This window comes from Cornus florida, unplaced genomic scaffold, assembly GCF_030987335.1.
Source record: "Cornus florida cultivar Cherokee Brave unplaced genomic scaffold, ASM3098733v1 CherokeeBrave_3.0.0_Hap2_Chr01, whole genome shotgun sequence".
NCBI lineage: Eukaryota > Viridiplantae > Streptophyta > Magnoliopsida > Cornales > Cornaceae > Cornus > Cornus florida.
This window is the reverse complement of record NW_026775571.1, coordinates 56724340-56796428: the sequence shown is the minus strand read 5'-3', so window position 1 is coordinate 56796428 and position 72089 is coordinate 56724340. Positions and strand designations below refer to the sequence as shown.

The 72089-nt window shown below is 37.2% G+C and overlaps 2 pseudogenes; one reads left to right on the top strand and one right to left on the bottom strand.

The window, feature by feature from the left end:
• Window positions 1-8248: 8248 nt before the first annotated feature.
• On the top strand, window positions 8249-11823 carry LOC132272760 (cuscuta receptor 1-like; annotated as a pseudogene).
• Window positions 11824-39166: 27343 nt separating this feature from the next.
• LOC132297822 (uncharacterized) lies at window positions 39167-61014 on the bottom strand (annotated as a pseudogene).
• Window positions 61015-72089: the final 11075 nt, after the last annotated feature.

The following is a 72089-nucleotide window of genomic DNA, read 5'->3' as shown; positions in this document are numbered from 1 at the left end:
GGTGACTGGAGTCGCCGCATATCCTACTTGGCTAGTTTACTAGTTGACGAGGATAGCAGTTTGGGCCGTGTTCTTCTGGCAGTTGTTGAGGAGTTTGTTGATGTCTTTCCAGAGGAACTGACAGAGTTACCTCCTTTAAGGGAAGTTATTTTTGCCATTGATGTTATTCCCGGTACAGTGCCCATCTCTATGGCACCGGCAGAACTTGATGAGCTGAAACGTCAGTTGGATGATTTGAAAGCTAAGGGCTTTATTTGCCCTAGTGCTTCACCATGGGAAGCACCAGTTCTTTTTGTGAAAAAGAAAGATGGGTCTTTAAGACTTTGCATCGATTATCGCAAGTTGAATCACGCTACGATCAAGAATAGGTATCGTTTGCAATGGATTGATGACTTGTTTGATCAATTGAAGGGAGCGACATGCTTTTCGAAGATTGATTTGAGGTCAGGTTACTATCAGTTGAGGGTTAAGGATGAGGATATATCCAAGACCGCTTTTCATACACGGTATGGCCATTATGCCATTTGGTTTAACCAATGCTCTAATAACTTTTATGGATTTGATAAACCGTGTATTCAGTGACTATCTTGATAAATTTGTGGTGGTGTTCGTTGACGACATTCTTGTATACTCAGCTTCAGTAGAGGAGCACGAGTATCATTTGAGGACAGTGTTATAGATCCTTAGGGATAATCAGTTGTACGCCAAGTTCGAGAAATGCGAATTTTGGCTACCAGAAGTGAAGTTCCTTGGACATGTCGTGTCAAGGAGCGGTGTTGTAGTGAATCCGTCGAAGATTGAGTCTGTGATGGATTGGGAGCATCCGAAGATAGTGTTTGAGGTTCGGAGCTTTCTAGGCCTAGCCAGCTATTACAGGAGATTTATACGGGATTTCTCTCATCTAGCGGCACCTATGACTCGACTTACTCACAAGGGAGTCAAGTTCATATAGAATGAGGCTTGTGATTTTGCTTTTCAGGAGTTGAAGGTCAGATTGACATCGGCTCCAATTTTGATCATACTTGAACGTGGTTTGGGTTACGTGATCTATTGTGATGCTTCGCGGGAAGGATTAGGTTGTGTCTTGATACAGATAGAACGGGTGGTCGCTTATGGGTCTCGATAGTTGAAGACTCGTGAGTTAAACTATCCGACACATGATTTAGAGTTGGCAACAGTTATCTTTGCCCTGAAGGGGTGGAGACATTATTTGTACGGGGAGAAGTTTGAGGTTTTCTCCGATCACAAGAGTCTTAAATATCTCTTCTCTCCGAAGGATTTGAATTTGAGACAGCGCAGATGGGTCGAGTTCATAGAGGACTATGACTTTGAGTTGCAGTATCATCCGAGGAAAGCCAATGTGGTGGCCGATGCATTGAGTAGGAAATTGATCGATCTTATCAATTATACATCAATCTTTGCAATAGCACAAATCATTGTAAAATAGGGCTATTATTCGGGTAAGTCGAACCGCAGGGATTGTTAGTTTATGGCAACCAATGTCTTTGAAAATTACTTTTAGTTTGATGAAAGAGGTGTGGAGTTTTGTTTGATTTGTCACTTAGTAACTAGAATTAGAATGTGTATAAAATAGTAAATGAAAGGAATCTAAGATGAAATGAACTTATGTAGAGAGGGCTAGGGAAGTGAATCCACTACCAACTATATAAACATGCTTGCTTACAAATAACTTGGGGACAAAATATACATGTAACCATGATATGTAGAAATGCAAGACAACTACAATATCTTCAAGAAGTTCACACATTCAAGAATTAAGTATAATTCATCAAAGGTTGGTATAATTCATCTATCTAAATTAAGGTATAGCATGAAATATCCTTCCTAAGCTATGAACTATCAAAATCCTCAATTTGTGTGGTAAGTGCACATGAAGTCAAAAGCTAAGGATAATCCATCAAAAGGGAGGCTCTAAGCTATGGACTATCAAACCTTCCATACAACATCCTATTAAAACCATTTCATATTCTCATCTCCATTCTCACTATGAAGATGTAAGCCCTATAATCATGAATACATACAATCTTGTAACGACCCTCACCCTGGCCAGACACAATATTGTCCGCTTTTGGCTCACCCAGACCAGAGACTTCCCAGGGGGTCACCCATCCTGGTACTACTCCAAGTTAAGCACGCTTAACTACAGAGTTCTGATGGGTTCACGGCCATCACGGCTTTAAAACGCGTTGTGTCATAAAAGGGTGTTGAATCTACATATAACACTTGCCCCATCCACACCCAGACGTTGTGGGATTGTGCACCTGTAGCTCGCCCAGTGTGGTAGCCTACTGGTGCCCCCTGTACACGCTCACACACACCCGCCCACAAGGTCGCCACAATCACCCCCCTTTGGGGCCCAACGTCCTCATTGGCCACACTTCCGACTGGGTCAAGCTCTGATACCATTTGTAACGACCCTCACCCTGGCCAGACACAATATTGTCCGCTTTTGGCTCACCCAGACCAGAGACTTCCCAGGGGGTCACCCATCCTGGTACTACTCCAAGTTAAGCACACTTAACTACAGAGTTCTGATGGGTTCACGGCCTTCACGGCTTTAAAACGCGTTGTCTCATAGAACGGTGTTGAATCTACATATAACACTTGCCCCATCCACACCCAGACGTTGTGGGATTGTGCACCTATAGCGCCCAGTGTGGTAGCCTGCTGGTGCCCCCTGCACATGCTCACACACACCCACCCACAAGGTCGCCACAAATCTAAGACAATATAATACATTTAACACAATCATTTATTAAATTGAAGAACATTTACAACATGTGTAAGTCTTTAGAATATGAAAAGATCACATATACACTCCATTCCCCAAATCAAAACAAGATTATAACATGCTTATAAAGAAGGGCTTCATCACCTCCCTAGGATAGGGAGTTAGTTGCTCATGGATGCTAGAGAGGAAGGAGAAAGGATGAAAACCGCCTCCATTTTTGTGCTTAGAGCTCCAAGAACACACAAACCCACTTTTTACAATATTTCTCTCTCTAAAAGCTTCCTAAAATTGAGACATATCCTTCTTTACAACCATACATGCCTTCTATATATCACCTTAGCCTTCTATCTACCCCAAATTTATGGTCCTAAAGTCCCTAGACCATTGTAGAGCAATCCCCTGATTAAGGGGATAACATTTGGTGAAGAAAAGTGAAGCCCATGCCTTCGTTCTTGGCGGGCGCCCGCGAGTATTCCTCAGCTCTGCGCACCTTTGATAAAAAGTCCATAACTCCCTGATCCAAACTCCAAATGACAAACCATTTAATGATTTAGAAATTTAACTCAAAGCTCTAAGTATGTTATGTTTTAATGGAAGTCCATTTCTCAATTTTGGTGGGTCGAAAATGAAGAGCAAAGTCGAACTTCACTGCTGCCAGGCTGTTCTGCGCACCTTTGGTAAAAAGGCTACAAAACTCTGCTCTCAACTCCAAATGAAGAACCGTTTGATGATTTGGAAAGCTAATTCAAAGCTCTAAGTACATGATGTTTTAATGGAAGTCTAATTCTCAAGTTTGTTCGGTCAAAAATGACAAGCAAAGTCAAATTCCACTGCTGCCAGGCTGTAAACTTCAGCATTGCACACTTTGATATTCAAGAACTAATCAAAACATCATTTTTATTCCTTTTTAGGAAACAAACCTGAAAATATATAAAAACATGCAAATGAAGATAATCTATATAAAATAATCAAATAATGGACTTAACTAATGCAAATAAGAGTGCTTGAATATGCAATATTCGGCGCTTATCACACCCCCAAACTTACATTTTGCTAGTCCCTTAGCAAAACTAGAATGAAAACACTTAATGAAATGACAACAAATCTCCTCTTTCATGAGAGCGACGGTTGCATTTAGCATATGCAACAAGCCTTTTAAACCCCTAGGCATCCCTAGAGGACGAGTGAAGTCTCGTGAGGGTTTAACAGAAATGTTACCCACAAACATCAAACATGGTGCATAAAGTTGCACAAAGCTCATTTTCAAACTCGGAACATAGAGAACATTGGAGATGGAATCATTATGAAGACTACCTTATGTATATGAAGCATTGATAGAACAAAATGACTAATCATCTTTCAACTCTCATATATTAACATCATAGTTTATATAAATACTTCAATTGTCATATCTATAATAGAAATCATCTCAAGCTTCAGTTAAAGTGAACTGGATTCCCAATATGCAGCTTTTACCCTCTTTTTCCAATTTCAAAACACAAGCTTCAAATCATTGAATTTCCCTTTTAAATGAGGTCTCTAAGGCATGATTTTATTCAAAATACAACTTCTTTTTCTTTTTTTTTTTTATTATTTTTTTAACATGCATATTATAGTCGTGCAATGCCGAAGTCCCTTAAGCTTTATAACCGACCCATGTAACAAGTGTTAGGCCAGCAACTCCCAAACCAAACGGCTTTCGGGTGCTAAGTGTAAAGACACTCCAATGGCTTAATAACTCGAGTTAGCAAGGCTACGAACTCCAACAAACCATAGTTATTTATTATTATTTTTGTGAATGACTGTGCAATGCCTAAGTCCTTTAAGCTTTCTAACTAACCCATGTAGCAAGTGTTAGGCCAACAACTCCCAAACTGGATGGCTTTAGGGTGCTAAGTGTAAGGACACTCTTAGGGCTTAATAACTTGAGTTAGCAATGCTACGAACTTAAGCTGGTCATTTTCATTATTCATTATTTTTTTTTTTAGATTCAATGCTAAAGATATCCATGAAGTCTACTCCATTAATTATGCAACTTTTCCAACAGTGTGGACCCATAAATGCATTGATTGTGAAAGGACTAAGAACTACATATATGACTAAAGAAGTCTAAAAAACATTATAATCAGTTGAAACATTATACACGGAAGGAAAGACTTTTCATCGCTTCGCCTTCTTCCCCCTTTCCTTCCTCTCGTCTTTTTTCTTCTTTATGCACCTTTTTCCATACGCCCATGTCCCATTTGTCAATTGGCTGTGTGGCCGTGGGGAAACCTATAAACATATTGAGCTATATAAATATGAATGATCATTACACAACTAGTCTACTAGAGTACTGTATATAGTGTCATACTTTTGAAGGTCACTTATATTGATTACATATTCACCGCAATTAATGGATTGATGTTACGAAGAATATTTGTTTCACATTAAATTTGAATAAAAGTGTGATTAGGTATAAATAAATGAGTATACAATATTATTTAATAATTTAAATTTTTAAATAAATGAACATGCCCTCACCCATTTTAGTTAGTCATTTGTGAAATTGTTGCCATGAGTTTTCATTTTGGTTCATAACCATGGACTAAAAGGTTGAAGAGGATTGGATTGCTTCATCTCAAGCCCTTTTCCACTTTTATGTGTATATTGCATCTTTACCTTTAACATTATAAACAAAATAACTCTAAACGTAGAATCAAAGTATTCAAAAATTAAATTTTTGAAAAATTGAAACAAGTGCAGAGTAAAATTGATAACAATGTTTTTTTTTTTTTTTCCTTACCCCTTATATTTTCAATTTTTCATTTAGTTATTTAGGTTTTATGTTTTTCATTTTTGAATTTTTCTTATGGTAAATATACTATGAAGTCTATGATTAATATGATTATCCAAATTTATTTTATAATTGATTTATAAATATCGGTCCAACCCAATTATACACGGAAGGAAAAACTTTTCATTATTTCCTTTCATTCCCCCTCCCTCTCGTCTTTTGTCTTTATTATTCACCATTTTTCACATGTCTATGACCAATTTGTCAATTGTCATGGTTCGTTAGGGGCTATAATTGCGAAAGGGCCAAAAAATATATAAAAGACTAAAAATCTAACAACTGATTATAAATCTGAATAATCATATATACTTTTTAAAGGTTAACTGAATTATATTATTTTTATTCCATACATATTCACTGTAAAAATAAAAATATTTATTTTCTCCTTTCATCTCCCCTCTCCCTCCTTTCTCAAGTCTACCCTATTTATTATGCATCTTTTCCAACACTTCTATGTACAAATTATCAATTGTCATGATCAGTGTGGGGCTACCCATAAATGCATTGAGACTAAGATCTGTGACCAAATAAGTCTTAAAAAACTGATTATAAATGTGGATGAATTGTGCCATTTATATAGATCTCATATTCACTGTATATCTCAATTAATGGGGTGGGCAGTAGTTGCGAGGTTATTGTTATGGGTTTTCTGAGTTTTATTCTCCATACGGGAATCTCCGATCACCAATTTATAAATTGTCACGGTCCTGTGTTACTACAATTGTGAAAGGATTAACAACTTAACAAGTAGTCTAAATAGATATATAGATGACTGAAAGTCTACAAACTGATTATACTTTGTTTGTCAATTTTTGATGAAAAATATTTATTTTTAAATAAAATATTTTCTTTATTTTTCTTTGGCAAATATGTAAGTCTAGTCCATCAGAGAGGATATGTAAAATAACTTATCGAAAATTAATAAATATGTTATTTTTGTTAAACTTTAATATTTTTTTTATTCGTAAATATTTTATCACAACCAAATACCGTCTAGAGTTATTTAGTTTGTAATGTTGAAGGTAAAGATGCACTAAACAGATAAAAGTGAAAAAGGCCATGAGTTGAAGCAAGCCTTCCATTCCATGGATGCTCCATTTGATTGGATACAAAATAAAAATATTTTTTATTTTTTGGTGTTTGATTAAATGCAATCCATGGAATGAAAGGCTTGCTTCAACTCATGACCTTTTTCACTTTTATCTGTATAGTGCATTTTTACCTTCAACATTACAAACTAAATTACTCTAAACGTAGAATCAAACTTTTATTCAAAAATTAAATTGTACTATTCCTATTGATCTCATACTCTATGTAATGAAACGGAGTCCAAATCTAGTTTCTGGTGGAAGGGAAAGACTTTTCGTTGCTTCCCTTTCATCTCCCTCCTTTTTTAAGTCTACTCTATTTATTATGCAGTTTGTGTACAAATGCATTTCTTGCGAAAGGACTAGGAACATTTGTGACTACAGAAGTCTAAAAAACTGATTATAAATATGGATGCTCATTGTAGAGTACATATATAGTATCATATGTACTTTTTGAAGGTCATCACTGAGTTGTACTATTCATATTGATCTCATACTCACTCTATATATCTCAATTAATGGGGTGGGCAGTAGTTGTGAAGTTGTTATGGGTTTTCACAGTTTTATTGGTTGAAAACCAAAACCATGGAGTGGAAGGTTGTGTTGAAGAGGAGAGGATTGGCTTGCTTCAACTCAAGGCCTTTTTCATTCGGAACAGTGGCCCCCACTGCAATTGGGGTGTTATGGGACCCACACCAATTTGTGGCATATTCGGGAATCCGGCTTAAAAAGGGCAAAAAAATTATTGTAATTTTTCACTTTATTGAGTAATATGACTTGACCTATTGGACCATATTTCTTGGTAGGTGAAATTTTTATCATAATCATACACTTAAAAAAATGAGTCTTAATTTATTGAGTAATTTAATTTAACTTATTGATCCATATTTCTTGGTAGGTTGAAATAAGGGTAGATTCAAATTATATTTTGACATATGTTGTATATAGTGGACATAGAGAGATGAAGAGAGAGATGTATTTTTGTCTATGAAAATAAGATATTTTTTATTTGTACATTTTTTTTTATATAATTTTATGGCAATATCTGGGTACTAACGTGTTTTTTTTACTTGTAGTTAATGAATATATTGATCATTGTAACTAAATTTTCTAATTGGCCAAATTTTGAACCGAAGGGAGTGTGCTTCATAATGGAGCAAACCATATAGAGTACGGTCTAACAAAATACATAAGTTTAATGTCATGTGTAATTAGATTAAATCTCAGAAAAGGTTCATATAATTTAGCGTACTTCACAATTTCTATAACTACTTTTAAAGCTTCGGAGTTTTTATTTAGTTAAATTATTATTATTTTTATTTAGTTAAATTATTATTTTTTCTTAAATCTTTGTTGTATCGGTTCACCTACCGAAGTACTGTTTCTATTAACCATTATTTACACAGAAGGAAAAGACTTTTGTCGTTGCTTTCTGTTCATTTCCCGACCTTTCCCCCCTGTGTTTGCACCTTTTTCCACGCGTCTATGTCCATGGTCAATTTTCACGGTCTTGTGTTGTGTTGGGCTATAAATCTGGATTAATTGATGTTCTATTGATCATTATACACATCAATGGGGTGGGCTGTACTTGTGAAATTGTTGTTGTTGTTGTTATGGGCTTTCATAGTTTTATTGGTTGATAACGAAAACCATGGAGTGGAAGGTGGTGTTGAAGTGGAGAGGATTGGGTTGCTTCAACTCAAGGCCTTCTTCATTCGGAACAGTGATGATGAGATAAGCCATGATTTGGTACTTCCTTCGTGGGTTGATGAGAGAGAAAGTGATTGGTGTGACTGGGAGAGAGTTGCTTGCAACCACATCACAGGCAGAGTGGTGGAGCTCACTCTCGATCATCTAGGGCTATGGGACTACCCTTCTGTTATTCCTCTAAATGTCTCCTTGTTTAAACCTTTTGAAGAGTTGCTGTATCTTGATTTATCTTTGAATTATTTTAATGACCCTGTTGAAAATGAAGGTAATCTAAACATTTCGTTGGCTAAAGTTTAGACTATTTTTATTTAAATGACCTTTACTTTATGTATCACACTTAATCTATTTTTTTTATTTAAATAAATTATAAAAAAAATTCATACTAAAAGGACATATTTTATATTAAATTTGCATGAATTTATTTTAGTAATTTATTAAATTCTCAAGAATATTGTATAAAAAAGAATGTATTTTTTATGGTAAAAAAAGTTTAAACTAAGTATAACAAATTTTATTATAAATTGTAAAATTTAATTATAAGTTAATCACATTAAAAAATATAAATTACAAATATAATTTGCTTCTCCATGGGTTGATGAGAGAGAGTGAATGCTGCGACTGGGAGAGAGCTCTCAATAATCTAACGCTAGATAATTATTTTTCGCCTTTTCTTCTAAATCATAAATCAAAGCCTTCCAGTATTTCAAAATAATCTGTAAGGCTTTCAGTTTTTTTTGTTATTTCACGTAGGCTTCCAACCATCGCTACAACGGGTGGTTACGTAGTACTAGTATTATACAAAAGCATGGATATTTATTTATTTATTTCATTTGAAGTGATTATTCTCTCTTAATTTGCAGGTTTTGACTTCAACTATCAGTCTCTTTATCGTACATCATATTTTTAAAACTAAAAACTAATTCCAAAATCCTCTTAAGACTCTATCAACTATTAAATTTGTGATTCTTTTGAAATTCAATATGTAGCTACAGTTGTTCTATGTTCGTAATAATGTCTTGAATTTTGAATATAAAACTTGAGTTTTCTTGATTGCAAGAGCCGTCTGAATTTTGTTTTTGTTTGTAATTAATATGATTATTTCTCTTGTAATTTGAACTGAAGTATATAAGAGGTTTAGAAAGAAAGATAGCTTGTTAGGTTAAGGTTTGCAAGTGTAGAGGTAATAGTTAAATCTCTAGACCATCTTCAACAATGGATATAGAATTTAAGTCACGTACTTGGGATTTCTTCTTTTTCTTTTTTCTTTTCTTTGAATATATATATATATATTTGATGGTACATAAACTTAAATCATAGACTTCATAGTATCATTTTTAATCATGTCATCTTCTCTATGTACCCAGATTACAAAACTTTGTCGAAGTTGAGCAAGTTAGAGCACCTGAATCTAAGTTACAACAATTTCAACAAAGACATTCTAAAGTGGTTGGCTAATCTCCCGGTTCTAAAATTTCCATCACTGCAGCGCAATTGGATGGAAGGGCCCCTTTCCAACAATGGTATGTGTAGTTGAAATTTTGTTTTTGATACCATTTGGTTAGAAGAGGGAAAAAGAAGAGAAATTGGTTGGATTTCATAATGCATGCTACCAATCCAACTACACAAGTATCTTCAGGATAAATTTTTATGGAAGTCAATATTTGGTTTTGCTACCAGAAACATTACTAAATTATCTAAATTCTTCATTTTGTAGATTTGATTTCATTCAACAACTTGAAGGTTCTAGATCTGAGTGATAATTATTTTATCAGTGGAAATATTCCCCCGTGTATGGGGACCTGACTTCGCTCAAGGCTGTGTCTTTGGCGAACAACAATCTCACCAACACTTCGTCTATTCAAGGTAAAAACTACTGAAACTTCGATTATTTTATCAGTGAGTGGCATGGTGTCTTCACTATTTATTCATCAATCTTCTTTTTTACACATCACTAGCTGAAAGACACCGTGATAGTCCAACTTCTCTCATTCTTCTTGTCTTGTCTGCTGCAGGTTTGTATGAATTAAACAACTTACAAGAGTTGGATCTTAGTCGTAACTCGTTTGAAGGAATCCTTCCTCAATGTTTGAGCAATTTGAGATCCCTTGGAGTGTTAGATCTCTCTAGGAATCAATTCACTGGAAACATTTCTTTTATAGTATCGACCCTCACATCTCTAGAATACTTCAATCTTAATTACAACCATTTTGAGGGTTTATTCTCATTAAGCTCCTTAGCCAATCATTCCAAGCTTGAGATTCTTGAATTAAGCAACAACAAATTATCCACAAATTCTTTCAAAGGTACTCTTCCGTCTTCACTTTCCAACATGAGCGCCTTACAGCTGCTGGATTTGTCTGATAACATGTTCTCTGGAGAAGTACCAAAGGAATTGGTTTCAGGTTGCATCAATTTGTATATTTTGAAATTATCCAGAAATAAATTTCATCGTCAAACACTCTCAACACACTTGAACTTGACCAACTTAGAGGCTCTGTATCTGCATGACAACCAGTTCTCGGGAATTTTGTCCAACCCAATTTCCAAAAGTTCTTATCTGAAGTCTTTCGACATTAGCGACATATGGAAGTTCTTAGTGAGAACATTGTCATTCGATGAATTTGAATTTGGTTCAGTAGTACTACCAGAAGCCGAGTTTGTTACAAAAAGAAGGCCTAGCTCTTACATGGGTGATATCCTGAACTACATTTCAGGATTGGATTTGTCATGCAACAACCTAACAGATGAAATCCCTCAAGAGCTAGGAGAGCTAGTTTGGATTCATGCATTGAACTTGTCTCACAATCACTTACAAGGATCCATCCCCAAAACATTTTCTAACCTGACTCAAATAGAGAGCTTGGACTTTGCTTACAATAAGTTGAGTGGAGTGATCCCTGTGGAGCTGATTGATCTGTATTCTCTCGAAGTCTTCTTTGTAGCTCACAATAACTTATCAGGTAAAACTCCTGACATGAAAGCCCAATTACAGAAAAATTGTACCACCATCGTTCAGTCTCCAAACACACCAATAACAATTTCAGAAGAAAGTGAGGCAAAATGGTACGAAATCGATCCTGCTTTTTATGTTACTTTTTCTGTGTCATACATCATGTTCTTATTGGCACTGGCTTCTGTTCTGACTATCAATCCGTATTGGCAAAGAAGGTGGTTCAATTTCATTGATGAGCGTATGTATTCTACCTATTACTTTGTTTCTGATGCTTTCTACAAGCTATTGTCTCATTTGTATAATTAGTTATTGTTCACTTATATAAATTAGTCGAGTGTAGTAGTGATAATAACTAGCTTTATACATCCTCATGGTTGAGGGAGCAATTAGTTCAAATATGAAGAAAAAAACACTTTATCTATTTCTCTATTCTCTGTCATTCTCTATCATTATCTTTTCCAGTCTATATTCATTTGGCATTTGACATGACAGGTTAATTGAAAATTTGTTCTTTATAGGATTTGGGATAATTTAGCAATGGAACAATTTTTGAATTATTTTTTTAAGAACGAAGAAGATAGCTTTGGCTATGAGATGGGGATCAACTATAGTACTTGAAATGCTGGCAATGACATGAAAATTTTTAAACCTAATGATTTGGGACACAAGAAACATGTAGAACCAATATGTATCCAAAGAGTGTTAGATTAGGATTTTTTTTATTTTTTTTTTATTTTTTTTTTATTTTTATTTTTTTTCTCCATGCCTAAACGTATAATTGATCAAAATTTTATTTCAGATTATTTATTTGTCGGACTAGTGACAGAAATATCTAAGAAAGGCAAGGAAAACAACAAATACAAATACAAATATATATATATATATATATATATATATATATATATATATATATATTGAATGGAGTTGAGGGAGGAAAGCAAATGTGAATAATTATCAAAATAATGTCAAAACAATGCTTTACTAGGTATAATAGGTATAAACTACATTATATTAAAATGATGTACACATTTTAACACAGATAAAGTAACAATATAAACAAAATAATCAATAAGCTAGGCTGTAACAATTGTCAGTAAAGTATTAAAAATAAGCTTTTCTCCTACCCACTTAATTCTGGTCTCAAAATGTTTCCATAATATTTGGACTATATGTATTTTTCCATAACAATTAGCAATGAAAAATAGGTGGAAAATCAACATTCATAGTTTTCTCAACACTGTCTTTAGCCAAATTATTTGGACTATATGTATCTCTTTTCCTCACAGTCAATTTCTAGCTTGCCATGTGTTCTCATTAGTGCAAGATGTTTCCTTCAAAGATAACAAGGAGGGGTATATATATAAAGTTAACGGCATCATCATATTGATTAGAAAAGCAAGCATAAAGCTAGTTAGAAAAGCTTGAAGAGCTACCAACTCAACAACAGAGAATAGCTGCAGGGAATTTGACCTCTCAACTGAACAACAGAGAATAGCTGCAGGGATACGTCAATTTGCGTAAGAATGGATCTATATACACAACTGCAGGTATGTTGCAGTGAATCAAGTGCACCAGTCACACTTGTATTCTACCTCATATCTCTCCTTTTATACCACACATTAATCAAATAATGAGGAAAACAATCAAATCAATCTACACAACAAGTCCTCCTGTTTCATCATCAAAAGGTGACAAATCCACCAAAGTTTGATTATTGGCTTCTCCTAAGCTCAAAGGATGTATCAATTGAAAGAATAGCGAGTTTGTCACCAAATCAAAATTACATATAAACTTGGACCTTGTCCATCCATGTCTCAAGAATCCCCTCCCCAACTGTTCATATGTATCCCTCCTACACTTGAATATCAAACTCAGCCACTGAATATGCACAGGTTGCTGCCAGTAGATCATTTTTCAATTAACTCCCTCGAAAATTCAACTTGGAAGTTGTCATAGAAATGTTTTACACACAAATATTAGTCCATACCATGCATTACACCATGAAAGGTCTCTACCGATCCCTGAATAAAAGCATAACACATATACCAAAGGCATGTAAATGACACATATTAGACATAAAATTAATACTTTTGAATTAAGAAAAAAATTACCTATATTTCCATGAACTAAACAATAGATTCTGTCTATTTGACATAAAAGGTAACACCATTATGCAGCCCAATAGCTTTTATTGACTCAATCATAGGCCAAAGTCCATGAAAATTTGCTCTCTGCCTCAACTTATGATAATTGAATTAGGACACGCGCCATTACTAATGTCGTTACAAAAAACTTTGAATAAAGTTTAAACATTAAACCTTTCAAAATGCAACCATTGCCAACAGTAAATAGTCCAAAAAGCTTTCTTGCACCCAATAATAGTGGTGGCATCATATGATTTAAACAACCTATATATTACAAAAAGGTATTTCATCAACCTCCCATTTATTGGCAGTTATTTTTGCAATGCTACCCGGGGAGAATATTGGCCCCCACGACCCCCCTCAATAACCTCCAATGCCTCTTTTTACCCTCTTTTTGAGATACATCAAACCCTCTATCTCTAACAACAGCATCCCTAAAATCATTATGCCTCTATGAATTAACCAGTTGACCCTAGACCACATTGAAATCAGGCATAGTCAAGGCATAGTCATGTTCGACGCAGGGACCTATATTCTAGCTATGAATGATAAGCATGCCTTGTCATTAAACAGCACCTGCGGACACCACTACATGTTTTGATTTAGAAACCTCCAACTATGATTTTGGAATTCTTTCTTGCATACTACGGTTACCAAACCCACTTCATTTCTAGCCAATAAATTGAGTCCCCTTCTGATAGCAGCAATCCTCAAAGCTTCCATAAACTATGTAGCTGATTAAAATTTCAATCCTAATTTGATTTTCTTCTTCCCCATATATTTTGCCACTGAATAAAGATCTGGGTTGGTGATTCATTGTCGAACCTCGTCTTCTTTTGATGACCCATTCAAACAACAAAGCTCATCACTAGGTTCATATATCGTCTGGTTGTCAGAGATATCAATAGTATCAGTTGCATCATCCTCAAACTCATAATCTAGTGTATCAAAATATGTTTGACCTTCACTAGTTTGCAGTGCTTGAAACTGTTCAATGTCAACAACAAATACATCCTCTTCTTCTCTATTACTGCTACAACATACTACTACAAGTTCGAAAAGCGATTATGTACCTCAAATATCTCAAAGCACAACTTTTTTTCACTTTTTTATAATTTCAAGCCCTCATCCCCATCAGCCATACTTGGTATCTTTTTAAATAATTTTTTTTTCTTTTTCATTTTGCAATGAGAAATTATGTAATTTTCTCATAGCTAAGTGACAATTTATAGTATGAAGAACAATAGGTTATTTGCAAAAGTGGAATAGTTCATGGTTTTTTTTTTCATTTTTCTCCTCTACTTTCAATTTTAACTTAGGTTATATAAGAATCAATTACCACATAGACGAGCTAACTTCCTTGCAAATTATCTTATTGCTAATCTATTTCTTCGTTCATCTTGGGATTAAAAATAATTTCTACAGGTCTTATCAAATTTGCCATTGAAGCAACCGTATAGGCAAATTAACAAGCAGAATGCAAAACAATAAAGATAGTACAATACAATAGGGCATGTAGATTGATTGCATTTACTTTGAATTGGTTCACTTTGTATCTTATTTTGTGAAACCTTAAGGAAGAAATATAAATTCCTACTTACCCAAAAAAAAAATTAGAAATTCCTCTAAAAATACAAGTAGCAACATTCTATTAATTACCCACATTACCTCAAAGAAAATTAAATAATTATAAGAGCCCAGAAAAAGGGGGAAATAAAATAAAATAAAAGAGCAAGGGGTAACAAATTATTCTTGAACATTCACCACCATTATTTGTTAAGGCATAGGACCAATGATATACATTAGCCACCAAAAGTTTAATTTCTTAATTGTTTTAGGAGATCATGATTTCTTCATAAGCTACTTTGTCTAGCCATACAAATAATCATATATATATATATATATATGTTGGGAGAGATAACAATAAATAAATATAGCGAAATAACTGTTCTCCCTATATACAAGCAAATATAGTATATCTCTACTTTTATATGTACTGAAAATAATAGGGGAAAAAAAAAAACAATCACACCAAGCCACAAGAACACAAGCAATTTTTTACGTGGAAAATTTCCCCAATGTGAGGAACAAAAACCACGGGACCTAGTCCAGTTGAAACCTCCACTATCAACCAAATAATGGGTACACAAAGTCTTCTCTAATCGCAATTAGAGGCTACAATACATCTCATCAAGATATCAACAATCTTGGCAAAAACAAAGAGAATTGGAGAGAAAAATACCAAAACCCGGTTACTGTTCACGAGTACGAATCACTGTTCCTGAGCTCCAAATCCAATCTCCACCGTTCAGATTTTAACTCATCGAGTCGTGAACCTTTCTCCAAATTTCAGCTTGATCGGACCACGGACAAAGCGGAATCGGACGTTTAATGAAATCTGGGCAGAATAGAAAAAAAAAAAAAAAACCAAGGCCCGGTTACTGTTCACTAGTACGAATCACTGTTCCTGAGCTCAAAATCCGATCTTCACCGTTCAGATTTTAACTCATTGAGTCGTGAACCTCTCCTCCAAACTTTAGCTCGATCGGACCACGGACAAAGCAGGATCGAATGTTTGATGAAATCTGGGCAGAATGGAAAAAAACTGCATTTTTTCCTTCTCTTTCTTCTGAAACTTGCAGCTAACCTCTCTCTCTTTTTATTCTGACTTCCTTAGGGTTATTTACCCTAAAGAGCTGGACTTTGGGCTTTGGGCTTTAATAAAACCCACTTGGGCTTTCCTTCATATAGAAGAAAATAAAACCAACAAATCTCCCCCTTTCCGACTATGTGGAGGGAATCGCCATTCCGGCGATCGGACAACAAGCTTCAAACTTCTCTCTTGGTAGGGTCTTTGTCAACATATCAGAACCATTATCATCAGTGTGAACCTTCTCAAGTTCAAGTAACTTATTGTTCAACGCATCTCTGATCCAATGGTATCGTACATCAATGTGCTTAGATCTTGCATGAAAACTGGAATTCTTAGCAAGATGAATAGCACTCTGGCTATCACAAAACAACACATACCTCTGCTGCTTGAAACCAAGTTCTCTCAAGAACTTCTTTGCCCATAACAACTCTTTAGTTGCTTCCGTTGCTGCAATAAACTCTGCCTCAGTGGTAGAAAGAGCAATACACTTCTGAAGTCTCGATTACCAACCTACAGCCCCACCTGCAAAAGTGATCAAATAACCCGAAGTAGACTTACGAGTATCCACATCCCCAGCCATATCTGCATCTGTGTAGCCAACTAATAATTGTTGTCCATTTCCCAAGCCAAGTCTCAAACTGGAAGTGCCTCGAAGATACCTCATGATCCACTTCACTACATTCCAATGTTCTCTTCCCGGATTTGACAAAAATCGGCTAACTACACCAACTGCATGGGCTATATCTGGTCTTGTGCAAATCATTGCATACATCAAACTTCCTACTGCTGAGGCGTAAGGAACTCTTTTCATGCCTTCCTTTTCCTTATCTGTAGAAGGGCATTGCTTTGTACTCAGTCTGAAGTAGGTAGCAAGAGGAGAGCTAACCACTTTAATGTTGTCTATATTAAACCTCTGAAGCACTTTCAATGTACTCCTCCTGTGACAAATATAACTTCTTGGCACTCCTATCACGATTGATTCTTATGCCAAGAATTTTCTTTGCTGGCCGCAAATCCTTCATAGCAAATGACTTACTTAATTGCTTCTTCAACTGGTCAATCCTCGAAGCATTCCTGCCAACAATCAACATGTCATCCACATAAAGCAATAGAATAATAAAATCATCATCAGAGAATTTTTTAACAAATACACAGTGATCAGAAGTTGTCTTCTTGTAGCCTTGCTCTCCTATAACAGACTCAAACTTCTTATACCACTGTCTCGGTGCTTGTTTCAAACCATATAGGCTTTTCTTCAACTTGCACACATAATCCTCTTTCCCTTTCACTTTGAAACCCTCTGGCTGCTTCATAAAAATCTCTTCCTCCAAATCACCATGAAGGAAAGCAGTTTTCACATCCATTTGCTCAACTTCCAAGTCAAGACTATCGGCTAGGCCAAGTGCTATCGATGACACCTTTACGACTAGAGAAAAGATCTCATCAAAGTCAATACCTTTTCTCTGACCGAACCCTTTGACAACCAATCTAGCTTTGTACCGTGGCTGTGAAGAGAAACCATTTGGTTTCTTCCTGCAAATCCACTTGTTTTCCAAAGATCTTTTTCCTTTAGGTAGCTTCACTAACTCAAAAGTGTGATTATCATGCAATGACTGCATCTCGTCTTGCATAGCCTCAACCCACTCTGTCTTGTGTTCATCTTCTATGGCTTCTGCAAAACACTGGGGCTCTCCCCCATCAGTCAATAACGCATATTGCTCTGCTGAATACCAAGTGGAAGGACATCGGTCTCTGGGAGACTTCCTGGATGGAATCTTTGGTGGAATCTCTAGCGCTGTCAACTGCTCATCAGTCTCAACATCTCCCTGAACTTGTAGGGGAATATCCACATCACCTGTACACTGGTGGTCATCCTGAACATCATTCTCAACCTGAGATGGCAGATTCTTCAGAGGAGCTGGATCTACATCAGTCAAGATATCACCTTGCTGAGACATAGATTTCCCTGCTTTCTCAATATCCTGAATCGTCTGATCTTCTACAAACACGACATCTCTGCTTCTCACAATTTTCTTCTCAATTGGATCATAAAGCTTGTACCCAAACTCATCTTGTCCATAGCCAAGGAATATACACTGTCGCCTTTTCACATCAAGTTTGGACCTTTCATCTTTTGGAATATGCACAAATGCTTTGCACCCAAAAACACGTAGATGATTATCGGAGACATTCTTACCTGTCCAAACTCAGTCTGGCACATCAAACTGTAGAGGAACATAGGGTGTAAGATTCAACACATGAACAACTGTGCTCAATGCCTCCCCCCAAAAGGATTTTAGTAATTGGGCTTGTGAAAGCAAACATCTCACTCTCTCAACCAGTGTCCTGTTTATCCTTTCTGCTATGCCATCCAACTGAGGAGTTCTAGGAGTTGTCTTTTGATGCCGGATACCCTGCTGTCTACAATACTCACCAAAAGGACCAGAATACTCTTTACCGTTATCAGTACGAATGCATCTCAGTTTCTTCCCAGTCTGTCTCTCAACTAGGGCTTGAAATTGCTTGAACACTGCTAACACTTGGTCTTTTGAATTCAAGGTATATACCTACAACTTCCTTGAATGGTCATCTATGAAGGTCACAAAGTATCTGGAGCCACCAAGTGTTCTCGTCTTCATAGGGCCATACACATCTGAATGTACCAAATCCAGTGTCTCTGACTTTCTCAAATGAGGGGAATTCTTGAAGGAGACTCTACTCTGCTTCCCTGACAAACAATGAGTACACCTTTTCAAAAGTGTACTTTTCAGTCCACATAGTAGACTTTTCTTCCCTAGTAAAGCTAATCCTTTCTCACTCATGTAAGCCAGTCTCTTGTGCTACAACTCTGTTGTATCATTATCCTCCATCGCATTAACAATGTCGTTGGAGATCTTTGCTTGCAGAACGTACAGTGCAGAGTGCTTTATGCCTCGAGCCACAACCATAGCACCCCTAGTGAGCTTACACTGACCATCACTGAAAGTGCAGCAATACCCTTCATCATTAAATTTACCTGCAGAAATCAAATTCAAACGAATGTCAGGAACATGCTTCACATCTCTGAGAACTAACTTCGTGCCATTATTCGTCTTCAGATACACATCCCCAATTCCAATGGCTTTAACCAAGCCATCGTTACCCATCTTTACTATTCCAAAATCACCAGATTTATAAGATGTAAAGAAATCCTTCCGAGATGTAGCATGAATGGAGGCACCACTGTTAATCACCCAACTGGTCTCATTGTATGCAACATTTATCGTCTCATCATCATAAACAATGAGGAAGTCTGCAGGAATGGTGGTAGCAACTGTGTCATCACCATCTTTGTCATCTCCACTCTTTGTTCCCTTCCCTTTCTCATTCTTATTTTCTTTCTTCAATTGCCTGCAATATTTCTTGATGTGTCCCTTTTCCCGCAATGATGACACTCAACATTTGCAAACTTATTGAACTTGCTTCTGCTGTTATCTCTGTTCTTCGGACCTCTACTCTTACTTCTCCCCCTCTTTTCTATAACCAAGATCTCTGACTGTGAAGAGGATCCCTGTGTTTTTCCTCTCATCTCTTCATTTACCAAACAACTCTTAGCCATATCCATTGTGATTACACCTTCTGGAGCGGAGTTAGACAATGAAGTTTTGAGCGTCTCCCATAAGTCCGGTAATGAACCAAGCAACCATAACCCTTATATCTCATCATCAAACTTAATACCCATTCCAGCCAGCTAATTAATAATTCCTTGGAATGTATTCAGGTGATCAGATAAAGGAGTCCCGTCTTGGTATCTCAAAGCCATCATCTGCTTAATCAAAAACAATTTATTATTTCCAGTCTTTCTAGCATATAGTTGTTCAAGCTTACTCCATAGAGAACGTGCATTTGTCTTTCCGCTAATATAGTTCAAAACATTATCATCTATCCACTGCCTCATATACCCACACACTTGTCGATGTAACAAAGTCCATTCCACAACAGTCTTGTTTTCTGGTTTTTCAGCACTAAACACCGGTAGGTAATAATCTTTCACATAAAGAAGATCCTCCATTTTTCCTTTCCATATGTGATAATTTGAACCATTGAGATTAATCATTCTACTCGTATTTGCTTCCATAACTCAAACTGCCAACCTGACAATCTGTACTCTTCAAGCTCTGATACCACTTTATTGGGAGAGATAACAATAAATAAATATAGCGGAATAACTCTTCTCCCTATATGCAAGCAAATATAGTATATCTCTACTTTTATATGTACTGAAAATAATAGGAAAAAAAAAAAAAAAAACAAAAAAACAAAAAAAAAAACAATCACACCAAGCCACAAGAACACAAGCAATTTTTTACATGAAAAATTTCTCCAATGTGAGGAACAAAAACCACGGGACCTAGTCCAGTTGAAACCTCCACTATCAACCAAATAATGGGTACACAAAGTCTTCTATAATCGCAATTAGAGGCTACAATACATCTCATCAAGATATCAACAATCTTGGCAAAAACAAAGAGAATTGGAGAGAAAAATACCAAAACCCGGTTACTGTTCACAGATACGAATCACTGTTCCTAAGCTCCAAATCCGATCTCCACCGTTCAAATTTTAACTCATTGAGTCGTAAACTTTTCCTCCAAATTTCACCTTGATCGGACCACGGACGAAGTGGGATCGGACGTTTGATGAAATCTGGGCAGAAAAAAAAAAAAAAAAAAAAAAAAAAAAAAAAAAAACCAAAAATCGATTACTGTTCACGGATACGAATCACTATTCATGAGCTCAAAATCCGATCTTCACCGTTCAGATTTTAACTCATTGAGTCATGAACCTCTCCTCCAAATTTCAACTCGATCGGACCACGGACGAAGCAGGATCGGACGTTTGATGAAATCTGGGCAGAATGGAAAAAAAACTGCATTTTTTCTTTCTCTTTCTTCTGAAACTTGCGGCTAACCTCTCTCTCTTTTTATTCTGACTTCCTTAGGATTATTTACCCTAAAGAGCTGGGCTTTGGGCTTTAATAAAACCCACTTGGGCTTTCCTCTATATAAAAGGAAATAAACCCAACAATATATTCCTTAAACATAATGTAGCTCCATAATAGTATTGCAAATGCAGTATTAAAAAAATTATACAGTGCATTATAAAACTCAAGGAAAGAATACTAAAAGATAATCAAAATTCAATCTTACCTTTTTTTTATTTGTTAGTTAATGTTGCTTCTGAATTACATTGCCAGCACTAGGTGAAACAAGGCTCTCAACATAAGTATCACTTTAGGACAAGTACGGAAATTATGAATGGAAGGATACCTAAATGTACCCTCTTTTAAGTCATATATAACTAAAAACCCTCAAATTCCAACAAAATTTCACTGTTCTTAGAAATGCACAATGGTGCCGAGTACTAACAATTCCCGGGATCTTTCAAATAGGGGATACTGACTAATTTAGTCCAAAAATCTTTCACACCGTATTCATTCATAACCCATACATCAGTATGTTTTCCATGGTAGTTACACAACACACATAGGTATCCTCTCAAAATCCCCAATGTTAAATCGAAAACACCATCTCCGTACTTTGGTTGCACCACCTCCTTGTATGTCTCCTTTGCTAAATCAAGGGAAACAATCACTCAAGAATAATTTGATACGGTATCGCAAGTCACAGCCCAATGGAAAGCTCCATTTGGAAATTTACCTGAATCATCGATATGAATACCACAAGGGAAGTCCTGAATCCTTCTCCAGTATTAGTCCTTAAGGTATAAACCTTGACTTTGGTTCCATAGGAAACCCCAACACCACCAAAGACTCCTACCACCTTGTAATCATCAATTGACTCATCATAACCAAACCCTTATTTCATAAAACAACCGAACCGCATTCTCATGCCCAAAGCAGGCAAAATCTTAAAATTTCCTAATAGATGGGACCATATGAACATAGCAACCCATTACAAGAACCCACAAGCCAAGGTGTGTCATGGGATCTGTCACAGGGGTGGATCCTTCAATGAAGAATCAAGCTCAGAGGCACCAGCAAATGGTTTATACAATACAAAGTAAATGTGAACAAGACTTGAAACCAAATTTTGCTCGAATTAAGCACAAAATGACTCTATAGTGTTTATAGTCATCGTTTTCAGTTGACATTACTAAGATGGGTTTTAACGAAATGAGAATCAAAAATTAAAGAGTACCGTGATTTGCAAACACACATGAATTGTAAAAGAGACTTGATCGATAGTCTGAAGAGTATTTCGACGATGATTACATGGGGAAGGTTCACCAATGGCTTTGAACTTTCAGGCAGAGCAATGCCCTATTTGGTCTTATTGGTTCTTTTCTCTTCTGGTTCTGCTGCAAACCTTTCACTCGCCATTGTATGTATGGTGCTGCGTTGCGTTCTAGGTCTTATTTGTGTGTAGAGAAAAAGGGGCCATTGGGCACTGGCCACAGTTTATATGGGTATTAAATATCCCCATGGTATATTAGGTCAAAATATAAAAGTCCCTCTTAATTTCTCACATTTCAAATAAAATTTCTAAAGCTTAGAAATCAATTATTGTATAAATTTTCAGTAATTTTTTTTTATTTTTTTTTCATTTTTTAAAAATTTTATGTATAATTTTATAAGGCTATATTAAAGTTTGAATTTATAAATAATTTAACATGAGTATATTTAATTAGTAGGGTATAAATGAAAATTTAGTGATTTAGGAAATAAATGTAAAAGGATAATTTACAATTACCTCCCCTGTAGATAAGCCATGATTTGGTACTTCCTTCGTGGGTTGATGGGAGAGAAAGTGACCGCTGTGACGAGGAGAGAGTTGCTTGCAACCACATTGTAACGACCCAAATCCACTGGATATGGATCATTAATCGGGTCCTTACCAGACCCAAAATCATCCAAGCGCAACACTGTCCTTTCACGTTAAATTAATATTTTTAAAGTCCAATAAGGACAACAAGGTCATTTGTCACAATTCTAGTGGTTTAAGACTCAAAGGGCATAGTAGTCATTTACTTGGATCTTATAAAAATAATAATAATAATAATAAAGTCCAGGGCAATATACCATTTTCTATGGTTAAAATATAGTTATTGCAAGTCATATAACTTTGCAACAATACACTTAAGTGAGTGGGCGAGGGCAAAATGAAAAATAAGCCACAAATGTTTACTACACAGGAACCGGTTGATGTATACACATTTTACGTTAACTGATTTAAGCCATGTACAGTGACATTGCCCACTGCCAAGATACCGGTTGACGTGTGGGAGGCTAGACGTCGACTGGTTCAGGTCATGTACAGTGAAATAGCTACTGCCAAGATACTGGTCGACGTGTGGGAGGCTACATGTCGACTGGTTCAGGTCTTTTAGTCGACGTATGGAGTTTTATGTCAACTGGTTTGGGTCTTTCACACTCAATTGCTCGTTGTCCAAGAAAAACCAAAATACACCAACAATAGATAACCAACTACTCACGTCACTACACTCACGTACATATTTAATTACAACAATAACAACATTAATATAATTTACAACACGTTACATAAAATACACTAAATGATTTAGTGTAATTAAACATAATTACATTTCTCCAATGGCCATATACAAAATGTATCTAAATAATATACATGCTGCAAAATGATACATTTGGTTCAACACTTTACAAAATAAGGCCTAATACAAAAGGTAGTAAAAGATATATTCTTCTAATCCAAACTAAGATTGTGGTGGATTGTCGCCCGCCACTTCTTTTCCCGAACCTGAAAATGTTAAAATAATGGGGTGAGCTAAGTGTCTAAGACACACTTCTTATGACCCCGTGAATCCGCGTAAGGAATAGGTAGAAGAAAACGAGATCATAGCACAGGGGTACATGGCAATAACTGCGACCAGTATATAACAATTGTCACCCAAACACATACACACCATATATTCTAATGAAGTGCAATGTCATGCAATGTCACTCCCCATATCCAAAACATTTTTGTTTCAACTTTCAAACCTTTAGTGTCATCCGACCTAAGGCACCTCCAAGGCGTTACGAAAGGAGGATTGGCTAACCATCCACGACCACAAGGCATCATATCTGGCCTGGTAAGCTCAACCATACTCCCCTCTAGACTACACTAACACCATGGACTACTAGGCGCCTCCTAGGTGTCCGGGTTTTTGCAAACACTTTAGAAAACTTTTCCCAAAAACAATTTTACTTGTTTTAAAGACATTTTTCCCCTTTTTCTATCCCAATGAATGCATGGAATGTTTCATACTTCAATTCATCAATTCCACCATAAAACTTTCACACATGCTATATAAGGCAATTTCTAAACTACATAACTAAAGTTCTCATTTAACATCAACTTTGCATAACAAGCATGTAAGACATGGATTCAACTTAATGTAAGCATGTTTGAATACTATAAAACAACTAACAATTAGTCACATATATCCCATACCTATCATTTAAGCAATTTTTACAAGAATTTATACTAATTGAACATGCTAGACATCAATTTAAATTATAAAACTCACAAAAGTACAAGAAATCATGCATTAGAACACCCTTACCTTAATGGAGATGAAAACCCCCAAAACTCCAAGTCAAAGCCCTAATTTTCAAAATTCCTAAAATGCACCAAAGTTGTAATTGCTTACATCAACTTGAAGATCTCGCCGAGCTCTTAGATTTGCCGCAAACGGCACCCAAAATTTCCAAGGGATGAGGGAGAAATCAAGGTTTGTAACTTAAAGCAAAATGGAAAAAGAAAAAGAAAAAGAAAATAAGGGGAAGAGAGTTTTACGGGGAGAGAGAGAGAGAGTGGAGGCCAAAAATGTGGCCTCTTGGTCTCATAGATCAATAGTGGTGGGTCCCACCACACAATTTTCTTTTTGACTTTTCTTTTCCCTTCTATTTCCCACTACACACACATAGGTGCATATAACTATACAAAATGGCACACAACCACATTAAATATGCACAAAATAATTACGTATGGTATGCAATGAACCCAAAATAAAATCCCCGTACACAACGATTCCGGTAGCGGTCCCACTCGGGACTATCTGATTCGAAAAATAGAGAAAAGTTGAAATGGCAACTGGTGCATTTCCAAGAGTCTTAAACTCAAGGAAATGTCCCACCTAACTCTCGAATGCAGCCGGCACACCCCACAATGCCCGACATGCAAAACAAGAAAAAGACGAAAATACCCTCAAAAATTAGAAAATTCCAGAAATTGGAAAATGACAAAAATTGGAAACATTATAATCTCCTCAACTTAAAAGGATTTCATCCCCGAAATTAAGCCATACCTGAGGGAAAAAACAACTCTAGATACTTAGAGCGAACCTCCTGTTCAAGCTCCCAAGTAGCCTTGTCGACCCCATGATGCCTCCAGAGTACCTTCACTAACGATATCGTTTTGTCCCTTAATACTTTCTGTCGTGTGTCAAGGATCTGAATTGGTCCTTCCTCGTAGGAAACATCCTCATCAATGTCCACGTCAACCCAATCAAGAATATGGGACGGATCTGGCTCGTACTTTCGCAACATCGATACGTGAAAGACGTTGTGGACTCTGTCCAACTGTGGTGGCAATGCAAGCCTATAGGCAACTTCTCCTACCCTATCGAAGATCTCAAATGGTCCAATGAATCATGGCGATAACTTGCCACTCCTTCCGAACCTCATCAACCCTTTCCGTGGAGAAACCTGAAGAAAAACATGGTCAGGAGACCTCAAAGGATAGCGGTCGTCTCCATCTATCTGTATAACTCTTCTGTCGACTCTGAGCTGTAAGCAATCTCTGTCTGGTCAGCTTAATCTTCTCAGTAGTCTTAAGTACAATGTCAGGTCCTAAGGCGGCTGTCTCGCCCACCTCAGTCCAACAGATAGGGGACCTACAAGGTGTACCATACAACGCCTCAAATGGAGCCATCTGAATACTCGCCTGATAACTGTTATTGTAGGCAAATTCAATAAGTGGAAGGTGATCCTCCCAACTACCACCCAAGTCAAGTACATAGGCCTGAAGCATATCTTCCAAGATCTGGATGGTACGCTCCGACTGGCCGTCTGTCTGTGGATAGAATGCTGTACTAAAGTGCAACGCTGAGCCAAACGCTGCTTGAAGTCCTTCCCAGAACTTCGAGGTGAACTTGGCATCCCTATCTGACACAATAGCCACTGGAACTCCGTGTAATCTCACAATCTCTTTCACATAAAGAACACCGAGTTCCTCTGCGTCATCTGTTGCCTTAATAGGCAAGAAGTGAGCCGTCTTGGTCAATCTATCGATAATGACCTATACAGCTTCATTTTCCCTCCGTGACCTAGGAAGACCCGTCACAAAATCCATTGCAATCTCCTCCCATTTCCACTGCGCTACCGGCAATGGCTGCAATAAACCAGCTGGTCTTTGGTGCTCGGTCTTCACCTGCTGACAGGTAAGGCACTTAGCCATAAACTGTGCAACGTCCTTTTTCATTCCATTCCACCAATACTGACGTCTCAGATTGTGATACATTTTGGTACCACCCAGATGAACTGCAAAGCGGGAAGTGTGAAAATCCCGTAAAACGTCCTCACGACAAACTGTGGGAACAACCAACAAACCCCTGAACCGTAGACCTTCATCTGCATGTAGGGTCTAATCTTTCACTGTTTCCCCACTGGAGATCAAAGTGTGAATGGCATCCAATTCTGGATCCTATCTCTGCGACCCAATCACTCGTCCGACAAGAGTAGGCTGAGCCACAAGGCTGAACAAGAATGTTGATTCACTGCAAACATCGTCGTCAAGGTAATACAATCCCATCTCTGTCAAATCCTCAAGCATTTTCCATTTCCGAATGGCTAATCCAGCCAAAGTCCCACGAGATTTCCGGCTTAAGGCATCAGCTACCACATTAGCCTTGCCCGGATGGTACTGCAAGTCAAAGTTGTGGTCTTCTAAGAATTCAACCCATCGCCTTTATCTATTGTTCAAGTCCTTCTGGGAAAAAAGGTACTTGAGACTCTTGTGGTCCAAGAAAACTTCAAATCTCTCACCATACAAATAATGTCTCCAACACTTCAAAGCAAAGACGACTGCCACTAACTCCAGGTCATGAGTAGGGTAGTTAAGCTCGAGAGTTTTCAACTATCGAGACCCATAAGCCACTACTCTACCATCCTACATCAGTACACAACCCAATCCATCACGTGACGCATCGTAATAAATCACATAACCCAAGCCACGCTCGGGTATCGCCAACACTGGAGCCGTTGTTAACCTTGTATTCAACTCCTGAAAGGAAGACTCACAGGCTTCATTCCATGTAAGCTTAATCCCATTCTGGGTCAATCTGGTCATAGGAGCTGCCAAACGGGAAAAATCTTTCACGAATCTCCGATAATATCCCACTAAGCCAAGGAAACTCCGGATCTCAAAGACATTTTTAGGTTGCTCCCAATTCAGAACCGCTTCAATCTTTGATGGATTAACCGATACTCCACTTTCTGAGACAACATGCCCCAAAAACTTCACCTCTTGCAGCCAAAATTCACACTTCTCATATTTAGCGTATAAACGATGCTTCCGCAAAATCTGCTGCAATACAGTACTCAAATGGACCTCATGCTCCTCCCGAGTTCGTGAATACATAAGGATGTCATCCACAAAAACTACCATAAACTGGTCTAAGTAATCGTGGAAGACACGGTTCATTAAGTCTATGAATGCCGCTGGTGCATTAGTCAAGCCAAATGGCATAACAAGGAACTCGTAGTGTCCATACCGCGTACGGAGCACTGTTTTCAAGATATCCTCATCCCTCACTCGCAATTGATAATAGCCAAACCTCAAGTCAATCTTCGAGAAACAACTGGCTCCTCTTAACTGATCAAATAAATCATCTATCCTTGGCAAAGGATACTTGTTCTTGATGGTAGCATGATTCAACTTCCGGTAATCAATGCACAACCTCAAAGAACCATCCTTCTTCTTTACGAACAAGACTGGTGCACCCCATGGTGACACACTCGGTTGGATGAAACCTTTCACCCTCAAATCATCAAGCTGCTTCTTCAATTCTTCTAATTTAATTGGTGCCATTCGATACGGTGCCATAGAGATTGGCGCGGTACCAGGCATCAAATCAATAGAAACTCCACCTCTCGGTGTGAAGGCAACTCCATCAAGTCCTCCGGAAACACATCCAGAAAATCACGCACAACCTAGATAATCAACCCCACAAAACTCAACATCATCATCAGCGAAAAGGCTAGCCAAGAAGAACGTTTGCCGATCCCGACCCCTAACACCATAGAATGAATGAGTGAGGGGATCACACCGATCTCCCACAAAACAGAAACAATCCCCATCCGGGGTACACACTGACACTCTGCCCCTGAAACAATCAATGACGGCTCTAAAAGATGACAACCAATCCATCCTAAGAATGACGTCAAACCCTATCATCTCGAGAATGATGAGATTAAACTCAAGAACACGCCCGGCAATCGTGATGAAACAACCCCTACAAACTTTACTAAGAGTAACCGAACCCCCGATAGGTGTGTCAACACAAAGCGATCTGTCTAACTGACTAACCTCCAAACCCAATGCCCGTGCAAATGATGAAGCTACAAATGAACAAGAAACACTAGAATCAAGCAACACCTGAGCCCAAGAATGGGACACAAGAAACATACCCCTGACAACTGAAGGACTAGAGGATGGCTTGGCTGGAGTGAGTGCAAACACGCGACCCTGGGTCCTCTGCCCCAGAGAACCGCCTGCCTGATAACCAAACTGCTGAGTGGGTGCACTCGAAGAAGCTCCCCACCCAGTCGAGACTCTGAGCTGACATGGCTGGCTCAGACGGCTGGGGTGGTGGTGGCGGTCGAAACCCTGACTGAACTGTGGCAGACTGCATCTGCCTCTGATGTGAACCTCCACCTCTGCCCAAACCACTGCCCCGCTGTAGATAATCTTTCTCCCGATAACCCTGCTGGCCACACCCGAACCACCCACCAGACGCCACTTGAATCTAAGTACACTGGGGACGTGTGATGCCCTGACTGCCACACTTGAAACAAATCACCTGAGCTACCTATGTCTGAGTGCATTGGAACTTGTAATGTCTCAGCTGCCCGTATTTGAAACAAGTAACATTAGGTTTTGAAGACCCCATAGACACGGAAGCTGTGGGTGCAGATCTAGCTGACTGTTGTCCCCTGAACCCTAACTGCTCATACTTCTGCTTCTTACTTGATTGAGCCTAGGAGAAAGCACTCATACTCCTGATGTGCATATAGGACTCTCTGGTAGCTATGCTATCTTTGCTTTCAGCTTCTGTGACGACCCTGGTTTTTAGGCCAGCGTGTCCTGTGATGAACCGTAAGGATGATCCGATAATGGATCCGAATGAGGAAGCGAAAACAGAAAACAAGACTCTAAGAAGTCAAAGTGACCTTCCATGAGGTCGTGGAACTCAATAAGAACTAATGCGGAAGCAAAAGATCGAAAAAAATGACAAATAAGCCCCCAAGGGCAAAATAGTCATTTCTGAAAACTGTAGATTCGGGTGTCACCGAGCACATCGCTGAAAGTACAACGAAAAACTAATCAAGATGGACTCAAGAATCGCATGATTCGGAGTCCGGACAAAGGAGAAACGGCATGACGAAGAAAAACAAGCACTTAAGGCAAAAAGGGTAAACTGGTAATTATCCAGGAAGAACTGGGTGCAACCAAGCATACCGTTGGAAAGACAGCGAAAAATTAGTCAAGTTCAAAAAAAAATTCACTTGAATCGGAGTCCGGACGAAGGACAAAAGCCCAAAAGAAGAGTTGACGTCACGGCGGCCCGACGAGGGGCCACGACAGCCCCATGCGCACGCCCATGCGTGCGCCCATGCACGCCGCGCGCGCGCTGGGTGCACCATGGCTGGCAGCAGCAACCCAAAAGCTACTATGTGGTTATTTTTCAGAAAAATCAAGAACAGAGGCTGAATTTGGAGGCCTAGATGAATTTTTTTGCAAAAACACAGAGAAGAAACCCCCCTTAAAATTGAGTTTTCTACGTTTATAAGCGATTTCCGATATCAAGACGACATTTTCTGGAAAAACACGGAAAAAAAACCCCCCCTAAAATCATGTTTTCTATTCAACCATGTTGAAAGAAGAAAATAAAACTACCATAAAAAGTCCATAATGCCCCTAGATCAGAATATGCAAAAAAAATACGAAATGAATTCATAAGAGGCTCAAAACACAAACGATAAGGTTTTGCCCGGAAACGACCATGCACGCAAACGTAACCTACCTATTTGGACGTGCTACAATGGTCCACGACTTAAATATACCACCGATACAAAATCCGACCCCTCAACCGGCAAAAAGGCAAAAATGAAACTTGGAATGAAAACTCGGAATCCAAAAATACAAAACGGGGTCAAATGACAGTTTGGCCCTTGGCCACACTTCATACAAGATTAATAAGACCCTATGAAAGAATGAGAATGGAATTCCCACACCCGATGCAACTATGGTGAAGCAATGACTTGCGATTTTTCAAGATTTTCACAATATTTCATGAAGTTAAAAAGTACATAGAACACAATATGATGGTCATTGGCCTCCGGCCTCATCTCATAAATATCAAATACATTGAAAGGAGTGTACTTAAGTACACATTACATACATGGAATCAAATATACATATTTTGACATATAAGTCCACAAAATGACATTTCATGCTAACATTTGCGTGAAATGGAAACTTAAAAGCTACTCGACATCCAAGGAATGCTAGACTTCACGAACCAAGTCTTCGTACCTAAAATATGCCCCAGTATCGTAGGGGTGAGTAACATAAAGCTACTCGTAGGAGATGAGCATGCATCGACCTAGCATTTTACAAATTTATCACCTTAAGGTGAAACATGTTAAAGGGGCTCATGCCACCTAACGTCTATGTCCACGTGAGACTCGGGGAGCATCCTAAGCTACCTTAGAGTCTAAGCAACAAGAATCATGATATACATACGTGTATGAAACGAATCATGGTTGGGATAATCCAAAGAACACGATAAGAAGAATGCTTGAGCATAGATTAACATGAATTGCATTTTCAATACAATTGAACTAGGTCTAGAGTAATCCATACAACATAACAAAAGCATATTTGAATACAAGTTAACAAGAATCACATTATCCATGCAATTCAACAACAAAAGAGCATGTTATACAATGCAACAAGGTTTAAATTCTCAAAGCCATCAACTTAGAATCTAAAGTACAAAATAACAGTAGTGGTTCATGCCACCTAACGTCTATGTTATAAATGAATCAATAGGATCAATCCTAAGCTTTATTAGAACGTCAAAACACGATTTTCAATATCGATGCAATTTAACCAACATTGGAACTTCCAATACAACGTATAAAGCACAATTCCGCAAAGTTAACATCCTGTAACTTAAAATGGAACGACAAATAAGAAACAACAAGTTACAACATCATCTAGTTATCAACTTGAAAATGAAATGCGAAATCAAACAAAGTGGATACTCGGACATCACGCCGGATCAGACCGACAACATAGTTACTTTAGGGTTACTAGCCCATGGGTAACCTTCCTATGTGCGCACTAGATTATATATAGAGGGACTATCCCCCGTACTAGAACCACGTCCTAGCCATAGTCAAACAACGACATCCCCAAGTTTCCAAAATCAATAAGTTGTGCAACAACGCATATATCAACAAGAATATGCAAGATAATCAACTATCTACTAAGCACAACCAAATTTGGAAACCTATACAATACATGCTCTAAATCCACAACTAATATGATATGATGAATGTTGAATTTTCAGTGTGTGATTCGTTACACGATATGCATGAAAGATGTTAAACACGAAGTGTGCAAATCATTACACAAGATAACAATATATTCAATAAGGAAAACATATTCTCATGAATACAAATATAGCAACTATGTTATCCAATGTTCAAAACATAACCAAATGAATATACAACAAGTCCAAGTCCATGATTTGAATATAGAAACCACTCCTAAAACACAACTAGATCATGAAGCAAATTGATAGAATTTAAATAGATAAACACAATTAAATTCTCTAGGTTCCGAGTCAATTCCAAATAACCTCAATTTAATACATGTTAAAAGACATGGCATGGTCATCACCTATATCCATTCTAAAATTCAATTAGGTTGTTGGAACAACAAAGTAGAATTTTAATTAAATCATGCTAATTTAATTACCAAGGTTCTAAAGCAACTTCAAATGGTCCACAATTAATATATACTAGTAAACAAGTCATGGCCAATACAAATATCAAGTTAAAATCTTAATTAAGCTAATGGGACCACAAAATAGATTTTAATTAATTCTTTTAATTAAAATCTCTAGATTTTCAAACTTAACCAAATGCTCTCAATTTAACATATCTTAGAGAACATGCCAAAGACTAATGTAATATCACATTACAAACTTATTTCATTCAATTTAAGACCATGTGAATTAAACTTTCACTAAAGTTAAATATAAAACAAAAGTTGCAATTCTCATGTAATAAATCCCAATTTAATACATGTGAACAACCATACCAAAACTTAATTTTCTAGCATGCCACAATACAATTCCAAGTTGTATATCACCATGAGGATTAAATCTTAAATATGGAATTTAATTAAATAAAAGGTTTCAAAACCTAACCGAATATTCTAAATCAAATATATGTGAAGCTATATGACATGTAAATCAAGAATGTCAAGTCGGAATTTAAATAGAGTGAATAGTGCACTCGGGGCAAATTAATTAATAATTACTAATTTTCAAAACACCTCCGATCACTTTCAAATTCAACTATGTTGGAGAGCATGCTAAGGCCTAATTTAATATACTAACACATATTGATTTTAAACTAGTTAAGGCCATGTGAATTAATCTTTCACCTAAGATAAATATTAAATAAAATATTTAATACTTATTCAAATGTTCCAATTTTAATACACGACAATGAGCATATCAAGGGGCAATATAAAATCATGCTACATGTTTAAACCAAGTCATGAGCAACCGGGAAAATTAGATCCCGTACAAGAAAAATAATTAATAAAATCTCTAGATTTTATATTTAATCATGCAAACAAGTAGTATAAGCATCACAAGCATGCTATATAACAAGAATTTAAACCTAGAACATCTCCTACCTCAATTTAAGATGAAAATCTCAAAAGCCATCAAAATGGAACGGCTCCGAATCCGACGAAACTACTAGGTTTTGTCGGGGACAACACCGTGAACATAACCTCCATCAAAGCCCCATCAAAATCATAACTTGACCTCAAAACCAAACTCAAGAAATGGTCAAAACTAAATTCTAATAAGGGGGAAAGGTAGAGCACGGCGAGGGGAACAACAAACGTTAAGGCCGAAGACTTTCCATCAAGGAAAAGTGAACTAAAAGAGGAGAGAGAAGATGGCAGCACCCCTTGGGCTGCCATGGGAGCTCCAGGTCGTGCATGAAGAGGGGAGAAGATGAAAAATGAAATATCTCACCCCCCTTTTATAGAAATCTCAAAAAGTGCCCTGAACAGGCCCCGTCGGGTCCAAAAAAGTAAAATTTGAGTAGACGCGCTCAAATGGCAAAACTTTGTGAACAAAAAAGATTTAAAATGATAAAATATGAACAACGGAAGAAGCAGCGTCGAAAACCGAGTCCCGAGCAGAAAGTTATGTCCAAAACAAGTTTCGCGCAAACCGGGGCCAGAAACCCTGAAACTGGAAAACATCGACCAGGAGGAAATTCCAAGAGTACAAAACTTGACGAAATGTGAAAATGAATCCCGTACGAGGATCCAGGCTCAAAACAAGACATTTTGCAATAACTTTCATTAATTGCACAATGGCGCCTCCAAAAAGTGAAAACTGCACTAATGGCCCAGAATGAAAATATCTTCCAAAAATATTTTCTTAAAAACCCCTGAAATAAAATATCTTCGAAAGATATTTACGAAAAACACCCCAAGAAAAGAAAATAATTTCAAAGAACTTTGCATCCATGCCCCTATGGACACCGGGAGCAACCAGAGTACTTTCTTGCAAAAGTAAAGATACGTATTTCGTGGAAGCCACTCAAGATGAAGGCACGTGAAGTCAAAAACTAACTCCGAGCATGATAAGTGAGGTTGTGCCAACAATGTGACAAATGGAAAAAAGACAGAATAGGGAAAAGGATGAAATAGCGCATAGTGTTCAAAAACGAAAAAATGCGAAAATGACTCGGTCCTCAAAGGAAGTTGTCAATTCACATGAAAGAGTCTCAGAAACCAGTTCCGAGCACTCGAGATGACACTAAGCGACACGAAACAGAGCTCAGAAAGGAAAATTAAACGAAAAAAATTCATTCGTAAAATTTCGGGAAAAAGGAAAGGAAGGCAAATGACCGGGTCGTTACAGCTTCAACCACTAAGGCCTTTTGCACTGCTTTCGCATAATCTGTCGGTTCTGAAGTGGCTACAATTAGCCTAATGGTAAGATTGAGGCCATCAACAAACTTCTCTATTTTCCCTTCCTCATCATTGGCAATCCCCGGTGCAAACCTCAAAAGCGATGTGAACTTGTTCTCATATTCAGTGACTGTCATGTTCCCTTGCCTCAACCCATTAAACTCCTTTTTTAGCTCTCTCCGCTTGGGTGCCTGAAAATACTTTTCATAGTACAACTTCTTGAACGTATCATATGTCATGGTGTCCAAATTATGGGTGTGAGAAACGGTCTTCCACCAAATCTCAGCATCCCCAACAAAGTTATAAGTCGCTAATATAATCTTCAACTTATCCGTCGCCAAATTCATAGCATTAATGTGCTTCTCCACCCTATCCATGAAATTATCCACAACAAGCAGATCTGGACCGCCCTCAAACAGAGTTGGCATCAATTTCACAAACTTTGCAATGTGATAAAGAGTATCATCTAACTCATTTATCTTTTGAGGTGGTGGTGGTGGTGGTGCTGGTGGTGGCACAAACTGTGACGATGATGCTCCTGCCTGTCGAAATGCTTTGAAAAGAGTTACCTGAACGGCTAACTGCAACTGTTCCTCATTTATCTGAAAAGGTGGATCAACGGTCTCCCTCGCTTGTCCCTCTCTTAGTGGGACCAAATCACGCAACAAAATATCGTCTTCAACTTGCTCCTGATCCCTTTCTACGGGGTTGGAGCTAGAACTTTCCCCGGGATCCCTTCTTGGTGGCATGACGCTATAAAATAAGAAAATGGATCAAAACAATGACACTTACACGTGTACAAGAATGGAGTCCTCACACCATTGACTCGACAAAAAATGACAATACTTAAACATTTTCCATACTCCCAAAAAAAAATCCCACCAATGATAAGCATGATCATGCCAATAATATACAACAACGTTAAGCACTTAGCACGTAATTATAAAAGCAATTAAACAATTAAACATGCCTTTCAAATGATTAAATAACACATAAACATATAAGCATGCAACCGCCTAAGCAATTAACCAAGTAACAAATAACTTGACTCCCCGTGCAACCCTAGGTAGGCCTCTACCCGTAATCCAAATGGTATTCGAACCATCGCTCTGATACCAAATTTGGAACAACCCAAATCCACTAGATCCGGATCATTAATCGGGTCCTTACCAGACCCAAAATCATCCAAGGGTAACACGGTCCTTTCTCGTTAAATTAATATTTTTAAAGTCCAATAAGGACAACAAAGTCATTTGTCACAATTCTAATGGTTTAATACTCAAAGGGCATAGTAGTCATTTACTTGGGTCTTATAAAAATAATAATAAAATAATAATAATAATAATAAAGTCCGGGGCAATATACCCTTTTCTATGGTTAAAATATAATTATTGCATTATACTGAGTCATATAACGTGTAACAATACACTTAAGTGAGTGGGCGAGGGCAAAATGGAAAATAAGCCACAAATGTTTACTATACAGGAACAAATTGATGTATACACATTTTACGTTAACTGATTTAGGTCATGTACAGTGACATTGCCCACTGCCAAGATACCGGGACGTGCGGGAGGCTACACGTCGACTGGTTCAGGTCATGTACAGTGAAATAGCTACTGCCAAGATACTGGTCGACGTGTGGGAGGCTACACGTCGACTGGTTCAGGTCTTTTAGTCGACGTATGGAGTTTTAAGTCGACTGGTTTGGGTTTTTCACACTCAATTACTTGCTGTCCAAGAAAAACCAAAACATACCAACAATGGATAACCAACCACTCACGTCACTACACTCACGTATATATTTAATTACATTTTAACATCTAATACATTAACAACAACAACAACGTTAACATAATTTACAATACGTTACATAGAATAAACTAAATGATTTAGTGTAATTAAACATAATTACATTTCTCCAATGGCCATATACAAAATGTATCTAAATAATTTACATGCTGCAAAATGATACATTTGGGTCAACACTTCACAAAATAAGGCCTAATACAAAAGGAAGCAAAAGATACATTCTTCTAATCCAAACTAAGATTGTGGTGGATTGTCGTCCGCCACTTCTTTTCTCGAACCTAAAAATGTTAAAATAATGGGGTGAGCTAAACGCTCAGTAGAAAGTGTCTAAGACACACTTCTTATGACCCCGTGAATCCACGTAAGGAATAGGTAGAAGAAAACGAGATCATAGCACAGGGGTACTACAGCGACCAGTATATAACAATTGTCACCCAAACACATACACACCATATATTCTAATGAAGTGCAATGTCATGCAATGTCACTCCCCATATCCGAAACATTTCTGTTTCAACTTTCAAACCTTTAGTGTAATCCGACCCAAGGCACCTCCAAGGCGTTACGAAAGGAGGATTGGCTAACCATCCACGACCACAAGGCACCTCCAAGGCGTCATATCTGGCCTGGTAAGCTCAACCATACTCCCCTCTAGACTACACTAACACCATGGACCACTAGGCGCCTCCTAGGCGTCCGGGTTTTTACAAACACTTTAGAAAACTTTTCCCAAAAACAATTTTACTTGTTTTGAAGACAAATTTCCCCTTTTTCCATCCCAATGAATGCATGGAATGTTTCATACTTCAATTCATCAATTCCACCATAAAACTTTCACACATGCTATATAAGGCAATTTCTAAACTACATAACTAAAGTTCTCATTTAACATCAACTTTGCATAACAAGCATGTAAGACATGGATTCAACTTAATGTAAGCATGTTTGAATACTATAAAACAACTAACAATTAGTCACATATATCCCATACCTATCATTTAAGCAATTTTTACAAGAATTTATACTAATTGAACATGCTAGACATCAATTCAAGTTATAAAACTCACAAAAGTACAAGAAATCATACATTAGAATACCCCTACCTCAATGGAGATGAAAACCCCCAAAACTCCAAGTCAAAGCCCTAATTTTCGAAATTCCTAGGATGCACCAAAGTTGTAATTGCTTACATCAACTTGAAGATCTCGCCGAGCTCTTCGATTTGCTGCAAACGGCACCCAAAATTTCCAAGAGATGAGGGAGAAATCAAGGTTTGTACCTTGAAGCAAAATGGAAAAAGAAAAAGAAAAAGAAAATGAGGGGAAGAAAGTTTTACGGGGAGAGAGAGAGTGGAGGCCAAAAATGTGGCCTCTTGGTCTCATAGATCAATAGTGGTGGGTCCCACCACACAATTTTCTTTTTGACTTTTATTTTCCCTTCTATTTCCCACTACACACACATAGGTGCATATAACTATACAAAATGGCACACAACCACATTAAATATGCACAAAATAATTACATATGGTATACAATGAACTCAAATAAAATCCCCGTACACAACGATTCGGGTAGCGGTCCCACTCGGGACTATCCGACCCGAAAAACGGAGAAAAGTCGAAATGGCAACCGGTGCATTTGCAAGAGTCCTGAACTCAAGGAAATGTTCCACCCAACTCTCGAACGCAACCGGCACACCCCACGATGTCCGGCACGTAAAACGAGAAAAAGACGAAAATACCCCCGAAAATTAAACAATTCCAAAAATTAAAAAATGACAAAAATTAGAAACATTACACATATCACAAGCGGAGTGGTGGAGCTCACTCTCGATGATCTAAGGTATGGGACTACTCTTCTGTTATTCCTCCAAATGTTTCCTTGTTTAAACCTTTTGAAGAGTTGCTGTGTCTTGATTTATCTTTGAATTATTTTAATGGCTCTGTTGAAAATGAAGGTAATCTAAACATTTCGTTGGCTAAAGTTTAGACTATTTTTATTTAAATGACCATTTCTTTTTTGAATCACACTTAATCTATTTTTCTTATTGAAATAAATTATGAAAAAAACTCATATTATATTGATGACATATTATTTATTAAATTTGCATGAATTCACTTTTAATTTTTTATATTAATTATTTAAATCAAAATTTTAAGTACAAAAATTTAAAACAATTTAAGTAATTTTTTAATATTGCTTGAATAAAAAGATATTTTTTATTTAAGTAATTTATTAAAATTTCATGAATATTGTATAAAAAAAGAATGTATTTTTTATGATAAAAAAAAAGTTTAAACTAAGTATAATAAATTTTATTAAGTATTGTAAAATTTAATAATAAGTTAATCATATTAGAAAATATAAATTACAAATATAATTTGCTTCTCCATGGGTTGATGAGAGAGAAAGTGAATGCTTCGATTGGGAGAGAGCTCACTCTACATGATCTAAGGCAGCTAAGGCCACACTACAATTTTAATAAAAATGACCCTCTCAACTTATAAAATCTCCCTATTTTGTCATTAAATTGTAATAATTTTTTAAGATTTGTAAAATGTCGAATTAATTACTCCATATTTAATATATTTTTTAATTTAATAATTAAATTGGAAGAATTCATAATTTTTCTCATAAGAGAGTTCACTTATGAAAAAAATAATAATAATGATAAGAAAAAAAAAAAAAAAAAAAAGTAGTGTTTCAAGGGAAAGACTTTTCGTTGCTTCCTTTTCATCTCCCTCCTTTCTCAAGTCATTTTTTTTTTTTTCAAACAAGGCAAACACTGCAAACAACCAACCCAACTATAAAGACAAAGATAACCTATCACTGAAAGCACATTCCAATAATTGGAATGGATAAAACTGAAACACTTGATCCTCAATCACATTAGGTTTTGAGAGCTTAGCAGCCTCATGAGCTAAAACATTTACTTCTCGACGTACATGAGCAAGATGAGCCATAGGGAAACCCTTCAAAGCAGTTTGTATGTCATACACAATCGCATCAATTTCAACTGGACAAGGTTGTTTCCCAAGCACTGCAGCACACAAAATTGCAGAATCACTCTCAAAAAGAAGGTTACGAAAGTGAAAGCGCATAGCCCAGAGAATAGTAGCCTGTAATACAAACGCCTCTGCCATGAGGGCCGAGCAAGCCTTAAAGTGTATAAGAATCACAACTTCCTTCAATACACCATTATGGTCACGGAAAACCACCCCACCACCAGCTAAACATCCATTTTTCCTGAAGGCCGTATCCATATTACACTTTAAAGCACCCACAGGAGGGGGATTCCAGGAACGGCAATTTGACACATCCCTCCTTTCTCAAGTCTACCCTATTTATTATGTACAAATTATCAATTGTCATGATCAGTGTGGGGGCTACGCATAAATGCATTGAGACTAAGAACTGCAAATATGACTAAATAAGTCTAAAAAACTGATTATCAATTGTCATGGTCAAGGTATCTTTTAGCTAATTTGTTTTCACCCCTCTTTTTGTTCATTTTATGTCAAATTAATTTTTTTCATCCATATCATTTAACATCCTTGAACTCAAAAAAAATAAAAATAAATAATAAAAATAAACACTTATAAATCATAAGAACTTCCACTTTATTTGACATTGTAGGGTTAAGGAATTAGAGAATTGTTGAACTTCAAAGAGTAATGTTATTCAAGCGGGAAAAATGCTATTCAAGAGATTATTCTCTGTTAATGTGCAGGTTTTGAAAGGTTGTTGAAATTGGAGATCTTAAACGTTGCTGCTAATAGCTTCAATTACAGCATCCTAAAACCTTTGGTTCACTCACATCACTAAAAACTTTGACTGTCAGTACTAATTGGTTGGAAGGATCTCTTCCTATCAAAGGCATGTTTTGTCCACATCATTTATACTGAGCATCTAACATCCAATATCCACTTTTTTATGTAGTTTATATATATATATAATTCCTATTCAATTGTCTTTACACTTTCTATTTCAATTAATTTAACTGCACAGAGCTATCAACTCTGAGGAAATTAGAGAAGTTGGATCTAAGGTACAACAGATTAAATGTCTCCCTTCCAGTGCAAGGTAAAAGCCACTTAGATATATATTTAGAATTTTCTTTTGCAATTCAATATGTAGGAATCTGGTGAAGATTATTACCACCACTACCACCATCACTATAGCTAAAGCTGTTCTATGTTCGTAATTTTGAATATAAATTCTGAGTTTTCTTGGTTGCAAGACTTGTCTTCTTGATTTCTTCTTTTTCTCTTTTTTCTTTTCTTTTAATATATATATATATATATGATGGTAGATAAGCTTAAATCATAGTATCAGTTTTAATCAAGAACTGGAATTAAATATCTTCCTTCCATACGGACTGAATGGCACACTACCAAATATCATAATATTAGGTTTTGGGTTATGTATGCATTCTATACGGACTGAATGGCACGCTACCAAATATCTTCCTTCTAGTACTTATAAGTTGTAAGGTTAATTTTTTATATTTGCTTATTCTACCATATACATCACTACATTTTCTACATTCTTCATTTGGTAGATTTGATTTCATTCAAGAACTTGGAGGTTCTTGATCTGGGCTTTAATGATTTCACTGGAAATATTCCCCCGCTTATGGGGACCTTGACTTCGCTCAAGGCTGCGTCTTTGGCGAACAACAATCTCAGCAATACTTTGTCTATTCAAGGTAAAACTACTGAAACATAGTGAGTGGCATGGTGTCTTCACTATTTATTCATCAAATCTTCTTTTTACACATCACTAGCTGATAATCCAACTTCTTTCTCATTCTTCTTGTCTGCTGCAGGTTTGTGTGAATTAAACAACTTAGAAGAATTGGATCTTAGGTCGTAACTTGTTTGAAGGAATCCTTCCTCCATGTTTGAGCAATTTAAGAGCCCTTAAGAGTGTTAGATCTCTCTTGGAATCAATTCACTGGAGACATTTCTTTTATAATATCAACCCTCACATCTCTAGAATACTTCAATCTTAATTACAACCATTTTAAAGGTTTATTCTCATTCAGCTCCTTGGCCAATCTTTCCAAGCTTGAAATTCTTGAATTAGGCAACAACAAATTCGAGGTGGAAACTGATGATTACTCAAATTGGGCTCCCAAGTTTCAGTTGAAAGACCTAGGGTTATCAAACTGCAACCTCACCACCCAAGTTTCTCATTCACCAATACAGATTAAGAGAAGTATATCTCTCCCACAACTACTGGACATGAGTGTTCCCTTACTGGTTGCTTAATAATAATGCAAGACATGAATTACTGGTTGTTTATTCTCACGGGTCAATTTGATCTGTCACCACGCCTTAACATGAGTATTAATTGGATGGATGTCTCCGCCAATTACTTTCATGGCCAATTTCAAGAAAACATTTCAGTCAGTCTTCCATACATTTGGCATCTAAATTTATCCACAAATTCTTTCAAACGTATTAGATAAATCTACTTGAGAAGTCAAATATCTAATTTCATGATACAATTCTCACATATACCTATATATATATATATCTGCTATCTAATTGCATTTTAATGATAAGCTCTATAAATAAACATTTACTTCTGAAAACAAAAATGTTTATAACTTTTGACCCAAATGACAATGAGCTGTCTATATATATATATATATAATAATGTGTTTGCTTGTGTTGTCTTTTAGAAATAGTATATATAACGCAATAATATATAGGCGGAGAATATGGTGTTTTTTAAGCTACAACGTGCATAATGCATTGTTGTTATTGTTGTGGGTATTTTTAAGCTACAACCTGCATTGTTGTTATTACTGTTACCATTTTGTTTATGAATTTATGATTTTTGGGACACATTAAGAAAGAGAGTAATTATTTGGTAAAATAGTAAAAACTCGAACTAAAAAGTATTTTCCTAGAGTTCTAAAATTCAGAACAGTCACTTTAATAAAAGTCGCATCTCTCTTTAATGTTTACTTCTCTATTTCACATTGACAAAGTTATGTTTGTTTATGAGTCCTCGATAAGATTGTTATTTTGCCAAAAGGAAAAAAAAGTACATGATAAAATAAAATAAAATATGATTGTTCTTTTTGGTATTCGTTGTGTTATGATTGTTGGTTCGTTATTTGAAGAATTGGTAGATTTGTGACGAGAAAGTTTGCTATTGTTGGTTCGTTATTTGAAATATTTGTAGATTTGTGACAAGAAACTTTGCTTGGTAAATCAACATTCCCTATGTTTTGAGACATTAACTTTGTCAACTTTTAGATTCTTGTTTATTGTTTTTAGTCCATAGAGTTCCACACTTTTGTCTAATTTTGTACTCATGGAACAGACAAATTACCCCAAGTCAACCCACCTATGTTTTGCCCATGCCCATGCCCATCAAGTGGTAGTAATATGTAATAATAGTAGGTGCAATTGACATGCGCGCTCTCTCTCTCTCTCTCTCTCTCTCACACACACAACACACAACACACAACACACGCTCTCTCTCTCTCTCTCACACACACAACACAACACAACACACTCTCTCTCTCTCTCTCTCTCTCACACACACACACACACACAACACAACACACACTCTCTCTCTCTCTCTCTCTCTCTCTCTTTCACATCCACTTTAAGACAATTCATTTGGTATCTTTGTTCTGCCAAAGAAAGTTCTCTCTGAACTCAATGCTCTCCTAAGAAGGTTCTTATGGTCTGGCCCTGAACTGAAGAAGACTGGCTCTAGGGTTGCTTGGGCAAAGGTCTGCAAACCAAAATCTGATGGTGGTCTTGGGATTCCCAACCTTGACACTGCAAACAAGGCTACCATACTCATGCACATTTGGGATATCCATACTTGCAATCCTCAGAGAATTTGGGGTGGAATGGTGCAAATCCTACCTCTTCAAAGAAGGATGCTTCTGGACAATGAAGGTCCCCCAATCTTGCTCTTGGAGCTGGAGGAAAATCCTCCAACTAAGGTCACTTGCCAGGCATCTCCTTAGACATAAGGTTAGAAATGGAGATAAAACTTACTTCTGGACTAACAATTGGCTCAGTATTGGACCTCTCTCGCTCCTCCACTCTGAAGATACTATCACCTCTATGGGGTTCTCCTACAATACCAAGGTCAGCCACTTTATCTCATCAAACACATGGACATTTCCACCTGAGCTAACTTTAAGTCCTTAGTGGATAGTCTTAAAGTGGATGAGAAAGAGAGAGAGAGAGAGTGTTGTGTGTTGTGTGTTGTGTGTTGTGTGTGTGTGTGTGTGTGTGTGTGTGTGTGTGTGAGAGAGAGAGAGAGAGAGAGAGAGCGCATGTCAATTGCACCTACTATTATTACATATTACTACCACTTGATGGGCATGGGCATGGCAAACCATAGGTGGGTTGACTTGGGGGTAATTTGTCTGTTCCATGAATCCAAAATTAGACAAAAGTGTGGAACTCTATGGACTAAAAACGATAAACAAGAATCTAAAAGTAGACAAAGTTAATGTCTCAAAACATAGGGAATGTTGATTTACCAAGCAAATTTTCTTGTCACAAATCTACATATATTTCAAATAACGAACCAACAATCATAACACAACGAATACCAAAAATAACAATCATAATTTATTTTATTTTATCATATACTTTTTTTTTTTCTTTTGGCAAAATAACAATCCTATTAAGGACTCATAAACAAACATAACTTTGTCAATGTGAAATAGAGAAGTAAACATTAAAGAGAGACGCGACTTTTATTAAAGTGACTCTTCTGAATTTTAGAACTCTAGGAAAATACTTTTTAGTTTGAGTTTTTACTATTTTACCAAGTTATTACTCCCTTTCTTAATTATAAATTCTACTATGTCCCAAAAATCATAAATTCATAAACAAAATAGTAACAGCAATAACAACAATGCAGGTTGTAGCTTAAAAATACCCACAACAATAACAACAATGCATTATGCATGTTGTAGCTTAAAAAACACCATGTTCTCCGTCTATATATTATTGCGTTATATATACTACATCTAAGAGACAACACAAGCAAACACATTATTATATATATATATATAGACAGCTCATTGTCATTCGGGTCAAAAGATATTAACATTTTTGTTTTTAGAAGTAAATGTTTATTTATAGAGCTTATCATTAAAATACAATTAGATAGCAGATATATATATATATATAGGCATATGTGAGAAATGTATCATGAAATTAGATATTTGACATCTCAAGTAGATTTATCTAAACATTTCAAGTAGATTTGTCTGTTAACATGTTCTCTGGAGAAGTACCAAAGGAATTGGTTTCAGGTTGCATTAATTTGAATATTTTGAAATTATCCAGCAATAAATTTCATGGTCAAATACTCTTAACACATTTAAACTTGACTGACTTAAGCGTTCTGTCTTTGGATGACAACCAGTTCTCAGGAATTTTGCCCAACACAATTTCCAAAAGCCCGCTGGTTGTGTTGGACATTAGCAACAATTACTTCTCACGGATGATTTCTAGCTGGATAAGTAATATGACAGATTTGTATGCCGTCATCATGCGAAATAATTCTTTCAAAGGCCGGTTACCATGTGAACTAGCTGTATCTGGGATTTTGGATGTCTCTCATAACTCTCTTTCAAGATCATTACCTTCTTGCTCATACCCAACACGTCATATTTATTTGCAGGCAAACGGTTTCTAAACTACCCCTTGCCCGCTGGTCCAGAGAGGGCATGCAATGGTCCGAACACCTGTGATGCTGAACTTCAAATTAATCTTCCTGGCATTTACAGCATTTACTAGGATCCACTTGCTGAAGAGGCCGAGGAGGTTTTCAGAGATTGTGTGGACGCCTCCACATCTGCCAACATACCTGTTGGCTCCTCCTCTCAGATCTCTGCACCTCCTGCTCCTACTGGGACTCCATCTTCCATTGCTTCTCTCAAGCGTGTTGGAGAAGCTTCCTCGACTCTAAGCATTGAGGCCACTGAGGAGAACCCAGTGGATCTGGACGCCCCTCCTCGCTAGGTTGATGATCAGGAGTAGGGGTTACTCTTTTATTTTTATAATTATTTCCTCTATCTTGTAAAAGAGCCTTTGTCCAGGCACTTATTTTGTGCGAACTTACTCCCTGTGAGGACAATTTTTTGAACTTCTATAAAAATGCTTTACATATATGTTTATCAAATGTTCTTGTACTTTCGTTATTAGTTAATGTCAAATCTCTGGCGTTCAGCATTGATGCCACGCGCCACTTAACCGTTCTTGAAATAATATCAAGTCTTTGGTGATTGGCGTTGATTGCCATGCGCCACTTAACTTTTTTGAGATAATTTCTAAGTCTTTGGCGTTCAGCATCGATTGCCACATGCCACTTAACCTTTTTGAAATAACATCAAGTCTTTGGCGATCGGCATTGATTGTCACGTGCCACTTAACTTTTTTTAGATAATTCCTAAGTCTTTGGCATTTGACATTGATTGCCACGTGCCACTTAACCTTTCTGAAATAACATCAAGTCTTTTTGCGATCGGCATCGGTTGCCACGTGCCACTTAACTTTTTTGAGATAAATTCTAAGTTTTTGTCATTCGGCATCAATTGTCACATGCCACTTAACCTTTCTGAAATACCATCAAATCTTTGGCAATCGGCATTGGTTGCCACGTGCCACCTAACTTTTTTGAGATAATTTCTAAGTCTTTGGCGTTCGGCATCGATTGCCACGTGCCACTTAACCTTTCTGAAATCACATCAAGTCTTCGGCAATCGTACATTTTAACCGCTTTATTAAATTCATTTTATATTCTCAATGCATATATAATTGGTTCTTGCAAACCAAAAGTGAGCAACACAAAAAAAGTTAAGTGGCATGTGGCAATCGATATCGATTGCCACATGCCACTTAACTTTTTTTGTGTTGCTCACTTTTGGTTTGCAAGAACCAATTATATATGCATTGAGAATATAAAATGAATTTAATAAAGCGGTTAAAATGTACTTATAACACCAGGCTCATCGGCCTTTGTTCCATGACTTTGTATATAAGGAGACGGGGAAAACAACAAGGCCTAGCCTTTAAATTCTTGATAGCAGTACCTCTTTAAGTAAGTGGCATTCCAGGGCTTCCCTACCTGCTTTCCGTTGGGCTCTTTGAGCCTATAAGCTCCCTTGGCGACTACCTGAGTGACCATGAGTTCCCAATGCCGCTTCATCTTTTGAACAATGCCTACCACTCTCTTAAGGACTAGCTCCCCTGGCCCAAAGGTTCTGTGCCTGACCGTTTTGTTGAAACTATTCATTAGAGTTTGCTGATATGAAGCCAGTCTAATGGCTGCAGCTTCCCTCTTTACTTCGAGCAGATTAAGACTGTGTTGGAGTAGTTCGTCATTGCATTCTGTATCCCAATTAGCGCTCTTGATGGTGGGTACGACCTGCTCGGTTGGGATTACAACTTTTGAGCCGTATGCCATGGCGAAAGGACTTTCTCCGGTTGGCTTCCTCGGAGTGGTCGATAGGCACACAGGACGTTTGGGACTTCGTCTAGCCACTTGGTCTTTTTGTCCCCCAATTTCTTTTTTATGCAGTCGAAAATGGTCTTGTTTGTTATTTTAGCTTGGCCATTTCCCTTGGGGTAGCTTACTGCTGCTAACTTTTAATTTATCCCATGCTCGTCAAGGAGCTTCTTCACGTGTTGGTTGTCCAGATTTTTGCCATTGTTCATAATGAATGACCTGGGACCCTGAAACGGCATATAATATTGTTCCAAATGAAACGTCTCACTTGATGTTGGTCACACTAGGATAAGATTCGACTTCCACCCATTTGGTGAAGTAGTCTATGGCCAAGAGTACGTACTTGTTTTGTGACCTGGCCTTGGGCAATGGTCCTACCACATCCATTCCCCATTGGGCGAATGGCCATGGGTTTGCCATTACGTGGAGATCCTCTGGAGGTTGGTGAATCAGTAGGCCGAAAAACTAACATTTGTCGCATTTCCTCGAGAATTCCTCCGCGTCCCTCGCCATGTGAGGCCAGAAATATCCCTGGGTCATTGCCTTGTGTGCTAATGATCTACCTCCAGTGTGCCACACCCCCTCGTGAATGGTACGGAGGATCTGTTCGGCTTCCGAAGGAGTAATGCATTTCAAGTAAGGTCCCGAAAAGGATTTTTGGTAGAGCTGACCATGGATAACTGCATACCTAGCTACTTTCATTCTAATCTTTCTAGCCTCTTCTTTTTGCTCCGGCAACATCCTTCTACACGATCGTCCCTCCATCCCTTCTCCAAATCAGAATTGTCAGTACAGATCACATGCCCAGGATTGGGAAAGAAATGACAACGATAACTCGTTTGACCCGAACGGCATGTGAGCCGGATCCTGGCTATCTTATAGAAAAAGAGGAGATCGAGAAGGTTAAGTCCAGACGCCTCCTTTGGTTTGAGACCATAAGTACATAAATTATCCTAAAGAAATTTGGGTTGACTTGTAGAGGTGCAAGTTTCAATTTGTGGAGTATAGCGTGATATAGAGGATGGAGGGGAAAGTGGAAACCTAAAAATTCTAAAAATGCACACAAGAGAAGACCATCTCGCCGGCAGTCAATCCTTCCCCAATTTCAAAATTAGCATTTGTTGGGTAATGCCTAAGAAAGACATCATCAGGTATTTGACACCAAATACAGAGGACATCCAAGTCAACCACCATGGAAAGACACAAGGAGAGACCTAGAGGATCCCACCGGAGATGAAAGAGAAAGAAAAAAGGGAAAAAAAAAAAAACAGAACTAGAACTAACCTCGCAATAGGAACTAAACTACCCAGAGCACACTTTACAAATGAGAAAGGTTAGATCACCAGAAAAGCACAGTAGGCAGTAGGAGTTCACCAGAGAAGAGAGATTTAGAATATTAGAATACTAGAGGGCAGAAAGACTCTTGAAGCAAACAACAAGGAAGATGTATAAAGCTCCAAAAAGTTAATGGGATGAGGGCCCTTAAATAAGGGTCACACACCATGGTCAAGGATGTCAAAGCGTCAAAGTAATGATGCAACCACTACACCCCAAAAATCGAGCTAGCCCACTTCGTATATATCATCAACCGTCATTAGATACACGTTCTCTAAGAATAATTACCCCTTATAAATGAGCGGTAATTAGAGGGCAAGATGAAGGGGCAGATACATGACCCCATATACACGTCACCAGATATAGGGTACGTGTACGCGACCCACCTCCACAGACCAAGCCCAAAGACCCAAGTCTAAGGAAGATTGGCCCAACGCGAGAAGGTAGAGTCCATTTCAATTGATAACTGGACCAGATTATTGACTGAGAAGGCCACAACTAAGAATATGGCCCAGAGCAATAGAAATTAGGTCAACCAACAAGGGACATATATATACGTGTAAAGAAAGGAAGGAGTCATTCGATATAGTTTAAGAAAAACTTTCCATTAACACAGAGAAATTTTCTGATACTACAATATCTATTAAATGAGACATTTATAAAACTTTAATTCATTTATAAATTCTATACTAAAGTTACATAAGTTAGAAGATGACGATATTCGAATATCAAAAAGAAAATGTTATATTATATATGATATTATAATCTTATCTTATCATTATAATTATGTTTTTGCTCCTTGAGGTTGAACACTTTAATGGATGTTCATAATGTTGTTTCAAGGATTGTTGTGTGCTTGTTTTATATAAGACAAAAAGTGTAGGATGTGTTGGTCAAGTGTCCGACATGTATCGACTAAGTGTCCAAGATGTGTCGGCAAAGTGTCCGAAATAATAAAAATTATTTTTAAATAATGGGCACAGCCATAAAGTGTCAAACAGGTGTTTAGGAGTGTCCATAGAGTGTTGGTATCCGACACCGGACACGGCACCTCACAGGAATGTCCATACTTCTTAGAAACTAATAATGGAAAAAAATATATATATGGTGTTTTACTGGGAAAAAGAAAGAATGATAGAAAGACCATTAAGAAAGAGAAAAAAACAAAGAAACAAAGAGGATTAGGGTTTTGTTAGAAAAAGAATTAGGGTTTAGTTAAAATAAAGGTAAGAGTCCATAGAAGAGAAAAAAAGTTCATGGAAACAAGCTGAAAAAGGAAAAAGAGATGCAAAAAGAATTGTTGTGAAAGGAAAAAAAAAAAGTGGGTGAAGGATAACATTGATACTGTGAGTAGTATGTCGGGACTTTCTTTTCAGCCAGATGAGGAGCAAGCTCGTTTGGTGATGCATTCAATTGTGGAGGGAAAGAATGTGGAGGATGTTGGGAGTTTGAACAGAACAGTTAGAAAGAAGAAGAGGTTATCTCCGTGAAGAGGGGGAAGGGAGATCAGAGGCCTTATTTCTAATATTAATTATGAGGGGAAGAATGGGACAGGGTGGGAGAGGAACAGTTACAGGGGAAGAGGGAGAAGGAGAGGGGAGGGGACATTTACTGGTTTTTAATGAAGTGCCGCATTATTTCGTGAAATGTTCGAGGGCTTAATGATTTAGACAAAAGAAAGGTTGTCAGATTGGGAGTGAGGAAGTGGGGTGTTCATGTGGTATGTTTACAGGAGATGAAGATGGCATCCATCTCGGATAGGGTGGTTAGGAGTTTGCGGGGTGGGAGGTTTATTGAATGGGAGGCGTTGAAAGCTGTTGTTGGGACATCTGGGGGTATTTTGGTGATGTGGGATAAAAGATGGGTGTCAAAAGCGGATGTGTGGAGAGGGAGATTCTCCATTTCTTGCAGTTTTATTATGGAAGAGGATGGGTTCCGTTGGGTTTTCTCGGGTGTTTATGGTCCAGTGGATGATGGGGAGAGACATCTTCTCTGGGAGGAGTTGGGATCTGTTAAGGACCAGTAGTGTCTTCCATCGTGTGTGGGGGGTGATTTTAATATGGTTAGATCCCCTTTGGAGAGATCGACAGGAGGAAGATGGACTCCGGCTATTGTACAGTTTTCAGAATTCATTGATGGCCATCATCTTCATGATTTGCCTTTGGAGGGAGCTACTTTCACATAGGTTAATGCCAGAGAGTCTCCTACCCTTTCACGTCCGGATAGATTTCTCATTTCAGGAGATCGGGAGGAGAAGTTTCCGAATGCGACTCAAGCGGCCTTGGCTAGACTGACATCGGATCATATTCCTTTGGTGTTAGATTGTGGTGGGTTAAGGTCTAGAATCACTCCTTTTCGTTTGGAAAACATATGGCTTACGGCGGTTGATTTCCAGGGGTGTGTGAAGTCTTGGTGGGAAGGAAGTGTGGTGTCTGGGAACCCGAGTTTTATTCTTGCTACAAAGCTTGGGGTGTTGAAGGAGTTGAAAAGGTGGAATAAGGAGGTTTTGGGGAATCTCAAGTGAAGGAAGAGTAGGGCTTTGGCGGAGATTGCAGAGATTGATCGCCAGGAAGGCATGAGTAAGCATTAATGATGAGCAGAGAAGTAAGAGAGCGGTGTACCAGGCTGAGATTGCTGTGTTGGAGAAGATTTCGTGGAGACAGAAATCTAGAACCTTATGGCTTAAGGAGGGGTACGGGAACACTAAGTTCTTCCATCGGTTGGCTAATGCTCATAGGAGGGGCAATCACATAGGGAGACTTACCGTGGATGGGGTGGTCTTGAGTAGGGAGGACGATGTTTGTAGGGGGATTGTCCCATTCTACCAGAGACTGTCTGCGGAGCCTACTCCTACGAGACCCCGGTTAGATGGTCTTAATTTTGATAGAATCTCTGAGGCAAATAGGGAGGGTCTGCAGATCCCGTTCTCTAAGGAGTAAGTGCTGAAGGCGCTAAGAAATTGTAATGGGGATAAAGCATCAGGTTCGGATGGTTTCACTATGAGGTTTCTTTTGGAGAGTTGGGTCGTGGTCAGTGGCTGTGATAAGTACTTTTCATGCTTTTCATACTCAGGGGCAATTTGAGAAATCCCTGAATGCATCGTTTATAGCCCTCATTCCAAAGAAGGGTGGACCCATAGACGTGAAAGACTTTAGACCTATTAGTTTGTTGGGATGCATTTATAAATTAATAGCCAAAGTTCTTTCTTTGAGATTGAGGGTGGTCTTAAATGAGGTTATTTCAGAAACTCAGAATGCTTTTATAGGAGGGCGTCAGATTTTGGATTCTACCCTTATTGCCAAGGAGTGTGTGGATGATAGGTTGAGGAGTGGGGTTGCAGGGGTTTTGTGTAAGTTGGATGTAGAGAAAGCTTATGATCATGTTAATTGGAGTTTCTTGCTATATATGATGGTAAGGATGGGTTTTGAGGATAAATGGAGGAAATGGATTGAGTTCTGTATTTCTTCAGCGAGATTCTCGGTGTTGGTGAATGGGCTCTGACTGGTTTCTTTGGTAACTCATGAGGGTCGCGTCAGGGAGATCCATTATCCCCACTTCTATTCATCATTGTTATGGAGGGGCTTAGTAGATTGATGGGGAGGGCTGTGGAGGTGGGCTTTATCAGGGGTTTTAGGGTGGGAAGGGATGATATGCATCAGTTGGAGATTTCCTATCTTTTATTAGCGAATGATACTTTGGTTTTTTGCGAGGTCGGTGTTGATCTGCTTTCAGGCAGTCTCGGGTTTGAAAGTGAATATGGGGAAAAGCGCTTTGATTCCAGTGGGGGAGGTTCTGGATATTGAGGAGTTAACTTCTGTTCTTGATTGTGGAGTCAGTTCTTTTTCGATTTCTTACTTGGGTTTACCTCTGGGGGTTTCTTTGAGGATTGTAGGTGTTTGGGATCCGATGGTGGAGAGGGTGGAGAGGAAGCTTGCGGGGTGGAAGAAGCAATATTTATTTAAAGGTGGGAGGGTTACCTTGTTGAAAAGCAATTTGTCGAGCATTCCTACATATTTTTTATCCCTTTTCCAGATTCTGTCCTCAGTTGCTGCTTGTATTGAAAGACTTTAGAGGAACTTCTTATGGGGAGATTTGGGGGATGAGTTTAGGTATTATCTAGTTCGTTGGGAGCAGGTGTGTAAGCCTGTTAAGTTCGGAGGAATTGGGATTGGGAGACTGCTGCCAGGTTTTGTATTGAGCAGGATAAGTTGTGGAGGAGGGTTATCTTATGTCGCTTTAAAGAGGAGGGGAGGGGTGCTATGGTGTTTATCCCTAAAGGTGTAGGTGTTTGGAAAGCCATTAGGAAGGGATGGAATGAGTTTTCTAAGCATATCAGATTCAAAGTTCATGATGGTATGGAGATTCAGTTTTGGGAGGATTTGTGGTGTGGAGATCGCACTTTAGCATGCTCTTTCCCTAGACTGTTTAGGATTGCGGCTAATAGGCATGCCTCGGTGGCTGACTGCTATCGCCTTGATAGCGGGAGACCGGTTTGGGACGTGCTTTTTTAGCGATCTTTTCAGAACTGGGAAATGGATGATGTCTTTGGTTTCTTAGAGTTGTTGTATAGCCAGGTGATTCGTGGAAGAGATAGGGATTTTCTTGTTTGGATTCCTTCTTCTAGGGGAATGTTAGTGTGAGATCATCTTTCGGATGCTTTTTGGACCCAGCTAGGGTGGTATTCCCTTGGAAAGCAAAGTGGCGAACTAAGGCGCCATTGAAAGTGGCTTTCTTTGCTTGGACGGTCATGTTAGGTAAAATATTGACGCTGGATAATCTGAGAAGGAGAAAGCATATCACAATGAATCAGTGTTGCATGTGTAAGTGTAATGGTGAGTTGGTTGACCATCTTCTTCTGCATTGTCCAGTGGTGGTTGAATGTTGGAATCTTTTGTTAGGCTTATTTGGAGTTTACTACGTCATGCCTAGATCTACAAGAGGTCTGATGGACACCTGGAGAGGGGGTTGGGTGGGAGCACAGGCTTGAGGTTATTGGAGGATGGCGCCCCTGTGTCTTTGGTGGTGTTTGTGGAGGGAGCGGAATAGAAGATCCTTTGAAGGAGAGGAATCTTCGGTCATTGTTTTCAAATCTTCTGTTATTAGCTCTCTATTTTTTGGGGGTTCGGGTAAACTATATTCCTCTACTGAGGAGACTATTGAGTTTTTGGCTTCCCTGGGGCCTTAGGGTACCCAGGGTTTTGGGGTCTTGTAAGGACGCGTTCCCCTTTTGAACGCCTTTAATGAATTGCTTATTTATCAAAAAAAAAAAAGAAAAAGGAAGGCGAAGAAGAGAGAATAGAGAAGAAAGAGAGAGACCATCTATTGGTAGCAAAGCTTGGTGGGAGAACAAAAGAGCGAAAGATGATCGTGCAAGAGTTTGAACTTTTGAACTAAAATATTTAAGCATAAATATCTGAGTGTCTTAATATAAAATGTTTTATAAAACAACTACTTTTAAGTAATTATGTAATGATCAAGTTATTAACCAACTCCTCATATTTACACTTCAACCCAACTTTTTTTCTAAATCTTTCTTAAAAATCCCCAAGAATGCCTTCCTTATCAATACAAATAAATTTTCCCAAGAATGGGACACGTGTGTCGTTCACGTTTCCATGGTGTGTTGGACGCGTGTCCATGCCTTGTCCAAATATTCAAAAATATATAAAAAATTTCAAATACGCTGGCGTGTCCGGCACGGGTTGGTGTCCGTGCCGGATCCTTTGCTCTTTTAGGTGTATCCTTACTTCCTAGGTATGTAATAAACAATAACAAAACTATAGTGACAAGATATGATAGTAATATTATATATAGTTTCATCTTCTATTTATCTTAGTGTAGAAATTATAAATTTATGAAAATTCTATAATTGTCTTAATCAATAGATATATAGATAAAAATTTATATTTATATTTGTCTTGTCTACACCTTGTCTATGTCCTTTTTAAAAATTTGACATGTCGGCATATCCGTATTGTATCGTATCCGTGCCCATGCTTCTTAGAACTCACGCCTTTGGGAAGAGTTTGGAAGTTGATTTACATGTTCTTCTCCCTATTCCCATCATTAATATTATCATATGCATCTCCCTGTACTGACTACCAATTTATTATGGGCTCCTAAAATCAAGCTGCTATGTCATTTTATCAAACAAACATCTCTTTGAGACGCTCTAATTAGAAATGGTATCTCGTGCGTCGTGCTGATTATCAATTAATCTCCTGTTTTCAAATCATATAAACATAATGCCAACCTTGCTAACACACTTATGTATGACTGTTAGCATATATGATAGCCACGATTTATAGAATGACTTACCATATTAGCAGATATTTGATTATGCATATGTTAGCATATATGATAGCCACGATTTATGGAATGACTAACCATATTAGCAAAGATTTGATTTTGCTATAAATTATGCCACAGAATATGCTGTGATTTGATTTAAATTTGTTTTAATTTCCTTTCTTGTAATATGAGCATGTGCTCTTTTACCCCATAAATACTAGAGACGTGAATGAGTGATTCATCTCATTCAAGCCTTTACACAATTCTCTCATTTTCTTCTTTTTATATTTCTACTTGGTATCAAAGCCAACACATTTCCACACCTTTCAGTAGCCTTGCTACTTGTGCAACAGCCACCTTAGGCTATTTGTGACAACGTGTGACGTTGCCAACACATGTTTTTCTGTGTTGCTGTTTTGTTATCGAAAACAAGTATTTTAAGTTTTACAATTTCTTTTTTAGTCTTCTAGGGTTGGTAAATTGGGATAGTTGGTCTCTAACACCTAGAAGGGCTTGGGTAAAAATAAATGTAGTCTACAGAGAGGTTCCGGATATTAAAGAGGAGGCTGTCTGACTATATGTAAGCGGGCAGTGCTCCTTAAAAAAAGTATGTATTCGGATTTTTCAGGAATAGTTTGAGGAGACATTGTTGGTTGTTTACAGTCTGAGGAGACATGATTGGTTGTTTATGGTCTGAGGAGACATTTTTGATTTGCTAATCGGCACTTCATTCGAGAGAATATCATTTCTGGTCAAATTTGCACTCCATTTGTCACAAGCTCTCAGCAACTTGCAGACATTCTTACAAAGGGCATCAGCAAGATTGTGTTTGAGAATGCAATGCCCAAGTTAGACGTTTCAGATATCCACGCACCAACTTGAGAGGGAGTGTTAGCATATATGATAGCCACGATTTATGGAATGACTTACCATATTACCAAAGATTTGATTATGCAGATGTTAGCATATACGTTAGTCACGATTTATGGAATGACTTACCATATTAGCAGAAATTTGATTATGCTATAGAATATGCCATAGAATATACTTTAGAATATGCTATGATTTGATTTAGTTTCATTTCTTGTAATATGAGCATGTGCTCTTTTTATCTATAAATACTAGAGTTATGAATGAGTGATTCATCTCATTCAAGCCTTTACACAATTCTCTCATTTTCTTCTTTTTATATTTCTACTATGACTTTTAAAGGAAACCTTTTTTTGACAAATATAATTTCATTAAAAGCATTCAAGTAAGAGTGAGCCCCAAAAAAAAAACTACACAAAGAGCCCAACAAGGCCCACTATACTCTCATGTTATCCATGAAAACCAAAAATTTCTCTACAGATTTACAACTTCTCATTAAAAAAATTACAACTACATAAAGAGCCTAACAAGTTACATGCTTTCTCTTGAAGGCGTGCTTAGTGCATACGTCCTAGATGTGAGTAAAGCAGCTTATCTGATACTAATATCACCCACCTAGGGTGAATTCACACCTATGTTAGAACATATAGTTCAGCTTATGGCTCTCAATCATTTCAAGTCCAAGAATTTGGCCAACTGGAACTTTCTAAGGTATTGAATATTTAATAGAGGAATCAGTGGAGGAAAATCTTTTAGTAATTGATATTGTTTCCTATTATTGAAGATTTGGTGTTACTAGAGGAATCAATGAAGAAAAATCCTCCTTGTTTCCTATTTTCTAATTCTTTCCATTCTCATAATTTCTTCTCCTATATAAAGGAGCCTCCACTATTGTGTTGTGTTTGAATTGAGAGAGTATTATAATAAAGTGATGTAGCCCTTTAGGCTCTTTGTGTCGTGGATGTAGGCCCTAGTGGCTCAACCACATAATATATGTGTATTCTACTCGTTTGATTTATCTCTTCACTTCTGTTTTATGTTTTACAACATGGTAACAAAGCCTAATTTCTCTTCCTAGGTTCGGACCCCTATTTTGGGGTATTCCCTTAGCATCTAAAATGTTCCTAAGGGTTTCTCGGTGCTATTTGTGACTCTCTTCGCTTCCGTTTTATACTTTAAAACATGGTATCAAAGCCTAATTTCTTTTCCTAGGTTCGAAGCCCTATTTTGGGGTATTCCCTTAGCATTTGAAATGTTGCTAAGGGTTTCTCGGTATTATTTGTGACTTGTTTGGGCTGCCGGTTTGTCCGGCAGTAATGTTCTTCGACTTTGCCGTGTCTCCGACAGTTTTTATTGACTTGTTTGGACTGCCGGTGTATTCGGTAGCATTGTCTTCGTCTTTACTGTATCTCTAGCAGTTTTTATCAACTTGTTTGGGTTACCGGTGTGTTCGGTAGCATTGTCCTCGCCTTCGCCATGTCTCCAACAGTTTTTTGTTGACTTGTTTGGGTTGTCGGTGTGTTCGGTAGCATTATTCTTCGTCTTCTCTCTTCTTTCTCCATCATTCACACTTGTTGTTACTCATCATCTCAACTTGAGGGGGAGTATTGAAGATTTAATGGAGAAATCAGTGAAGGAAAATCTTTCATTAATTGATATTGTTTCCTATTATTAAAGATTTGGTGTTACTAGAAGAATCAATGGAGAAAAATCCTCCTTGTTTCCTATTTTCTAATTCTTTCCATTCTCGTAATTTCTTCTCCTATATAAAGGAGCCTCCACCATTGTGTATGAATTGATAGAGTATTATAATAAAGTGCTGTAGTCCTTTGGGCTCTTTGTGTCGTGGATGTAGTCCCTAGTGGTTGAACCACATAATATCTGTGTGTTCTACTTGTTTGATTTATCTCTTCACTTCTGTTTTATGTTTTACAACAGTTATCAATGAAGGAAACCTAGACCATGGGCTCGTGATTTGGGAAGCACAAAGGAGTTTCTTCCTTCCTGTAGCAAAAAGGTTCCAATAAATGTACTTTTGGGACTTGTATGAGGTACTTTTAAAGATATTCAGCCCCTCTTGAAGGCCATTTTCGAGGAAAATCACCTAATTTTCATTGGCTATGTTGGTTGTTAAGGCATACCTTCAATGCGTTACCTGAAGATTTTCCTTGCCCATGGCTAATTAGTCTTTTGCAATGAAGCTCTCTCAGAGGATTATGGCTCTTCATGGGCATTGTATTGAACTGCAAACAAGCTAAGCCGAGCCAAGCATTGAGTTGTTCAGTCTTGGCTCGGCAAGTCTAGTTGAGTCCATGTAGGCTAATCTAATATCACATGGACTCAAAATAAATTTTATATACATTTTTCACGAGCCCAAAATGAGCCCTTAAGCAAGCTTGTTCACAAACAAACGAGCAGAGCATAGAGATGTTTGAGTATCACTATTTTAATGAACACAAACTGAGTCCATGTTGAGTCGAGCTCGAGTTGTTCATGAACAACCCGGTTTGTTTGCAGCCCTAATTGTATACCATCAGCTAGAGATGTTAGAGTGAGGGCATGTTGAGATAAAGAAGTTGATATTCAGTGGTTCGGTATGCATATACATGTTCCTTTAGATGTTCTTGTGCGAGAGATTCCCAGAATACATGCTAGCTCCTCTTCTTTTTTTCTTTTTCTTTTTTGTTTGACGTCAATGAGAGGTAGCAAGGTGTTTGACATGGAACACTCTTCTTATCAGTTATCAAGAGGAAACTTTTGGCATGCTTAGACAAGAACAGAGAGTGTTTGATGCTGCTCAGGTCTTATGCTGTAGAGTCAACAGGTCACTAAAGCCCACTATCTACATCAAAGGTTGGGGAATTTAGTCGAGGAAGACGTTGTTGATTATTGTAGTTTAACTCTGCTCATGCTTATTATAACTATGATCATTCCATCTCCTTTCCAAGACGGTAAATTTGAAGATTTAAGCCCCATCGAGTATCTAGAGAGTCTGGCAATTCTGTTTGTGACAAAGGTACAATATCTTCTTTCTAAAGTCAACGAAGCTAATTGCCTAATTCTGAGAGCTTATTTGGTTCTCTACCTACCTGATTTGATCTCCATACAACAAGATTGGATTAATTCTTCATCCTCATCTTTATCCAAAAGAGGCTCATATTCTCTTACCCTAATAAACCTTTGGCGGGAAACATCAAATTACTTCTTACAATTAGTAGGTTACTATGCAGCAATGGTGCTAATGTGCCCCTAAGGTCCCAACATGAAACATCAGTGAACCATAAGCAGCTTAAGTTAAATTGCTATGCAAAGATGAATATTCAGATATTGTTCTTGATAGATTTTTAAGGGTAAGAGAGGAAATAAGCATGTCATACAAGTCTAAATTACAAAAACCGAGACATCAACTTTTTACAATTAGTTGAAAACCAAGAAATCTACTTTTTACATTTTTACAATATGTAACAATGTTGCTAATGTGCCCCTAAGGTCCCAACATGAAACATTTGTGAGGCATAAGTGTATATGATATATCCGGTGTGGAAGTAGGCCAACATTTCTATTGGAAAATAGAGGGCTTCCAAGTCCATGGCCAAGTACTTATTACTTCTTAGCTTGTAATGGCCATCTTATTAGGTTCAACCACTATAGTTGTTCGGAACCCACAAACCATTCCGACTGGTGGTCAGAATTTATTCGAATATGTCCTTGAATTCATTCGAGATGTGAGCAAAACTCAAATTGGAATATGGTCCTAGGGTTCCCTTTATTGGAACTATGTTTCTATTTATTTTGTTTCTAATTGGTCGGGGGCTCTTTTACCTTGGAAAATAATCCAATTACCCCATGGAGAGTTAGCCGCACCCACGAATGATATAAAACCTAATGTTGCTTTGGCTTTACTCACGTCAATGGCATATTTCAAAGCAGGTTTGCACCCAAGAACATTCAAACTTTAAACCTGATGCTTCTTGAGGCACCAGGGCCAAGTTCTTACCCACTTGAGCCAACCCCTTGGGGTTGAGGCCTTTATATAATGTTAATACATTGATTCAATGTTATCAAACACGTCACATTTTTAGCTCCAAGAATTGTTCAGTCGTGTCAACATCCTAAAAATTCATGACACAGTACTCCAGCTCGTCAAACAAAGCTATGCCATATCATAATAATCCCATCTGTCTAGACCTTGGTGCTTCCACAAAAGGAGTGGAAGAACTAAAATTCATGAGCACTGCAAAATATCATCCCTAGATGAAAATTATTTGAACAATTGGTAATTTAAAAAGCTGGTGTATTTGATCATGATCTAACATTTCATATTCCAACAGAGAACAGACAAGAAGGGTTAGTACCTTCTCAAAACCCTGTGGTCCACCATAGTAAGGATCTGGGACTTCGGTTTCATCATGCCTCTTACAATAGGAGCACAGGAGCACATTAACCGGACCTGCACGATCAGTTCACAAATAGGATCAAACAACTAATAAGATCAAAAAGTCCACACTACACCGAGCAACACTATCACCCTTCTAGTAACCTTTTTATGTGCATCAGCAGGTAATGTCTCCCTAAATTTCCACCTCGCAAGAGCCCCAAGTATGTCATCTACATACAACATCAACACCCAGAAAAATTTAAACAAACAATAGACAGCACACGGAACTAAATCAATATTTATACTAGTAAATGACCATGTTATGGACCTCCATAAAATCCTACTCTCAAAAAAAGGAAAAAATATATATATACAGATTCGTGTTTCCGGTACTCTCCATATATCATCCCACCTTTGTTTGTCTTGTCCATTGCAAGAATGAGATCAAAATCTCTGAAATCTGACGGCTGTATCGGTCTGGATATCGAAGTTATCTGATTCCGCGCCTTTTAGCGGCAGCCCTCATCCTTGGGTCTGCTTCACTACCCTTAAAAGCAACAATAACAAGAATGGAAAAACCCAAATGAAATCATGATTCTTCCCACTACATAGCACTTGTTTTGGGCAGGAATTAAGTAACTCAATTACAAATAACAGAGTGCAAGATGATATAGTATGTGCATATTTATATTTTTATATCGATTGATATAAGACATGTATAGTATACTGTATACCTCATGGTAATTGATGGCTCCAGCAGAGTCAATCTTGAACTTGGAATCAAGGCCCCTTTTCTTGACTAGGTCTGTGAAGACACCCTCAGCCGCTGGGCTTCTGCAGATGTTGCCCAGGCACACAAAGAGGACTGAGAAGGGCTTTGTCTATGCCTCTGGCTCTGTTGTTGATGGTGCGGAGGCCATTGAAGCTGCGATTGTGGGTCTTTGTCTGTGTCTTTGCAGAAGTGGAGAATTTGAACTTCGAGATGGGTATTGTTCTGGAGGAAGAAGAATGACAAATGGGGATTTCAGAGAGAGGATAGTGGGAGGAGAATGGTGGCAGAATCGTAAATATGGAATGGTTGGCACTCCACTGTACAATGCCCTCATAACTCCTTCTATCTTGAAATAGGCACGGACAAATATTGGATTGAGGTTTGAAAGGTTTTGTTACAAGGATTTAGTTGCAAAAGGGTCCGAATGGGCCTGAGTTCCGATCCAACTTCAAATATGGCTCAACCAGGTATGGAGTGCTTCCCAAACTTGGAACGAATGAGGTGTCATGTTTTTGACGTTTTATTTTAAAATAATGATATAGGAACTGAAAACTTGGTGCCGAATGAGCACCGAAAACTTGACGTGGCTTAGCCACGTCAGCATCTTTCAACGTCGTCCTCTCTACGCAAGAGAATAAAATTCAGAAAAAATCAGATCAAATCCATGGACGGCTCATGTACAGTAACTCCACCTGCCACATCCACGTCGGCGATTGGACTCCACTAAGCGACTCCGAAGACGGCCGATTGGTGGTCTGGTAGGGCTTGGTTGACCCACTCCGGCTTTTAGTAATATACATCGGACTGAACATTGGTCCACGTGAGCACGGCAACCCCATCACCATGATCGAAAGGATTTCTTGATCTTCTTGGACTCGTCCTTCGAATGGGTTTTTGGATCTTGAGGTGTAAAGCGTATCTTGGTTTCTTGTTCTTCTTGAGTCAGATAAATTTCACACACAAAACACACATATGTATATAACAGATAAAAGTATAAAACCTGAAATAGTCAATCTCTTGTAAGACATTGTGTTCACAAAAAATACAGAAATTGGGTCAAGAGCTTTATACTTATACATACTATATATATGTGTAAGATGAGACCCGAAAATAATCAATTTGAGAGTTAAATCGTAGGCACTTTGATTCCCTGTTTCTCTCTGTATATTCTTTCCAATAAACTTTTTTTTTTTTTTTTTCAGTTTTATCGCGTAAAGTAATATTTATTTTACTAGTACGACGTGGATAAGCCAAAGTCACATTTGGTAACTCATTCAGGTGTTTGTTTTGGGTTTTCTATAACTACTCTTTATTTTAATTTAAAATAAAATAAATATTTTATTATAAAATTTTGAATATATTTTAATTTAAAACAAAATAAATATTTTATTATAAAATTTTGAATAGTGATCAAAAATATGTTTAATAACGTTCATTTGTTGTAAGAATCATGTTTGGTAAAAAAATATTACAAGTTTAAAAAATATAGTGTTTAGTTTTAAAATGTCATTTGAGGATTTTTTTTGTTTAAAATAAAAACACTGATCATCGTTACAATACCAAAAGTTACAAAGCGAAAACATATAAAAACATCAAATTGGTGTTTCAATTTTGGTCATTATTCACGAAAAATTTAAGCACTGTGCAAAACAAAACAGTTTTTACCAAATGTTTTTTTCACTGTTCATTGTTACATTTGTAGACACTAAATTTTATGGACTTTTATTTTGAAAAATTGACACATCAAATATGGGTCTAATATTTAATTAAGTTATTTAATTAGCCCAAACTTAGTCCACTTGAATTATTTAATTAGCCCGGCTCAGATGATTAAATGAAAAGATAATTATTCCTAATAAAATATATTTGGAATAATTATTTTTAAGGATAATTATCGTAATATGACCGGCTCGGCCCAGTTATAATCTTATTCTTATCAGGAGATGACACATGTTATCATCCTATTAATTCAAGAAGCCTATAAATAGAGACATGGAGGAATGAGGAAATGGGTCCAAAAATTGAGAGACTCATAAATCCAAAGGGATCCAGAGATTCAAAATTCTAGAGTAAATACAGAAGCTCTGCCAACATTCATCCCCAACACCCAAACCTGAAGGCGAAGAGCAACAAGCACATCAAATCGTGCCGCTCTTCATCAAAATTCCACAGTAATCAACAACAAGTACATCCAAAGTCGTGCCGTTTTTCATCAAATTCTCTCTGAAGATGAAAAATAACAAGCACATCCAAAGCCATGCCGTTTTTCCTCAAATTCAACAAAGGACAACAAGCACATCAAAATCGTGCGGTTCTTTCTCCGTGATTCAACAAGTTTGACGAATCACCACACAATACTGTTCAAGATCAAGCTTCGTCAGCCCTCGATCAGAAATCATTGGCGATCTTCTTCAACTACAAATACTTGAAGAAAATTGTCAACAACCTGATTCAAGATCAAGCTCCAAAAACTCCTTGAATCCAACCAACAAAGGAGATTGAATCAGATAATATTTTCTTTCTTTTGTAAAGAATATCTCAGAGGATTGTACTCAAATTTTTATAAATTAATAAAATTGTATTTGCTCCCTATTTTGTTCTTTATTTGCAGACTACAAAATTTATGTGTACAAATTTTTGGCACGACCGGTAGGACATCCTCGGCCTCTCATCTCTTTCTCTTACATCAAATTCTCAACAAATTCATTGTCAGATTCTATGACTTTCAACAAGATTCCGACGAAGAGTAAGAATACCCCCAAGGACATTGCGGTTATGACGGACAATGTGATACCCCTCGATTTTAAAGTCACGGGTGATCAAGTCCGAGCACAGATCCGAGGAATATCAAACAATTAATATTTAAACAAGCATTTGAATACAAAAAGAATAACAAATAAATAAATAAATAGCTGAATGGAACTAAATAATAAATCCTTATTTAAAAATCCTCAAATAAATAATTATTAAAATCCCATAATAAAATCCTCCAATCCTCTGATACCAGTAATTAATTAAACTACAACTCGGGAATCCATACTGTGGACCTCTAATAATATCCCAACTGAAATAACTGAACTGAAATAAACTAATAAGTAAATCATGAAGAAGAGTCCTACGTAGAGTCGGAAGAGTGAATGGTTGTTGTTGACCTTAATAATTTCATCCAAGGACAATCTAAAGGTTTTGATGATAACAAACCATTAATGGTGTTTAAGGACTAATGTTTACATTGAGTGTTATGGATTATTCAGATTCAAATGATGACCTCAATGAAGCACGAAAGATCATTCCAAGTATTCCATTATTTAAGATCATATCAAGGAAAACAATGGATACAAAGAAGACATGAAGTTGCAAAGAACCAAATGCAAAGTCCATCCAAAGATAGCTTGGACTACAACGAGCAAGAAAGCAACTCAAAGAAAGGAAGAAAGTAAGTCTACCTAAAAGCCTACACGATCATGGACAAAGCGTGAAGAAAGGGGTAGATAGGATGGTGAGTGTTTAGGATTCAATGTTAAAGTATTTATGAATCCATTTGAAGCTCATCTCCATAGGACCATGCATATCATATCATCATTCATATGCTCATATATCCATTAGCAATAGACTATGCACTTCATTCATATACAATTGACATATGGAGTCATTGCTAAAGAGTGAGTTAGTTCAAGTTTGCATAAGCTTTGAAAGAACTCATCACTTGTGCTAGAAATGCTAAGACCATGCACATCAATCATATAATTCATATTGGTTAACAATTAAGGCATGAGAAGCCTTCATTACCATGAGTTGGTAACGGACATTAGGACCTCAAATTGCGCGTCATGAAAAACTGTGTTTTTAGCTATGAAAAATGAATTTTTGAAATAATGATTATTTCAAAATAATTTTTCCCTGTAATAACTCTTTATACTTAAACTAGCCTAAACTGATTTTATCAGAATTTTTGACCAAGTCTACATTGGTCTACATAAGGATTCAATTTTACCAAAACAGTCGGAAATCCAAATTTGTACTAAAACTGAATTTCTACATTTTGATTTAGTTGGATTTCAATTTTCTAGTATTTTTTATTGAATCCAAATGGGGGGTACTTCCTTATTTACATTGTAAACTTAAAGTAAAGACATTTACTTGAATGTTTTCAGTGAAAATAAGGTCTGTGCAGATGTCCTGTAGAGCACTGTCTAATTTGTTAACTTAGAACAACTCATGAAGCAGCAGTTTCATTTCGGCAGACCGAAATGCATAGGCAAGTTATTTCGGCCTACCGAAATAAGGCACTCAGCACATCTCATTTCATTTCGATCGACTGAAACAAGTGTGGGTTTCACTTCGGTCTACCGAAACAGAGATACTGAGAGGATGATATCCAACCTTAAGTCATTTTGGATGACCGAAACACAAGGGTGTTTCATTTCGGTCGACCGAACCTTGCCCAGATCTGAATCAAACGGCTATTTCCTCTCGGGCAGTGTGTATAACAGTTCTATTTTTTGAATTGGCTGCTGAAACTCTATAAATAGAATAAAGGGACTTCGGGATTAAGTGTTGCTACCATTGAGAAACATTATATAGCATCCAAAGAGCTTTTGTTCTTCATTCATATCATATTCTCTCATCATATATCATTCATAGAGTATTGAACTTCAATATATTCATATATACTCTAGAGTGAGCTGAAAGTTGTGAGCTTTGATTTGCATATCAATCTTTGAGAGAGATACTTGTATGCAACAAATTTGATCTTTAATTTGTAAGGGCTGGTGTGGCCTAAGAAAGAAGAAGCAAGCTAGCTTTAATTTGTAAGGGTTAGTGTGACCCAAAAGAAGACTAAGAGAGGTTGTCTCATAGCAAGGTGAAGCAAGGTGTTGCTTCATGTAAAGGTTTGCTCTCCACCCGTAAGGAGATGCCATAGTGGATTGGGAAGTCTTAAGAGAGGTCTTGAGCCGAGGTGTAGGAGTTTCCGAACCTCGCTAAAATTGTCGTGTGAATGTTTGCAAATCTCTCTTCCCTTATCTCCTTTACATTTATACTATAAATTGCTTATGCTTATATATTGATTATTGCATAATTGTTAGAGGGTGTTAAGTAGAATTCGCAAATCTGAAAATTGGTCATTGTTTGCCGTAGACTCTATTCACCCCCCTCTAGAGTTAATACTTGGGCAACAGTTGTCTCTGCTCGGCACGAACAATCTCTAAGACTGGAACTGACGAATACTTGAAAAATAATGGTGGGTCAGGCTCACATACAAGTTCCAATCTACTACATCCCAAACAGAGATCCGATACACATACACATCCTAATTAACTCAACAATAACTAAATAGTCCATATATAGATATATTCACACTAAAGGAACCTCACTAGACTATAGAGTTGTCTTAACCTGAATAGTAGGCAATATATAAAACGCACATATAGTAGGTATGAGTACCTAAACCTACCAGGGTACACAACTACACTATATCTAGCTACACATCCCTGACAATATACGCACTTTAACCACTGATCCTGAGACTTAAGCTCATATCATGGCATATAATTATATATGTAAAATCCGTCATATCCAACCATCAAAATAAACTATCCAATTATTATTTAATAATAATATGTCATCCAATTATTCCGTTGACCTGACACGAATAAGTAGGACTTAACACTATGGTTAATCCGTTCCCTTATTAAAAATAGGTAGGACTTAACTCTTAAGTTATTCCGTCCCTAATATGCCCCCATCCCATAAATGGTGCATTAATCCATATCATAACCAAATAAAAGTTTCCAATCCAAGAATTATGTAAATAACATCTACATCTAATAATCCAAATAAATAAGATATAAATCATATACACATCCTTTGCATTCACTTGAGCAAAAATATCAATTCTAGTTGCATGCATTTAATTTACATCACAAGAAATTAACATGCATCTCAACTAAATTGTATATCTCCATGGTCTGATTAAATTAATTTAAATATAAGCAATTGATTAAAATAATTTAATTCAACAATATCTAATTAATTTTATCTTTTAAAAATTAATTAAATTTCATATTTAGCATGTAAACTTAAATCATGCATTCTAATGCTTAATGAATCTATTTATATTAATCAAATATTTTATATAGATCCATCAATTCAAAAATAACAAAATAATAATACTAATTTAATATTTCAGCATTAATCAGATTTACATACAAATTTATTTAATGCAAAACCAATACTGTTATGTACCACCTGATCCATTCCTAACACCATTGTCTTCCCTTCCTTATTCGGCGTGCCCAATTCATGAAAGACACAAATTCCAAATACAGTTCTACGAATTGCTACAATCAAATTCAAGCCACGTTCTAGCTTGCCTCGTTTAGCGTGCATAGCTTGTAAAGAACACTAATTTGACTCAAGTCACATGCATACAAACTGTTGCATGGAAAGAAATTCTTTATTTAATTATTTTGGTATACCAAACACATTCCTAACCACCCAACCAACATAAAATTTCAATTTAGAATTAACAAACTGGTGCATTGTTTTAAAAAAAAAACGTAATTCCAACTAAAAAGCAAAACTGATTCATCATTGTTTAAACCTTTGACTTTTTACTCATTCTCGTTCGGCGTGTATATTTATGAAGTAAAAGAAATCACAATTTCATATAAGGTATATAACATACTGAATCATGTAAAAACATGCTTAAGAAAAATAATAAATATACCAACCACCAAACAACCACATTAAAACACATTAAAATTCAATTTATCAAAATATGAAAATTCATCACAAATTCATTATTAAAATACATGAACTTTAATTTTTAAATTCATTCATGTAATTAGATTCAATTAATTTATTTAAAGAACCTAGAATTAATCTAGCATGCATAGAGGATGAATCAAAGGAGAAGAGAAGAATTAAAACTTGCCTTTAGGGATTTGATAAAAACCATAACCTCCTTCTTCCTCTTTTTTCTTTTCCTTCGTCTTCCTTCTTTCTCTCTCTAGAATATATTTCGTGATTTATTTTCTAACCCCTTTTACTAACCTATAGCTATATATTTATAGGTTAAATAAAATAACCTAATCATTTTTCCAATCCAAGTCAAACTAATAATAAAATAAAATAAAATTTAAATACTAAAAAGATAATTAAAATATATTTTACGTACAATCTATGCGTAATCCTTTTTATACATAACATATAAATATACACATCAAATTATTACTAAAGAACTTTCCTCATATATATATATATTTATTTATTTATTATATATACATATCCAACCGTCCATGGATAATTATCCATACCCATCAAATTCCTTAGCGAAGTAGTTCATGGAGCCCAATTGGTTGGTCCATTACTACAATCCATATCCAATTCCTTAAAAATATAAAAAATAAAAATAAAAATTAAAATAAAACAATTAAATTCCTAAACAAATACACATCATCACACACAATTTCATTTAAACAAATAAATCAATTAACACATTTAAACAAATAATTAAATCAATTAAACAAGTAAACAATTTGCCAAGAAATCAACTAAATAATTAACTGCAATTAAAATAATTTTTAAAAAAATACCGAAACTATCCTTTTAAAATCAGGGGTATTACAAACAACATCAATACCATCACAAAAGGTGGCAAGAAGGTTGCAACTTCGTTAAGTGGTACAAACACCTCTGCAAGTTCAATGATGTGGAGCATGGTCAAAGCATCTGTTCCTGCCAAAAGACAGCATGATGCGATGAGAATCGATTCCGCTAAATCTGTCAGAGTAAAAACTCAAACTCATACCGCCTTCACCTCGCTGGGGGCAAGGAGGAAGGTTCCTACAACCTCAAAGGTTGCTCCAGTCACAAGTTCAAGTTCAAAGCTAGTCCACCCAAGGCGAAAGATTTTTTTTTTACTCCGTCACTATGCCAATCATGATGACGAGTACTACCTCGTACGAAGAGCAATTGACGAGTATAACATGTGCAATTGAAAGATTACAACACACTCTCAAGGAGCAAGATCTGAAAATTGCCTCGCTAACAGAAAAGTTAAAATTGCATGACGACAATACTGAGTCAAGCAAAGGCCGAATTCCTTATTCTAATTCCATGCCAAAGACCACTCCAATTGAAAAATCAAAATGACATGTTCGCTAATCCAACAATTGAAGCTGCCTCCGTCACCTCATTTTCTGTCCAATAACTTCAAGACATGATAGTGAATTGCATAAGAGAACAATACAGTTGCGTTCCTCAAAGTGCTCGAATGTATTCAAGGCCTTGCACATAAAGAATTGACATCTTAAAAATGCCGGTTGGGTATCAACCTCCAAAGCTTCAACATTTGACAGAAAAGGCCATCCTAAGCAACATGTCGCACACTTTGTGGGAACTTGCGGCAATGCTTGTACAAACGGAGATCTCCTTGTCAAGCAATTCGTTCATTCCCTCAAAGGGAATGCATTTGATTGGTACACAGACCTTAAAGCTGGAAGTATTGACAGTTGGGAACAAATGGAATGAGAATTTCTCAACCATTTCTACAGCACTCTTCGTTTTGTAAGTATGCTAGAACTTACAAACGCAAGACAGATGAAGGGTGAACCCGTGGTTAACTACATCAACCATTGGCGAGCTCTAAGTTTTGACTACAAGGATCGTTTGTCTAAAATTTCTGCAGTTGAAACATGTATGCAAGGCATACGCTGGGAGCTTTTTTACATCCTATAAGGGATTAACCCTCGCGCATTCGAAGAGCTTGTTACTCTAGTCCACGATATGGAGCTTAGCATGGAAAATCAGGGTGCTAGGGAAGATGTTCCTGATATACCCGACAACCTTCAAGAAGATCAGGGAAGTGACTTTAAAAAAGAAAACAATATACTTCCTAACTCGGATGACGAAATAGCTTCATCTTTCATTATATCATCTCGAAAGACTTGCATCAAGAAATGCACCATACTATAACAATGACTTCAACTGAAAGTGCTAAATCACAGGGGGCATTAGGTCAAGGAAATCAAGAAGAAAATTCTCAAAGTGACGACAAAATAGTTCGCGCCCTTCAGCATAAGTTTAGATTGTCGTCTGATTCTTGCAAAGTTGAAGAATAATTAAAGTTGAAGTGCTCCCTAATACAAGCATAAACTGTCAATGACACTCCTTGATATGAGTATAAACTGTTTGTCTGGAAAAAAAAAATCAAGAACTTCTTGATAAGAGTTTAAATTGTCTCCCAACAAAAAATGTACACTCCTTGACACGAGTTTAAACTATCTACCTGGAAAAAAAATCAAGAACTATTTGATACGAGTATAAACTGTCTGGAAGAAAAAAAAATTAAACTACTAGATGACTTGATCCCTGTTCAGGGTATGTAGGCATGTTGGAGGTCGATCTATTCCAGGTTCAATTAACCCAACCAAAAAAAAAAAAAAAAATCTCAACAACGCTCCTTGATACGAGCATAAACTATCTTCAAAATTCAAATTGGTTCATGTCAAATTCAAACTTGGACTACTTTTAAGCCTTCAAAAAAATTAGAGAAGGTAAAGTCAACAACGCTCCATGATATGAGGTTAAATTATCTTCAAATTTCAGGCCAATCCACATTGAACTCAACCTTGGACTACATAAGACTTTGCCAAGATAAGGTGAAACTCCATCTTCAAAGAGGATTACACTAGTGCAAGCCGTCAACTCCAAATCAAGCTTTATCTTAACTAATGTATAAGTGCACTTGTACATAGCCAAGTTCTTATGGAGATTATGTTCATGCCCACTTGCTTTATGTGATATCCCTCAATTCTAGAGCCACGGGTGATCAAGTCCGATCACAGATCCGAGGGATACCAAACAATTAATATTTAACTGAACACAGAATACAAAATGAATTTAAGAAATAACAATACTAAGCTGAAGGAAATATTAAATTAAAAAAAAATCCTCAAACATAAATATTTAAACTCTGATAATCCAAACTTCATAAGTTTACAACTCGGGAATGCATCTCTAGTGGACCACTATTAAAAACCCAAATCGAACGAAAATAAATAACTGAAGATAAAAGCCCAAATCTAATATCTGGAAAGAAGTCCTACGTCGTCGGTAGAATGGAAGATCGTCTCTGCTCAGCTCGAACAAGCCCTAAGACCTCAAACGTCCAATAACTAATCCAAGCAGAGACCCGATACGCATATACATCCTAACCAATCCAACAATAACTAAATAGTTCGTAGATACATATATATATAATCACACTACAGGACTCTCACTGGACTATAGACCTGTCGCAACCTGACTAGTAGGCACCATGCAAAACGCACTTGAAGTGGGCATGACTACCTAGACCTAGCAAGGTACACATCCAACCATCATAGCCAGCTATGCATCCCAATACATATACGCTCCCTAGCCAACGACTCTGAGACTCAGACTCATATCGTGGAACCATAAAAATATATTTAAAATCCGTTCCAAACCAAAAGTGTCACTTAACTATTTAGTGATCTGACACAAAATACAGGTAGGACTTAACTTTTGTAGCTAATCCATCCCTTAATCCAGAGTAGGTAGGACTAAGCGTTTTTGAGCTAATCCCCCTCGTATGATACCGTCCCATACCGGTGCATACAAACCATCCATCCAGTGATGATTATTCAGATAACAATATAGTATATCAATACTAACATATCCATTACAAGTATAGCAAGAATGTGTAAATAACATGCTTATACGATACTACCAGTACTTGATTCTCTAACAAATATAAATTGTCGAGAATAAATGTAACCATCCTGTAACCCACAATAAGCATAATAATAATTATAACAGAATTAACATGCTTACATATAACCACTCCACAATATCCCATAAGTTGATATATATAATTCTTTGAAAAATATCAGCTAGTTTCTTATTAAGCATTAACTAAATTTATAATAGTTAACAAGCTTAATCTTATACCACTGTCATATGATTTAAACATAAAATTTCTAATTCAATTGCTAATTTTAAAACAAGCAACTTGAATTATCCGCATCACAGTAAAATTGATCTCTTTCCTAAGAGTTTCCGGCGGTTCCCTATTTTAGCTTCTTATGGAAAATTATGAATTACCAGGTCTTCTGAAAATTTAATACAGGTTTAGACCTTACTGAATACCTTTAGAAACACTCTATTTTCAGTCTAGAACGTAAAGAATTCAATCCCCGTAGCCCAGGTCTCGTAGAAAAATAAAACTGGAAGCAAAATCAAATGAGCCGGCTCCACACAAGGTGGAGCTGCCTCCACAACAAGGTAGAGCCGGCTCCACCTTGTGTGGAGCCGCCTCTAGACTCTAAAGAGCCTGCTCTACCTAAGGTAGAGCCTGCTCCTCTTTTTGGTAAGCCTGTTCTTCTTGAAATAGAGCAGGCTCTTTCCCCTATGTGTCTTCTT